Raw genomic sequence first — 60948 nt, forward strand, 5'->3', positions numbered from 1 at the left:
AAAACGCTGATGGGCACACCCCCTGTGGGTGGGGATTGAAGATTTTAATGTGATAATGTAACCATTGGCGAGGGGTGTGACCCTGATTGGATCCTGATATTTCTAACGCTCCCAGGTGTTAAAACTTAGTAATTTAAACCTAATTTAATTTTTCCACACCCCCTGCCACACCCACAAGTTTTTGAATTACATGCGGGTAATATTTTACCACTCTACTGAGTTGTCTGACTTAAAAATTTCGAATATAATTAGCGAAGACGCATTTTTAAGGACTTTGCAAATATTGTCATTTTTGACCTTGTGACCTTGATTTCAGGTCAACTAGGTCAAATTTTCAAAATTTGAAATTATATATTGTAGCCATATGTCCAATGTTTCCAAAACATGTTTAATTTTGAAAATCCATGGAGAATTGAACGAATGGTGCACAATCAAATTTCTAATGCTTATAAGCATTGCGGCATGCGCCACATAACCTCGAACCAAGAAAATGCTGCGGTTTTGTTAGATTAACCATAGACAATATTATGAGGATAAAAAATATCGAAACCCCATGTCAGTACCACCTTTGGTTGGTTCACAATGCAGGGATATGTGTAACCGTCCCAAAAGGTCCTTTTTGGTCCTGCAGACGTACCCTGGATATGTGTATTTTTTTAAGACGCATTTTTTGCATTAAAATACCCTAGTACACTTACTGAAATCAAAAAGTATCAAATTAAAAATACAAATGTTTGGAGGGGGCGATAGCAGAAAAAAATACTGTACAGTAATCGACAACGCAAATTATACCTGCGAAATAATAATCAAAAAAGTTGAATTTTATGTTGGATTTAAGAAAGCAACCAAATATCTGGGAGCACACTCTTGGAAAAATTGTTACCAGGCGATATTCATATATGACTCTACCGTTTTGGTATTAATTTAATACTGAACGGCATTATTTTGCATTTATACCCTCGTGGTATAAAAATGTGACTCGCATTATTGATTTTTTGGCAGGATGGTATTGTTTATTAATACCGAGTGGTAGGAATGTAAGACGACGCGGTGTTAAATGAGTAAATGTGGTATTAACGATTGATACCATACATTAAGAAAAATAACGGTTTAGTACTGCTTGGTATTGATTTTAACGTTATTTATTTGATACAATCACAAATCAGAAAATTATAAATGACATACAGTAAGCAAAAATTTAAATCGTACCCTTTTCTGGGATATCATAAATTAATGGTTCTCTGCTTTATGTAAGTCAATTCTTACTATGTAACACGTGTATTTTGTAGGAAATTTAATGTAGATTCCGAATATAATATGCATTTTTCGATTTTCCTTACTGATAATGAACCATTAATTACAAATTGGAGGATAATTGAAAATCGACGCAAAAAATTAAATTGTACCCTGTTGGGTTTTTGATCGTCTCATTCTTCCACACACTCGAAAACAATAATTCTTGACTAAAATTCGATTGATTTACAGTTTTTAATATTTGTATGTAAAAGATTTCAAATTTTTTGACTTCGTTCCTGTCAGACTGCCTGCAAAATGAGCAGAAAACACCTTTATGCTGTGGAAAGAAAGAGGGTTATTTATCTGCATAGGAAAGGACAACGCTATTATAAAATTGCATTGGGGACGAAGTTATTGGAGGCTGCTATCCAATTCATTGTCCAAACATGCAAGAAAATAGGATAATTGGGTAATTTCCATTGAAGCGGACAAAAAATGGCAATGACGATGGACTAGCATCGAAATATAATCAGCAAGATCTTGACCAGCTGAGGACTTTTGACCACGAAAATTGCATCCGAAGTGCAACAACAATTCGATAGATCCGTTTCCACTCAAACATCATTAGCCAGATTTCAGAAAAGAAGTTTAAGGATCGAAATACGACCAATAAGCCATTCATTTGAATGTGAAATACGGCGCATCGCCGTAAATGGGCCCAGGACTACAGCGGAAAGATTCTGAATGACTGTTAACGTGTCAATCAGAATGACAGAAGCATGTGCAACATATTGAGGTCAAATGCACTAGTGGGGATGACGAGGAAACGCGGAGAAACCCGTAAACCCCAATGTATTAAAAAACCATATTCAATAGTGAAGGAATTGTGATGGTTTGGGGCTTAAAATTTTGGGAATTGTGTTTGAACTTTAACCTTATTGGGTCAATCATCACCAAGGAAGTGGAGCAGACAATTTTAGAGGCAATCCAAGTACGTCCAGCCAGGAAATTGCGACTCATAATGAAAATAATTTTGTGCTTTGACGGGGACCCCAAAGATACGCGAAGGTTATTAATCGGTACCTCAAGCAAGAACCAGTTAATGCTCTCTAATGGGTTGCCTGATCAACGGACCTCAATCCCATCGATAATTTACAGGCATAATTGGAGAGGAGGATTTCCAGTCGAAAACCGAAGTCGATACTTGACTTGAAATCATTATAAGCGAAGTTTGGGAAAATATCTGACCGGAAGTGACCAAAAAATTAGTAGAATTCGTGAAGTAGTTACGTTAAGTAGTTAGAAGTAATTACTAGACACAATTTTCATTAAAAACTCAAAAGGGTACGATTTAATTTTTTGCATGAATTTTCGATTTTCCTCAACTTTTAAATTAATAGTTCATTATCGGTGAGGAGAACCTAAAAATGCATATGATATTCGGAATCTACATTAAATTTAGTACAGAATAGATAGTATTGCATAGTAAGAATTGATTTCCATAAAGCTGAGAACCATCAGTTTATTATATCCCAGAAAAGGGTACGATTTAAATTTTTGCTTACTGTATATATTTACAAAAAAAATTGAACTCAACCGAATACTAGTTGGCCCAGGCAAACTGGTAGTGAAATGAAACGCTGTAGCCACAACAGTTTTCGTGTTACAAATTTCTTATTAATTTTAATGGAAAGCCAGTTAAGTTTCGAGTAGAAAACAATTTTAAGTAGTTTTCGAAATGTCCTCGCCCCGCATAAATCCAGCGCTGAAGACGCGGCAGCCTGTCATTGATTAAAGTGCGCACTGAATTCGAATTTTTTTAATGCTTCCATACTTCTGTGAAGCTTAGAACACACATTTGCCCATAATTTTTACAATATTTCATAATTCGGGATTTCAAATGCACCAAGGAGGATGTAAATTCCGAAGTGAAGATAAAGTCCGGAATTTGGTTTTTTGCCACGCGCTCATCGTTTTTTGCACTACCGCAACGGTGCAGCTTTTTAATCACAACTGAATTTTCAAGGGCTAATTAACACATTTCAGCGGAACTGTATTTTCGGTTGCATAGAGCTACGGGGATGTGGCAATTGATATACGGAAGTAAAAATCAATCTCCATAATAACTCGGCATGATATTAGCATCAAACGACACAAGACACTGTATAAGATTTCTGCTGAAAGCGCTGAAAGCCACACCCACTGGGGGTGTGGTTTTGGTAAAATCGATACGATTTTTCAGTTGCCCTTATGTTTCTGTTCAAAATGATATGTCACACGACATGCTTTCTCTAAAAGATAGCGAAACCACTGAAAACCACACCCCCTGTGGGTGGGGATTCAAGATTTTAACATTAGTGTGTTTTTTGTGATATGAGGTGACCATTGGGGTTCCCATTCCGTTACAATAAATTATTTGTGTCGCACAATGTACTTTAAATGATTAACCACAAAAATGCTGATGGGCACACCCCCTGTGGGTGGGGATTGAAGATTTTAATGTGGTAGTGTAACCATTGGCGAGGGTTGTGACCCTGATTTGATACTGATATTTCTAGCGCTCCCAGGTGTTAAAACGTAGTAATTTAAACCTAATTTATTTTTTCGAAATTTTTAGTATTTTTAAAATTTAAAATTCTGAATGAGCATTGTTGTAGTCATCAACAAAACAAATTATGTTTGCGAAATAATCATCAATAAAATTGAGTTTGATATTGGATTGAAGAAAGCAACTATCTGGGAGTATAATGGTGAAAGAAATTTCAGAATCCGAGTAAAATTGGATTTTTGACGTGGATTTGAGTGAGTGAAAACTCGAGTGAAAGCGTTTTTTGGGCATTTTTGAGTGGGTGTGGCGGGCGCAAATGTGGCCATGGAGTCAAACTACTTCAGGGTTTTAGTACACTCATGGGTCCCTACCACATATCCAAAGGGCACCAAGATCTGTTATTATCAACCTCGCAAGCTCCCCTCCTGAGTTGTCTGACTTAAAAATTTCGAATATAATTAGCGAATACGCATTTTTAAGGACTTTGCAAATATTGTCATTTTTTGACCTTGTGACCTTAATTTTGGGTCAACTAGGTCAAATTTTAAAAATTTGAAATTATATATTGTAGTCATATGTCCAATGTTTCCAAAACATGCTTAATTTTGAAAATCCATGGAGAATTGCAAAAATGGCTCACAATCAAAGTTGCAATGCTTATAAGCATGGGCTCGATCGGCCAACTCGTTTCAGCAAAATTGAATAGGAAAATGCTGCGGTTTTAATTAGGGCTTCCCACAAGACGAGATGGTCTTGTCTTGACAAGACGGGATAACAAGACGGGACAAGACGGAAATTTACGTCCCGCGTGTTGGCAAGCAAGACGGGACACGGGACGGGACAAACAACGTCTTGTCCCGTCTTGTCTCGGCAAGACGGGACGTCTTGCTATGATTTAAATATGATACTTTCGTCTCGGAATTTATCAAAATTGAATTTAAAAGCTGGTGCAACGGCAATATTTGTTCAAGAAACTATAACTTGAGTGAAATTGTAATTCCCTTAGACTGGAAATTCGATCGAAACGAATCATCGAATATTTTTCGGATAGCTTTATCCAATTCTTTATTATGAAATAGAATTTATAACTTAGAATTTTATGTACAATGCGAACATGAGGTCAAGTTTTGAGAAAATGAATTTCAAAACAAGCAGTTTCCGATCAAATTAAGACAGAGGTTTTCCGTTTTAGGGATGGCAAAGGTCTTTTTCAATTTCCCAGTGTAATGTGATTTTTACCAGCCGAAACCTTGGTTAGATTATTCTGTAGTTAGTATAAACAATTTGTATCATGCTTCCTGTATCGAATTTAAATTTTGCGAAAGGATTTAAAATTCAACCCATTTAAAACGTGTGCGTCCCGTGTTGTCCCGTCTTGCACGGGACGGGCAAGACGGGACGGCTTGTCGTCCCGTCTTGTCTTGATATTTCGTCCCGCAGATTGTAACAAGACGAGACAAGACGTATAATCTTGTCTTGTCCCGTCTTGTGGGAAGCCCTAGTTTTAATAGATGAACCATAACAAGAATTTGAATAAGAAGTCGATACGTGACCTCTTTGACCTAAACTTTGAACTTTATGGAAATTTCATATTTTCCTGTCTGTTAGTCCTCTATTTTATTCTCCATGCACTATTAGAGTGATAAATTAGTTTCAGCACATAGCTCCCTACCATCACGAACGAAAACCATGCACTCTAAAAAAAAGTTGTACTAAATTTGCCGAACCTTGAGTAAAAAAGAGGATGACACAACAGTCGAGGTAAAATTTGTCCAACATTGAGTAAAATTATGATGATGATGCACCTTGTTCGCACAACGTTGGGCAAATTTTACTCAATTTTGGACAAATTTTACCTCGACTGTTGTGTCATCCTCTTTTTTACTCAATTTTGTTTAGAGTGTGCAATTCTGGTCGAGGAATTAAAATTAGAGACATTTTTCTGAGAGGATTATTTGCCAATGCTTAGCAACATTAACCTAATTCGGATCACTGTACAAATTGTGGACCGATTTCCAAAATTCACACTTTTTCAGAAACCTTAGATCCATTGGCGAAATATATATTTTTGAAATTCGATCACACCCCCTCGAAATTAAGGTCACAAGTTCAAAAAATACAAAAAATACAATTAATACATACAAACGAATTTGAAAGCACAAAAATCGAGTTGCATATAGAAAATATACCTCGACCCTCTGGACACTCTGAGCAATGTTCAAGGGGTCATATGCCCCACCCCCAGTGGGTGTGGCCTTAGCCGCCTTTTCGATTTAAATGAAACCAGGTCGTGTGATATATCGTTCTTCTCAGGATGATAAGGACATTACGACTGAAAACTTAAAATTTACGAACCACACCCACAGTGGGTGTGGTGCTCGGCAACTTTTAGATTGTAACGAAAGGGAGCGTCCATAAATCACGTGATCGATTTTTGGACAATTTTGACCCCTCCCCTCCTCCTTGGTGACCGTTGGTGATAATTTCGCTACCCCCCCCCCACCGGTCACGTGACAGGAGATGATGATGCTCAAATTAAATCATGTTGCCCGGAATAACAATATTATTCCGACACTGTTTTTTAAATCATTAATCAAATTTGAGCTACACGAATGTTTAAATAACCATTTAATACGCCAGTCAGACATAAGAATCTTAAGTCGAAGCAAGTGTCTAAATATGCAAAATGAAAATCAAATCTATATAACGTGCGTGTGGTATGCCAGGAGAATTTATAAAACTCTCTGACATTTATTGGCATATACAAACGTTAAAAACTTTACTCATGTCACGTGACATGTGACCATCTACCCTCCCCTCTCCCCCCCCCGTGATAATTGGTGACAAATTTCAGACCCCCTCCCCCCCTCTAATCGATCACGTGATTTATGGACGCTCCCAAATCATGTCATGCGATATGTCATTTTTCTCAGCACGACGAGAGGATTTTGGCTGAATACTTTGAATTTTGAGACCACGCCCCCAGGGGGTGTGGTCGTCGGCGACTTTTCAGTTTTGAGGATACCACGGTAAAATGGTTTCATGTCACATATATATGATCTGTCATTTCTTTCAGCTCGACCAGTGAATACTTAAATAACGAGTACTTCGAAAATACTAATCGAATGCTTAAAATTTAGAAAACATGTCCCTGTGCGTGTGAGTTTAATTTTCAATGTTAGCGAGACCATTGTAGGTGAGCAGTGAAACTACTGAACTCGAGAAAGTAATTTCGCTTGAGTAATTAAAATTTATCCTGTAAGCATACGGTATGCTAGGAACCACACCCATTTTGGGTATGCTGCATACCCAAAATGGGTGTGGTTCCTAGCGCCTTTTCAATTCAAGAATGCCATTTCTTGTGAGATATCATACATCATGCTTCACAACTCGACGGGACGATCTCACGCAACTGAGGAGGAGAGCTTCACCACCTGCCCCTTTCAGATCTTGATATGCTTTGCATATGTGGTAGGGTCCTATGAGTGTAGTATAACCCTGAAGTGGTTTGACTTCATGGCCACATTTGCCCCCGCTACACCCACTCAAAGGGATGAAAACCACAAAAGTTACCAACTTCAAAAATTAACCAAAAATCCAATTTTGATCGAATTTTGATCAAATTTACATTTTTGTAATCCCAGATACTTGTTTGATCATATCCAGTAGCAATCTCCCTTTTTTGAAATTTTAGAAATTTTCGAGCTTTTTCGGGCTGATGAATTATTCGAAAAAATTCAAAATTTCAAAAAAGTTGAGATTGCTGCTGGATATGATTAAGCAAGTATCTGGGATTACAAAAATGTAAATTTTACCAAAATTCGAGCAAAATTGGATTTTTGGCGAGGGTTTGAACAAGTGAAAACAGGGCTTTTTTCGTGTTTTTAGCGCCTTTGAGTGGGTGTGGCGGGCGTAACTGTGGCCATGGAGTCAAACCACTTCAGGGTTTTGGTACGCTCATAGGACACTACCACATATCCAAACCACATCAAGATCTGAGAGGGGCAGGTGGTTAAGCTCCCCTCCTGAGAAAAATGACATATCAAATGACATGAATTTATCAAAACTAAAAAGTGGTTCTTGAGATCTGACAAAAGCAATATAAGTGTATTGGCTAAACTGTAAATACATAATACGATTAGCTCACCAATAATACTGGGTTTCGTATCCTTCTTTATGTAAAATGGATGCTTCCCGTCGGCAACGAATACCACGGTCAGGTTCCTGTAGGGTCTGCAAACTGGATTCCCGTCCTCTGTTAACAGTTTTAAGCGAAATTGAAAACGAATTGTTACTCAAAAATAATGGAGCTGCAGACTTACGTACATAATAAATACATTTTCTTCGTTGTGTATATTTTTAACTAATAAGCATCATATTAAGTAGTGATGCGACGAGTCCTTCATTTTGAGCTCGAGCCGAGTTCGAGTACTCTGCAAAGCTCGGTGCCGAGTGTTCGAACTCGAACGAGTTCGAGTACTCGGTGAAACTCTGCAACCGAGTACTCGAAAAGCCGAGTGCACTCGGCTTTTCAAGTGCGCTCGACTGCTTTCCTATTTTCACTCGAAAATAAGGCAATCGAAAAGTTCAATTTGACTCATCAACAACATACATAACCAAAACCAAGCTGTTACTCCTAAAATTTTTACTAAAAAGTACATAATAACAAAATAATTAATTTTGCTGACTCAGCAGAAGTCTAAATTTCAAATTTCTACATTTGGTAGAATTGCAGTTTAGTGAACTAACTCGGATTTAGCTGAATTTTGTTGTGAATACCCTAGGGTCGGCTCAGCAAGAAAAAACTTTTTTCCGGTCTTGACAAATAAAATTTCTAGAAATTTAGGAAATTTTTGCATAAAAAATTTTTTGTCTCAGATTTCAATGAACATGATTGTTTAGAATAATTAAACTATGCTTAACAAGAATCCAGCGAATTTTTTATTGAAAAAGTGTGCATGAAATAATTATTGTTCAAATTTTCTGAAATTTCTGGAAATTTCATTTTTCGAAACTGCCACAAAAATAGTTTTTTTGCTCAAGGGACTATAAGTTACTCACAAAAACAAATTTCAGCTAAATCTGAGTTAATCCACTAAACTGGCAAATGTTATTTAAATTGTCTTGCTGTAAAAGTGATAATAATAAAACTCGGCGGAGTGCAAAAAACTCTGCAGAGTTCGAGCTCACCAAAAATACGCCGAGTCTGCCGAGTACCGAGTGGAAACGAGTACTCGTTGCAACACTAATATTAAGTATGATGACATAATAAAATAGTTAAATTCCACTTCTGAAATAGTTGTTGGATGTCTTTGTCGAATGGTATAATTCTTACTCTGGGACCTATTTTCTTCCAATTAAAATTTAGTTGACCAAAGTGTACATCGTTTCCTGCAATGGCTACTCCTCATTGTGCATTTTGAGCCTAATATCATGAATTTATGACACCTGTATATTTCCTCCAAAGAATTAAAACACTTGTCCCACTGGGGAATATAATTTTCGCGGTGGATATAAATATTATACATCCTTAATAATCTAATAACACCTTAATATCGTGTGTTACCGCTGGTGTGGTAATATTACTATCAGCGGTAGCGGATTGTCTCAATTCCTCCACCACCGGGGTAAGCCAGGATTTCGTCTCGTGCCAGCATTATGTAGTAAAGATTGGAATCCTGCCATGCGGTAATAGTGCGGCTACCAGCACGATAGAGTCAAACATGTATACCACATGGCAATAAAATTTCGAAGTCTATACAAACCAACTGTCCCGAGACTTTAAGTATGGGCAACTTCCAAAATGTGCATGCGGTTTGTTGTCATGCAAAAATTATGTTTCAAATACGTTTCCATCCTAAGCTATTTTTTGGAACACCCTCGCACATATTATCAGAAATTTTAAGTAATAACTATATATGTTAATATTATCTTGTATGAGTAGTACCGTCAACTGGCTTGTATTTGGATGACTTCGTTTCCACTGCAATTCTGATATTTTCAAGCTGCTCACTTACGGTTCCTTTCATTTTGATTTCCGGTTGCAAGTTGACGGGTAGGTTTGTCATTCTACGGCCCTCGTATTTAACGACATCACCTCCCTTTGACGGGCTTGAATTGCTGAATGTGAGGCAAAAACAGATAGAATATTTACTAGTACATTGTTCATTCTGACTAAAATAATCTTCAAATAGAGACTTTTTTATAGACGCAATTTTTTGTTGATCAGTAATCAGGCACTTTCACAATTACTCTGGTACTATAAGAGCTTGAGCGGATGTTGATTTTACAATTCTGAGTTTGCTATCAATTGTAAATAATATTACGCTCAACAAATTTAGTTTTAACATGATAATATTTACGGACATGTGCTTATTTATCATAGAAATTCTTAAATCCGATGATCGTAGCAAAATTACAAATTTTATGTGTGAATGGTTTTGTGGTACAAACTTTTAGTTTAGTTTGTTTACTTTAGTAAAGCTAATTGTTATGTCCAACGCCCTCCTCCAAAAAAATGAGTGCCTGTAGAACCTGTTCGTTTTCATTCAGTTCACTGATCATTACCGTGAAGGATAACGGATGGAAGCGAATTTAAAGTTACTTTCAGAAAAAGGGCTTATCTCACTTCTAACGTAGACAATTTTGAAAGTTGGTGGGTAAAGATCTTCTGGGCTTTTTTGCGACATCGTCAATTTTTTTCAAAATTCAGTAAAGTGGGCTGGCTACATTAATTTATGTAAAGGACATAACAATTTGCCTTACTACGTACGTTTTTAAGTAAATGACTCCAGTAATATAAAATACACAAATACATATGTATGTAAATCAATTTTATGTAGTTCCTTTTAATAATTTTCCTTACATTTCGGCTCCCCCAAATCCACCCTGTCTGCTTGATAGTAGTTCGATACTACTTGACCGTGAGTATTTCCGATGCTCCGTGAGGAAAAAGATTAATATACAGAAATATGGTTGCATTATATTCAACAAGTCTGCTCCCAACTTTGGTGATGGTCTTTCTCTGACTTCCTGAACTTTGAGTATGCTAGTGAACATCAACAATGTGTTTACACTTTATACCAATGTATATTGTTTTTGAATTTGTAGTAATAAACAAAACCAAATGCAGGTCACCCAAGGTGTTAGTAATCAAGCCAATTATTTAATAATTTTTTTAAAGCTTCGGGGCAATCTATATCATAATTTCGAAAAGCTGCCCCGTTAAATTTTGTGTGACATTCCTGCATTCTGTTTGGCTGCTCGCATTCTAGCTCCACCAATTAAAGACGGACACGAATTATGATTATGATTATGATTGTACTTATGAATGTGATTCCAAAAAATCCTTAGCACCGAGTTAAAAAATTCCCTAGCAACGTTAAAAATATCCCGTAATTCCAGAATCTCCGTGCTTTACCGGGTAATATTTTTATGTAGACGGGCCATGCATAAAAAACGAACCGTCACGGAGAGGTATGTACTATCGGGTTGTATTATTGGGGAATAATTAAAGACGCGCTGTAAGGAAATGAAAGGAAATTAAGTATATAACATATAAACAACAGTTTCAAAACTTTAACAGCGTTGTGGCACAATAAAGTACATCATTTCATTGAATAGCAGCGAAATACTTGTAAAATCCATTCCTTATGGACGTAAAAAATATTTCAAATGCTAAAATCTAGCAAACACACATGCAGACAATATAATATAGACAATATAAGTAATACTTTTTGCTCAATTTTTGATCATTTGCCTAGGTAGCCCCCAAAATATAGTTGCGCAACCGGAGTGTACCTATGATAACTCTCTGCTACGACAGAACTCTTTCCCTTCTTCTGATCATACCTCGAGTTGTCATGTTTATAATTACTCGCATCGAAATGAATGGTAGCAGATAAATAAATCAATAGAATCAATTAAATAGATTTCAATAAAAATAAAACAGTACTAAAGAAATAGAATTTTCAAATTCAATGATTTTTATTCATTCGAGTTTGGAAATCGTCCCTATTATGTTATTGGCTACTCCAGTTAACAAATCGGAAAGTTCAATCCTTGAGAATTAAATAGTTTATAAGATTACGCAAACGAACATTCACTTAAGATTGTGACTGTTTTTTTGGACGACGCAGTTTTCTTGCTGGAAGCCTTGCAACTTGCAACACCACATCAGGAAATACCTGCAGTGCTGATTTAACAAATCCTTTTTCGAAATCCATTAGCATAATGTCCGGCCGTACTATTCACCCTATACGATTATCAGAGATTATTAAAAACTTGACGGTAATGAAACATCGACCAGTCTTTGTCGACAAGATTGGGGATTAGTTAGTTTGGCGACCTGTTGTTTGTCGACCAATGAGGTTTCGACGACTAGTTTGTCTACCATCAATCCGGAACCTATGTTTATTTGCTGTATCCATCAATATCTATGAGTGATTAAAAAACCAGTCCTGGTCATTGTATCGCCTCTGTGTTCACTGTTAAAGGTGCAAAAGTGTACAGGTGTACCGGATAAGTTTCTGTAATCGGATGGTAAATTATAAATTCGTAATTTTTAAATATTCATTTTATTATAAGATCTGCATAAAAAAATTACACGTATGAAAGTAACTAATTTGCAACTTACCATACGATTACAGGCATTTATGCGGTACATTTATCCCACCCGTACACGCACCTTAAAATGATATTATTCATGGTAATTTGTTAATTCGCTTTTCATTGTAAAAATTACAAGTGAACCTTAAATTACTGTATTTCTATTGTTTCCTGAAGAGGAACTATTTTTTTGCTCAATGGATCCACCATCTGACTGAGAAGATTATAAGATTATTAATCGATAAGCAAAATTTGTAAATACTTTTTGCTGAAAAAAATACTTCTTGATAGGCTATATATAATAATTAAGTTCTGCTCGAGTTCTGGTCGAGAAAGGGGTGCACGCTCCCAGTCCGGGGAAGATGGGAATAAGTTGTTCCTGTTCTTCTGCAGTCCTAGAGAACGAGAACAAGGTGCCCCGACGAATAAACTTTTCAAATCTGGGGAAAATATGAGGAACGTTAGAAATTTACGTAATTGTGGAAAAGTTATAAACTTTATCAAAACTTATAGCCACTTGTAGCATACCAAATTCCGATTTTCTGCAATAGAACGAAGTACCTCGACGAACAAACTTTGTGAATCTAAGGAGAAGATGGACAATAATTAAAAAAATCTGTATTATGTACATAATACAGGTTCATAGGTTCTTATTCACTAAGCCAATCATAATTAAAACAAATTAATATGTTCATCTATTTCTGCATACCTGCTAAAGAACAAGTTCGACCACGACCACGACCAGGCTCTGTAAATCTGCTAATGATAGTAATCAAATCAACAAAAGTAATTACTTTTGATGAATACGTTTCAAAAGTTACCAAAGTTTACAACACGCATTAAGTATAAAATTCGTATTTGTTGCTATTTTTGACTATTCGCTCAAGAACAAGGTGCTATGTGGACAATACTTTGTAAGTCGGTAGGGGATCGCAACAAAATTTCTATGAAAACCTATGTAATTATGGATGAATTTTAAAATTTACCAAATTTTATATCCGCTGTTAATGTATAAAATTACTTTTTTGTGTTAATTTTGACTGTACGCTCAAAAACAGGATGTACGTACAAGTGAATCTCCAGATAATTTACCCACACAAATTTGCAAGGTTATCAAATTGTAAGCGAATTTCATAACTTCTCATATTTTGAATCATTATTAGCTCACCCTGCGTACCACGAGAGCTATTGAATTCCTCGTGTCCGTCCGTCCGTCTGTTAACGACCTTTTTGCATCAATTGATGCTAATTAAAATGTACCAGGTCCATTTTATTATAAATGAATAGCACCATTAGTGTCTAAAAATTGCAGGGTGAGCTACTTCTAACGTTACTACGGTTTATTATCATTACAATTGATTAATAACTGGATAACACGCAGTTTTGGTGAATAAAACAAAGAAAAGCTTTACAAATATGTTTATTTGTAATATTACGAATTCTATCTGCCATTCATTATCAAGACGTTTGTAGAAAAAGATGAAAAGTTCGTCACGTTATTTTTTTTCGAAAATTAGTAATAAATTTCTATAGATTTAGTAAAATTCGTGGCATTATGCCACGAACATGACAAGATAACGCGTTGGATACCGGAGTCAAATTTCAAAGGAAAACCAACAAATTCAACTGTCATCTGTGTAATAACAATTTAACAAATTTACAGATTTGTAAAATAATTTATTTATTTATAATTTAGTAGTCTGACTCAATGCTTTTCGCACATTTTATTTGTTTCAACTGGCGATTATATTTATTTCATATTTTAATCGGGTTACTTTTTGAAATCGAGTAAAGTCTTAGATACTAATTGAAAGCATTCTAATTAATTACATGACAATAATTTGGGTAGTTTTCTTTTTAAAAGTAGTTTTACGTTGAATTACATTAACTAAAACAACAATCTTCGGACCTCCGGATACGAATAATGCAATGGAGGTCGTCCACAATGTGCTCATAGATTTGGACGAACTAGTCTTAATTCATCACTAACTAAATTAGTATGAAATTTGCCAGTGGCACTATTTGCCAATGGTCAGGTTTCCCGGAGATATATGTATATTTGCATTCAAAGATGAAACTATGCACATCAAGGCTGACTAATTTTACACTCTCCAACCTGTCAAATCTGCGCATTAGTACGTCGTTTCGTTTGAAACATTTATAGCAGTTAAATTTGTGATTTATACTTGGTTGGTCTAACACGGTTAGGTTCCTGACGGCTACGCGTGATCAAGGTACACTATATTTTTTAGCATCTACTAGGACCCCAGATGAAAGATTCATTTATACCATACTAGTCTCTTAAGCCCGCATTGCGGGCTCTAAGCAAAACGATTTTATTTAGTTCAGCGATACAAATGTCTGCTGAATAATTGTTACACATTTACATTCACACAAAGCAAAGGAGCGTGGACTTGATTGTCACGTTGTATATCAAGATTTTTAATAATAGAGTTCATAACGTCCGGATTCTAACTTGTGTAACCACGAAAAACGTTCAGTCACGACCACGACTTTAAAGGGTGTGACCACGAAAAACGTTCAGTCACGACTCTAAAGGGTGTGACCACGAAAAACGTTTAGTCGCGACTCTAAAGGGTGTCACCACGAAAAACGTTCAGTCACGACCACGACTTTAAAGGGTGTGACCACGAAAAACGTTCAGTCACGACTCTAAAGGGTGTGACCACGAAAAACGTTCAGTCACGACTCTAAAGGTTGTGACCACGAAAACGTTCGGTCATAACTCTAAAGTATGGCATTGTTCTAACGTTTTAAGAACCTTTAGGCACTTAGAGCAAAGACCGCCCTCTAGCGCTGACAAACAGCAAACATCCAATAGGTGGCGCAGGTAGGTAATTAGAATTAGTAAGGCACAGGCAAAGTGTTAAAGATACCGTGGGGCACAGAGGTCACATGTCAAGTATAGTGGGTGTGCTCAGGTCACAGGTGAAGTGTCAACTCCGTTAAGTGTCAACTTTAGGGGTTGTACGCACATCGCAGGTCAAATATCAAGTCCAGGGGGTGTGCACAGGTCAAGTCCAGGGGGTGTGCAAGGTCAAGTCCAGGGGTGTGTGCCAAGGTCACAGGTCAAATGTCAAGTCTAGTGGGTGTGCCCAGGTAACAGGTCAAATGTAGTGGGTGTGCCCAGGTCACAGGTCAAATGTCAAGTCTAGTGGGTGTGCCTAGGTCACAGGTCAAATGTCAAGTCTAGTGGGTGTGCCCAGGTCACAGGTCAGATGTAGTGGGTGTGCCCAGGTCACAGGGCAAATGTCAAATCTAGAGGGTGAGCCCGTTCATGTGATTAAGTCTCGGCGGATCTAAAGGGCTTGTTTCGTTGTTCTCGTGTTCGTCAACGTTTTTGGAACGTTTTGATAATTTAGCGAAAAACGCCCTCTAGAAACGAAAAATGCAACATAGTGCCCAAACTGCCGCTAGGTGACATTAGCTTGGACAATGTGAGACATGTGTGTAATCAAGGGCCAAGTTCAACTGGTAACACACACACACACACACACACCACTGCACAATTCTTGGTTCTGATTTGCGTGTAAAACTCATATTTGGCGCCGCTCGGTGAACACGTGAATGAATCCCTCAACTGGGGTCCTAAAAGATCTTAAAAAACCTAGTGGGTACCCTGAGCACGGGTAGATGTCGAGAACCTTCCCTTGTAAGTCCGTGAGCATGCATTGGGAGACCTCCATCTATCAATTGTAAGTAATATTATTGCAGCTACTTTATCAGTTGACTATGTAGTTAACTATGTAGTTGATTTTCATAGCTTTTTCACTTCTAATTTCCAAAAAAGTCAGACTTTTCGAAAAGAGTAGTTTTAGATTGAATTAAATTTAGTAAGTGGTTGGTAAACTAAGAAACATGAAACATTACGCATATGCAAAATACGTACTTGCATACATGTAAAATGTCGAGCAATTATTAAACTTTTTACCTCCTACTAATTTGGAAAACTTTTTACAATTTTAAAGTTCTTACTAGTTTATTAGTAAAACCAATTGTAATATAATTTGAAGTCACTACAATTCTAATGACCTACTCACCATTCCTATGTAATTTCGTTGATTTCCGCTTTTATACTTAATCCTTCTTCTATCAATCTTTTTATACTAAATCAATCAATCAATCAATCAATTTATTAAATGACACATGGCCTTTGGCCCTCATCATACATAGAAAAATATTTCATTATATTTAAGATTTAAGGTATTTCGCTAAAATAATTACATAGGTCGAAGAGTTTAAAAATGATTACAAAGGTGATTAATAAATTTTTATAGAGTTCTGTATTAATATAATTCTCGTTATACATGGCGTGGAAAGTTGTAGACGAACTAAATTAAAATTTGCATAAGAATTGTTGTACGATAGGTTTAGTTATATTACACTTGAATAATAAGTGGTGGACAGTGGATTTTATACTAAATCAATCATTTATAACTTCTAGTTTTCACAGATACTGTGTGTGGACAAGTCTGTGTGATGGCAAAACGGAGATGGACGATCCATGAAAAGGTCACCAAGATACCACGTAACAAAAAAATTCAAACGTTGCCAGAATTTAGAAAAAATTAATGGAAAATTATTTTTCCTATAAAATTTTTCGATATTTCACCTCTGTGACCTGTTATTAAGCGAGAAATTAATGGAAATATGTTTGTTTGTCTGTGTGCACGCTAAGTTGACAACGATTTTAGTCAAATTTAGTGAGATCGGGTTTATTGAGCTGGGAATTGAAAGTTGACAATTTGTACAATATTTCTGACAATATTTTAAAAATTTTAACACCACGAACAATGCAGAAATCAAAAATGAAATGCAGAAAGGGATTTCAGTGGAACTAGATTTCGGGCTGGCGGAGTAGAAGAGGCGTGATTTGCCGATCGTGCTGCGCAGGGCTACAATAATAAAATATTATTTAAAACAGTTTATTTCTATATTGAAGATAACGTTGTTCAATTTCGTATAGGTTGTAAGTCAAAATAAAAATAAAGTGGTATTAAATAATATTTAGTGTAGGCCTCCGCGATCTCAACCCAATCTCCTCTTTTCCTCCGCCAGCCCGAAATCTAGTTCCACCGAAATCCCTTATTTTCTGCAAGGTTTGTGGTTTTGGAGTCTTAAAAAATGACAGACATATGGTACACGTTGTCAACTTTAAATTCCCAGCGCAATAAACCCGCTCTCTCACTGGAGTGGGATACTCATTTTTTTGTACGTGGTGTCTGGGTGACCTTTTCATCGATCGCCCATCTCCTTGTTGCCATGAAACAGACTTGTCCACACACAGTACCCATGCCGTCGAATTTGTGTGGAAACTGTTTAGCTAGCAAAAGTAGACACAATGTGTAAGAATTGCGTCAATTTATTCATCTTCATCTTCCCCCTCCCCTTCCTCTTCATCACTATCACCATCACCATCACCTTCGTCGCCGTTCTCGATTTCTTCAATTTTTTTTAACGTCAAGTCTTCCTGGTAATACGGTGAAATATCTATTGCATTAAGTTTTTTATTAATAAATAAACCATCTCCGGCGAGGTGAATGTCAATTGATTTATTTAAAAACGGGGCCAAATTCTTAAATTTTTTTGCTTTTCGTCGCGGGATAAGTTTTACAATCCACGTCGTTAGCGGACTAAGAATTACATCGCCTTTACTCAATTTGTTGAAAGATTCATTGTAAATGTCCGAGTCTCCGTTGGCATCTTTCTTGTGCCCATACATCAATTCCAGTGATGGTGTGGTCATTACATAGAAGCGATTTTGGAACTTATAATATGAATTTCCGGTATGCGTGATTTCTATGTTGTATAGATCCAATTGCGCATTCAATAAAACATGTTGTGCTTCATCCTCCATATTGAACTGTAGCTCCAAAGTCGAAAACTTAAGGCCATCTGGCACTCGTATATCAAATATATTGGTGGTGAGAAGTATAGATTTGCCGGTGAATAGGTCATTTATATCCTGTTGGTGGTATTCGCCATGCCATGTGTACATTAGATCGTCATTTTTTTTGGTGAAACGGATGATATTTGAGTCCGTCCCGGTACGAATAAAAGTTTTGGCTTGTATCAGTTTTTGCTTGAGTTTAACAATTTTTTCTGCCGTTGCATCGATCACGTGGGTGTCATTTCTTAATTCTAGATCGATAGGGAGAGAAAATTCTTTAACGTAATCCCCGCCAAAGGGAAACCCATATTGCATTACGGCCTTAAATGCACGGTTATAAAATGAAATCACGTTAAGTTTAACCAGAGAGAGTTCTAATTCTTTAGTTGCGACTTGGAGCGGGGAATTATCATGTGGATCAGACGGAAATTTCTCGTCTGTTAGTACAGCAAGAAGATTAGCTTGGCTCTGCTGCTCGTTGTTCCGCTCTATGATTTTATAAATTTCAAACACAGCCCCCATCGCTCCATCCAGTTTTAGAATGAGGTTATCCAAATTCAAAGTACCATTTGGGTCTACTGCTTTAGTAAATCTCTGAATGTCTAGTCGAGCTTCTTTTATATTTTGTTGCATTTTAAACTGGAAACCTGTTAAGGCCGCCAGTGATTTGTCGTGGACCTGCCCGCTGGAAAATTCGTTAATGGCGCCGTTCATTGAAGATATCATCGGTGCTAGGTACTCGTAAATCTCATTTTCCATCTTCCGGTAGCCTACAATCTGAGCCTGGGCCTCGGTAATATATTTACCGGCGAGTTCAATTTCGTCTATGTTAGATACAAATTTGCCAGCAAAAGTACTAAAGGCGTTAGAGGACGTTCCAAATGTTCTCACCTTTCCGAATGCAGTCTTCACAAGGTCATGAACGTCTGTGTCATCAAGCAATGGGGTTAAGAGTTCGATAGAAGCATTTATTATGCTATTTGATCTTGCCTGGATTCCCCCATGATCCAGTATATTAATATTGATATCAAACGTAAATGATTTTATGTCAGCCTTGAGTGATTTGCCTTTATCTCCCAGTTTTTCTTCTGGAATTTCTTGTAATGCTGCACTCAAATTAGCGAGTTGCCTTTCACACTCGGCGTATTGTTGCTGGTGATGTCCTTTTTTAAAAGCTTCAAGTGCTTTGGTGTTGCTTTTCATCTCTTCTCCTATTTCTTTTACTCTCTTCGCCGGGTCTTCAGCAGGTAAAAAAATTGCTCTATCAATAGCATTCCTAGTACTGGTGCCGATACTCAGACCTTCCCCGATCTCTGGGACAAGCTTAAGTAACGATGCCCCAACATCTACCGCGTCAAAATATGTCTTACGTAGTAAGGTGTCAGCCATGGTTTGTTGATGCTTTTGAAGTTCTTCTTCCTTGTTTTGTGCTTCCTTTACTTTCTCATGAACCATCTTTACCAGATCCAAAAGCCCGGCATCAATTTGTTTCTGTGTTTGCGAAAGTATTGGCTGGAGCTGATTTTTTATAATGTCAGTGGCTTCTTGTTTTTTTCTCTCGATTCCAGCTTGATATTCATTGAGGACATTTTGTCTGTGTTCTTGCCTCTTCTTATACTGTTCTTTTCTATTTTTCTGTTCATCAAGCTTTTTAAATTCATTCACAACTTCCACCGAACTATCGAGATATGTCCCAATATCGACCATGATATCCATGTTGATAGATTCCTTTGCTTAGTGCAGATATTAAAAACGCACCTGCCCTCTTGGCGGCTAAACCTTCCTCAATCGTATGGTAAGAATTGTGACATTGATGTTGATAAATGTTCTTAAACTTCAGAATGCAGTCGCTGAAAGTCTTTTGGGTTTCCACATCATCAGAATGACAGACGTTTGTCCAGTTAAGGTCAAACCACTTCTGCGTCGAATCGGAAGTCATATTCCAATATCCACAATTTGCACCAATTAGAGCGTACTCGGTGATCGAATCGTTTCCCAAGTACGATGTTAAGTTTCGTCTACAGTTTTCCAACCCGTGGCACCATGATGATGATTCTAGGCGGCAACGCTGAAGATAAGTTGATTTACGAAATGATTCAAAATAAGGGAACTTTCCTTGGCTAACACAATCTTCTAATTCCAATCGTTTCATATTATACGTGTATTCTTCAATCTTGTCATTTTTGGTTAGAGTGAGCGCGTGACTATAGTTTTGCAATGAATTCCCTACAAAATTTTGAAATTACAAATGTATAAATATGTTATGCCATTACACATTGTAGTTAAGGTAAAAGGACAGCACCGCGCTAGTTGTTAGTGTAATACATCGAATAACTATTTTTCAAACTATCGAGTTCGGCCGAAAAATTCCGTCCGAAATTTCTGGATGAATATATGTATAGGACTCAGGGGTTCCCAACTGTGTAGGCTTATTAATTTTTATTATTTGTTTGGGCCATGCTTCCCGGCTTTACCCTCAGATAGGAAGCACAGTGAAATGGTATTTGCTCCTCTTATAATGCAAGTCTTTTTCGTGTACAACTCAGAACTCAATAGGACTAATTTCATTTTGTTCACCACAAAAAATAAGCATACCAGTATTTTTGCATTTTTCCTAATGCGCTAATTTAAGCGCGAGGCACGAATCTCGAAACAGTTTTCCAGCCAAAACCTCGGTTTTAAACAATTTTGTAAATTTTCGAATTTGAGCGCAAATCAAAAAATTCGAAAACATATTTTTTCAGAATGATTTACCTGACTAATAAAAAATATTTTTTGAAAATTTCAATATTCCAAAGATTTTGTAATTTAAATAAATTTCAAAAACTGGCCAAAATTTCTGAAATTCAAATTTCAATACAATTGGATTTTTTATAAGTCAGGTAAATCATTCTGAAGAGCCTTGTTTTCGAATTTTTAGATTCGCGCTAAAGTTCGAAAATTTACAGAATTTTTAAAAACCGAGGTTTCTGCTGGGAAACAGTTTAAAATTCCGCCTCGCGCTCAAATTATCGCATTAGGAAAAATGCGAAAATACGGGTATGCTTATTTTTTTGTGGTGAACAAAATAAAATTGGTCATATTGAGACCTAAGTTTTACACGTAACAGGCTTGCATTGTCAGTAAGTTTGATTTGTGGTAAGGGTTTAAAAGTGTTATTGTTAACAGCTTTATGCGTGTTATTGGCTCGTTTAAGCGGGAGTTGCGACCTTTAATTTTGCCATACAAATCACTAGAGGTGAGTCGGGCTTAAGATTTCCAAAGCCCAACCCGCCCAAGCCCGACTCAAAGTCAAACTCAAAGCCCGGGCCCGCCCAAGTCCAGATTTCTAAAGCCCGAGCCCGCCCAAGCCCTATTGGCTTGGGCGTTGAGAAGGCCCGCCCAGGCCCGATCCCGTAGGGCTTTGAGCCCGGGCCTAGTCGGGCTTTTTTAGTTGTCGATAGAAAAGTTATACAATTCAAAAATAAAACTTGTAGAGCGCTCTAACCTATAGGTATGTATGATGACACATGAATTGATAAATGAATTAGTCCAAAATATTTAACAAACAAATTCAATAGGTTTAGTATTCACCAAATTATTTTTACACGGTAGAAAAATAGACAAACCCAAAACTGTTAATGCCAATAATGTTCAGCAATAAAAACAAGCCGTTTTTATGAACGAATGTCAGATTGTATAAAGTACTTTAGTGCAACGCGCGGTCAACGTCAAACCGGTGCTTGAAAACACTTTCTAGCTTGTGATGCGGGGATGTATAATATACTTTGAGAAATTTTCCGCATCAGTGGAAATTGTGTGGCGCCACACCAAAAGATAGATGCTGACCTCGCTTAATCCAACATTCTGACCTTCTTTTAATATCTTCTTGCACAGTCGGCTTATCTGTTATTCATCGTCCTTTGACACTTTTAAGCTGTGCAACCCTGACGAGGTGGCCAATTTTTCCACACCGATACAACAGTCGGTTTCATTTTTGAAAATTTTTGATATTGGAATTATTTTTAGTGAAAATTCTATGAGAATAAATAATAAATTGTGAATTTCAAATATAAAATACAATGGTGCGCTTTTTACCAAACTTTACGACTCTCATATCACTCCTGACTCCAGGAAAAAAATCAGTAGGGCTTTTTTAGGGTCGAGAGTAAAGCCCGAGCCCTACTCAAGTAAAGCCCGCCAAAGTCCGACCCGGTTCATTGACTCAACTCAAAAGCCCGGCCCGCCCAAGCCCTACTCAAGTAAAGCCCGCCCAAGCCCTACTCAAGTAAAGCCCGCCATGCCCGGCCCGCCCAAAGCCCGTAGGGCTTGGGCTGGCTCGGGCTAGCCCGAAAAAAGCCGAGACCGACTCACCTCTACAAATCACGTTGTGACTCTGGTACGCTCATCGGGTTTTGTATCATATCCAATTAACAAAGAAGAGAATACAATAGAGGAGAATGCATACATAAGTCACGTGGTGATTTTCTAACAATTTTGACCCCCTCCCCGCTCGGTGTCCATTGGTTATAAATTCATCTCCCCTCATCGTTACGTAATATGTATGTCATGTATGTGTGTACATCTTACTGGTTTTGATTTGGTAATGGCTTCTTCTTATCGGATTAGTAATAGTTTGCTACTTAGTGGTAAATTTTTCATTACGACACAGTCTACACATTACCAAACAGTAATGCCCGTTGTTCCCATGGCCCGTGGAGACGCCACGGGCCATGAAACAAGAAACAGAAACATACATGTATAGGCATATGTTATGTATGCATGTGCGCATATATATATATATACGCATAATGCAAAATCTTACATTGGCCATTTGTAATATGCATCATATAAAGTCAGGGTTTTGGTTTGTGGTTTGTCATTTCCTTATAAAAAATCGAAAAATAAGACGTTTTTGTTCTTTACGATTTTTCGATAAAGTGATCGTGTTGCCCGCCACGTCGAATTTCGCTAAGATCGAAAAATAACAAAAACATTCATTTGTACACAATTACTTGGTTTTAGCCTATAAATCGTTTCCCTATACCAAAACACCGGAAATAACACCAAGTCACCCGCTGTGGGATGAAAACCCGATTTTTGGCAAATTTTCAAAATTTGCAACTCAAATTTTAAAAAAATCCTGGTGATCCTGGTATGAAACTTTTGCTGGGTTTATCCATCAAGACCAAAGTCGTTAGGTATCTAGTTATCAAAAAAAAATTGTAACGTCGATATATCTACCGGTTTGGAGAAAGTAAATTTTCCTGGGGCATTTTGAGTGATTTTTTTGAAATCGAAAAATTGCACCTAGGCCAAAATTTCTTCGACAAAGATTCTTATATTTGGGTATGGTTTCAAAATATAAAATAAAAATTTTTTCGACCATGTCGAAATTTTGTCGAAATTTCGACATAGCGGGCGACACGGTCACTTTTTCGAAAAATTGCAAAGAGTAAAAATGTCGTATTTTTCGATTTTCTATAAGAAAAACATCACCAGCAGGCTAATTTCAGTAGTGGCTTTTGCATGTATTGCAAAGCATAGGCGGTCCCGAGACGCGAAGAAACCCTGCGTGGAGTCATATATTTACTCAGGTCGGTAGTAATTAAATACCAGTTTTTTAAGAGTGCAACTACGACCAATAAGCGATTGCATTTAAGGTAGATACCAAATATTAATTACGTATACCTTGTTTGTTCTTGTGTCCATGGGTACTGTGAATTTGAAGTACCAATTAATCATGGAATATGTCAGAAATTATGTGAAAGGGCTTGCCATGTACAATGATTCCATCAAATAAAATTTTGGCAATGCTACTGTTGTGCAGTCGCACATATGTATGTAAATTGGTACAGAACCTTATACTAATGGCGGTGCTGGCCTTTTAGCATCGGAATGGGGTTATCACATTAAAAGAATTGTGTGCATACATTGATATCCAATTTCGTCATTCATATCCCGACTGTCATTTCCACATGAGAGGGGGCAATGTACCCGAACTTCTGTTCCCTTGAAAAAATTCGTGAGGTTTCCCGTGACGTTGGATAGAAATCCTTTGTACAGGTTAAGCCACATATTATCTCCCTTATCTCCATCTGAAACGGTCATTCTGACCTCGAAGTCGCTGTAATGCCTGACGAAATCGAGGTGCATCAATGTTCCGCTCATTTTTGAAATAAGGGGGTGTAGATATATCTTCATCAGGAATAAATGGCGTTCCTCAAAATTTAAAGATGTTGTTTCTGCTGCGTAAAGATCAAGAAAACGTTGCAAACTTGTGTACATGTATACTGGGCGAGGTTTGCTATGGGACAAGGGTTGGCGAAGTTCTGCAAACTTAATGCAAGTTTTTTCACCAATATATGTTTCACACTTGAATCTGCACTTGTTGGAAAAGGGAACTTGCGGGCGACAATTTGCTTTATTCCAACGGTTTTGTTCGTAAACAGTTGTATGACAATCACCGCTCCAGGTGGAGCACCATAATTAGCTTCACATTCAGGTATCCCCTTTCGTAGGGTCTTCGATCCTCCTTTACTTGAAAAAACCAAATTTCCGGTTAGGCTACCAGCAACAACAACAATATGACCGCCTGGGGCTGGGTCTTTTTTATAGTCGTAATACGTATGTCCAGTGTGTATCGTGCTAGATGAATCTTCTGGTCCCACCACTCGAACCGCATGAATAAAGATGTTTGAATTAAAGTCCAATCTCTTCTTTGTAACGGTTACGGTATCCATCGCAAGTATGAAAGTATTATTCATTTTGCAGAACTCAAAATTTGCATCATCCATACTGATGTTGTTTCCCTTAATTATTAAAGTGTCCGGAACGGATTTACAATCGTACGAAATTTCATTGTCCTTCTCCATAACAAGATACTCCACTTCTTTTGTCTGCTGTTTTGTCATACCGTTGGCAGCAATTCTTCCATACCTTGCAAGTTGACTCGTATTATATGCCTTAACAACGGCGTTGAACAATGTTGCCCTATGTACCCTTCTTTGATCGACTTTCTTCCCCTTCTTGTTTGATTTCTTCGGTTGAATTGTCGGATATGGAAAAGAAGCGTACTTTTGTTTGAGAAATGTGTACCATTCCTGATTCTTGGCCACAACCCGGAGAAGTTTAGCGATCGGTTTCTTCAACGGAGTAAGCGATTTATGCAGTGATTTTGTAGTCTCCTTGGAAAAAATTGTCTCATAAAATTTAATCCTCTCCATCCTCTTCCCCAATAAGTGAACATTATATTCTGCGACCTTCGAAATCTTGCGCACCCTTTGCTTTTTAACTTCTCTGATGAATTTCTGAGCCGTCGAATCATGCGTGATGGATTTATCAAGTCCGTTAAAAGAAGCTGCAAGTTTCTTAAATTTGTTTACCACTTTCCTAAATCCCTTCCCATAAGTAGGGTTTTTTGCAACGCGAGAAACTTCTTGTATAACCGAATTCATTGTAGAGTTCGCAATGGCTATAAACTTTTCTGACTCATTTCTATATAGAGCCTTCATTTTCTGCATCGTTCCGGGGGACAATGAGTGTCTGAAACTTTTTCCTGCTATGTTTCCGAACTCTAGCTTCTTCACCATCCTGGGGAGATTTTGATCTTCAAGTTTTGTTTCATATTTCGCTTTGACGACAATGATTTTTGATTTCGTAAGAGCCACATCTATTAAATCTCGTTTCCTTTGGTCGTTTCTAGACGAATTTGCCGCTTCAATTCGTCCCAATTTGCCCTTAATCTCAGTCGCAACAGTTGCCGCGTTATCTAACAAACCGAAGACATTTGTTTAATCATCAAATCCCGTTCGTTATAAATAAGATGAACAGTGGTGCAGGTATAATTACATCTACCTTATTTAGTTTTAGGATTTAGAATGCTCAATCCCTAAGTAAGAACAAATTTAGATGGAAAAATTCCAACCAAAACATATGTACATGTGTAAGCATAATAGCATAACCTCGTTAAAGGAAAAGGCATTATGGGGTGGTTAAGAAGTATCCGAAATTTTTAAATTCGCGCATATAAAATAAAGTAACGAACTTATTTAAACGAAATTTTGGAAGGAAATAAGACAAGGGCTGAAACTAATTATGTCTTGTTTTGAATGTTTCATACACCCGGGTGTATGGGGCACCCCATAGTCACACAACTGACACTTGAGTATAATTAAAAACATAAATTGAGCTAAAAAAAATACAACAAATTGAAACTTAATGTTTGTAGCAACTTGAATCCCAACGTAGATACATGTTTCTCACTATAACCTAAAAAGAGAAATTATTAACCAGCTAAGACGAGGGCGGAATTTATAATTCTATCCCAATCCAAATTGTCCTGCGGCCGGACAAATTAAAAACGATAGTGTTACATACATATATATTTTTTATAAATATGCGGGTCAAATATTCTTGGTTTTAATTTCCAAGACACAATTGTACACAACGTACTTATCTAGTCCATGAACATATCGTAAAAACTCAAATAGTAGCCGCTAATAAAATAGTAGCCCTGCATTTTTTCATAATTCTATTAATAAGTTCTTCAAATTCAGTTTATCGATTTCTACAAATTAATCTTTGATTCTATATAAACCTAGTTAAGTAAATTGTTCAATGACACAATTGGTTGTGTACAATTTACCCAATGTGGGGCGATCCTACCCTACCATGTTGAATATACAACCTACCATGTTGAATCCTACCATCTTAAATAAATTTTAAGTAAACATAATTGGGCATGTTTTGCACAAACACTAGTGTCATTCGAAATTTTACTTAACCATGAGGAAATTTTAATAATAAGTATTATATAAATGGAGTGTAAGGCCGCTTACCAGTTTGTGTCGCTATTCACCAATACCGAACGTGCAGCCGGTTTGTTATTTTGACCCCTTACGCCAAACCTGTAAAGAAACAAGTATTCCCTCAAAGATTGTTCATACCCGAATTTTTTGTTAGTATAAAAAATTTTATGTTTAATGTTTAAATGTTTAATGCTTAAGTAATGTTTATTAAACATTTTTGTTGCTTGGCATGAAATTTTTAAACTCTGGTCTTATCATTTTTTATCATACACATACACTACTACTTACAAACCCAAAGCTTATTCGCAAATGTTTTGTAGTATGTAATCGGTTTCATAAATTATGATTTTGCATTTACTGTTCACCCAATTCGTTTGTATTCAAGGATGAGATTATATAACCATTCTGGATAGCATTTCTCAGCCTAAACCCTATGCCACAGTAAGTCTGAAAAGGAATGGAATGTGTATTCTTGCTCGAGTTCCAGTTTTGTATGTCGAGCTGCACGAACTTGTAACTTTTGAGCCATAATGGCATTTACAAGCCCAATCCCAATCCCACAATAAGTCAAAAAAGTAATGGAACGTATATTTTTGCCCAAGTTCCTGATTTATACGTCGTTCTGCAGGAATTTGTAAGATTTTTGAGCCATAACGGAATTCCTCAGCTTAAACACAATGCCAAATATGTCTGAAACGGAATGGAGCGTATATTGTTACCCTAGGGTAACAATATACCCTCAAGTTGCTACACCGCGGCCGCCTTATGGTTGGAAATGTCAGAAATTAATGAAGGACTTTTTTGAGCTGTTTGTGCATATTAGGTAGTTTGGGGACTGATGACGTAAATTATATGACTGTAGTGCGACCACACCTCCTGGGGGAGGATTTATCTCCATGTGAGGGGATGTAGGTTTGAAAACTATTGCATTAGATGGAAGATTTAGATCTTTGAAAGTTGACCGAAAATCATATAAATTTACAACGTATGACGCTTCAGAGCCTAGTTATCGGTGTTCAAACATCGAAATTTTGTGTTTTGCGCCCACTTTGAGACCTTGTCGCGCAGTGAGCGACCTCAATCAGGGGTTCGTAGCTGTCACAAATTAAGCTATCCACCCTGAAGTGTCACCTCCAGCTAGAGGCTTCATGAGTTCACGCCCCGTTTGGCAGAAAAAATTTTGTGAAAATCGTCAAAAACTTGTATAAACGTGTATTTTTGTCCAAGTTGCAGCTTCATAAGTCCCTCTGCACGAATTTGTAAAATTTATGATCAAGGAAACCCGCAGTAAGCCAAAACCCAATGCCACAATAAGTGTGAAAAGGATTGGAACGTATATTTTTGCCTAGGATCCAGTTTTGTACGTCGCAAGGCACGGATTTATATAATTTTGAGCCATAATGGCGTTTTAAAGCCTAAGCCTAATGCCGCAATGAGTGTGAAAAGGATTGGAACATATATTTTTGCCCAGTTTCCAGTTTTGGATGTCATTCTAGGCGACTTTGTAAAATATTTCAGCCATCATGGCATGTAAAATCCTAAACCTTATGCCACGATAAGTGTGAAAAGTGTTGGAACGTATATTTTTGCCAAGGTTCCATTTTCGTACGTCGCAAGGCACGGATTTATATAATTTTTTAGCCATAATGGCATTTAAAATCCTAAACCTAATGCCAGATTAAGTGTGAAAAGGATTGGAACGTATATTTTTGCCCAGTTTCCAGTTGTGTACGTCTCTCTAGACGATTTTGTTTAATTTTTGAGCCATAATGGCATTTAAAATCCTAAACCCAATGCTACTCTAAGGAGGAAAGACCCGCCACACCCACTCAAAGGTGCCCAAAAATCGCTTTCACTCTAGCTTTCAACCATTCAAAACCACGCCAAAAATCCAATTTTACTCCGATTTTGAAATTTCTTTCACCATTATACTCCCAGATAGTTGTGTTCTTATGTCCAACATCAAACTCAACTTTATGAAATGTTTAGTATTTTTAAAATTTAAAATTCTGAATGAGCATTGTTGTAGTAATCAACAAAGCAAATTATTTCTGCGCAATAACCATCGAACAAGTTGAGTTTGATGTTGGACATAAGAGAGCAACTATCTAGGAGTATAATGGTGAAAGAAATTTCAAAATCGGAGTAAAATTGGATTTTTGGCGTGGTTTTGAATGGTTGAAAGCTAGAGTGAAAGCAATTTTTGGGCACCTTTGAGTGGGTGTGGCGGGCGCAAATGTGGCCATGGCATGAAACCACTTCAGTGTTGTTGTACATTCATGGGACACTACAAAATATCCAAAGGGCATCGAGATCTGAGAGGGGCATGTAGAGGGTCTTTCCTCCTAAGTGTGAAAATGTTTGGAACGTATAGTTTTGACCAAGTTCCAGTGTTGAACGTCCTACTTTACGAATTAGTATAATTTTTAGCCATAATGGCATTTAAAAGCTTTAACCCCATGCCACAATAATTGTGAAAAGGGCTGGAATGTATATTTTTGCCATTGTTTCATGCATAATCCTGCCTGATTTTCTTATGTATTGCGCTATAGCAACGTTCCGGAGTTCAAAATCACCTCCAAAATATTTATGAACATGGTTGGAACCTGTTTTTACCAGAGTTTCAGTTTTAACCATACACATGCACAAATTTCTATCATTTTGCTACATAATAATATTTATCGCAGCGAAATTAGGTCTAAACATTAGCTGAACGCCTACTTTTGTCGAAAGGCTTGGATTTTTTTTTCTACAAATCTCCAAATGTCGTAGCCACTGCAGTCAAGCCTATGTGGTTTCCGTTCTAAAATAAAATTAATCATTAACTTTTGTCTACAAAATCTTTGATTAAACTATAAATATTCTAACCCAATTATTAGATGAACAGGTTGGAATACTGTGGTCAGGGGTTCGTCTATAATCTGTAAAATCACAGGAGTCATAATTAATCCTGCGACCTAAATTTCGGTAAACAGTTCATTAATAATTCACCTTTCCCTTTCGTAAAGTACCTTGCTAATAAAAGCACCACAAATTGACCGACCAAGGTGAGATGCGGACACTGATTAATTATAAAAATGATTATGACTTCATAAATACAGATGAGAATTTTTAGCATAGATTTACTTGAAAGGGGCAAATCCTATCAGGCTGTGTTAAGGTATAAATCCAGTCCTCAGGATGCTTAAGATCCTTAATTTAGAAGGACAAAAGTATCCGACGAAAGGGCTGGGGATCAACAAAAAATTAAAATTAAAATGCTGAAAGACTAAATTTCTATTTGCTGCAATAAACTATTGATTAATTTCATTAAGGAATACACTATTGTCCTGCAAAATATTGAAAATAAATTTTGGGATAGCCAGATGGAGGTATTTAACTAAATCATCGTAAATTTAGTCTACCTCGAGTGAATTTTCTTTCACCGATTCTTGTTAGACGTGAACCACGTACCCGTTTCCAATCCCAGAAAGCTTTGAGCTTGATATTGATCTATAAAATTTAAAAAATCTTTTATAAAATTTGTAGATGTCAATTTTTTCCATGAAGTTAATAATTTACCCTGCGCTGGTATTAACTATGTAGCTCCGAAATGAAATCACCTCAAACGGATCAACGTCAAATGAACATACTAGAATTAATTATGAATTCATTAATTACACTTGATTATAAATTCAAATATAAGAATTTTTGGCATGGACTCACTGCCCTAACAGGCGGCAGGTCTTGTGGCCTCGTGCGGGTAAAAAGTCGTTTCCACAAGGCGTTTGAGATAGAGTGTAAACTTCTATCTGAAGGATAAAACTTTCTCGTATAAAGGGGGGCGATCTAAAAGAAAAAGGATAACAAATTAAATAGGAAAACACTAAAATTTGAACTGCCAATTTTAACTATGGACTAAATCATTAACAACAAGACTAAAAATCAAGAGAAAGATTAACATGCCCTTAAAATATCCTTCCAGTTAAATTACGGGGCAACAAAAGGGAGCTACATCTAAGGAAAAATCAGAGCAAATTTAACCTACCTCGCTTGAATTTTACCTACCACCCAGATTCAATGTGGACGTAACCCACTTAATCCCAACCAATTGCAGGTAGTTCTTATCTAAATTTGTTAAAAAATACATCATTTTGTATAAATTGGTAACGTATTGAACGTAGTTTCATGTTTTTAACGTAAAATAGAACATAATAATATTCCCGAAAGTAAAGTCTACATCAAAATGTTTATGCATATGAGAGGAACGCCCGGATTTCTGTATTTAGAGTGCACTGATGGGCGGATTCGCTTTCTTTCTGACATTTTATACCTCGACCTCTTTCTGGATTTTTGACCGTGGCGAGTTAAGTCTGCGGCATATTGTAGAAAACTGGGGTGGACAAGGCCAACCTCGGTAAGGCTGCAAGCTCTTAATCTGAAGCCTACATATATTTGTAGGCCAAAATTCTGAGACCGACAATGAAGCCTTTATGTAAATGTCTGACCTAGGCCGCGCCCATATTAGGTCGCACGCCACCATTTTTTTAAGTGCCGCGGCCAATTTGGCCGACGCCGTGTGAAGCTGCCTATCACAGCCCTAAAAATTAACTCAAATTTCTTACGTTTCCTGTGATTTTCAAATTTTATCTGCTTATCTAGTGATATTATTTGTCCCTTCTTGACCAGTCAAGTTTGATAGTTTTCCCTACTAAAATAAAATAAAAATCAACTGTTGTCTTACAAAATTTATTAATTTTCATTAAATTATTCTTGCCTTATGCTTGCTACGATAAGTTTGAGTACTTCCTGTTTTTTCAGTTGTCGGACGTTGGATCTCTAAAATTGTAAGTGGGTATCTTTTATTAGTAAAGTTCTGGAAGTAAACCACATAAATGGTTTCTTAATAGATTCACATTACCGTAGTTTTAATTAGTAGCTCGCTAATGAAATCACCTCGGAACGACCAAAATAAAATACGGATACTAAAATCAATTTTAGATTCGAATATTAATACAAATCTATATCTAAATTTTTGACAATGTCTTACTTCCTGGACAGGTCGACTGTGACCTTGCGCAGGTGACAAATCCTGTCCTCAGGACGTTTGAGGGGGAATTAAATCTCCGAGTCTGACTTTTGAGGGATAAAAGTATCCGACGACAAAAAATGTGGTGATAATCACACTGTGGCTGAAAATCAAACAAAATAAATGTTAAAATACTAAAATTTCACTCGCCTTACGTAACCACGAATTTAATTATATAAAAAAATCAATTGATTAGGGAAGAGTACAATCAAATTATTTGCCTCGTTGCACATTAATCGGCTTTACAAGTCTAAAAAAATCAAATCCTTTTGAGCATGCCTCTCGAACTTACGGTTTAATCCGATTATTGTTACTCAGCATTAGAAAATAGATTAGAAACTTGTACTTAAAAATATTCTGCAAATTAAATTATGGGGTGTTCGGAAGAAGTATAAAACTGGAGTAGATTTCTGAAAAAATCGGAGTAAGTTACCTGGCGTGACGTGTATATCACGAACCCACTGGGGACGGGGGCCACTTAATTCCCCTAAATCCAGGAAGTTCTGTGCTAAGTAAATTTGAATAAAAATAACATTTCCTTACTTAAGTCAAATTGTTTAATTAATTTTTGTACATGGTTTGATTTTAATTTTTTTAAATTACGTTTGGCAGCAAATCAATAAAAATATATCCCTCGTTTGGCAAATTTTTTTATAAGATTACACAAAAATTTGATTAAAAAATTGGCTTGTAACTTTTTTAGCAACTAAATAACGCCCCCTTGAGTATAACGAACAATACAATATACGTGTCACGTACTCATTTCCTAGGTTGTGTAAGTATTTATAACAATACTGCTTATACATAAACAATTTAACACATCGAGCAGGGTCACTGTAAACAATTTAATTAACAATATATTCGGATTCATTCAACAATAGGAGAAATTGTCGGTTGTAAATTTTATCGATGCCTACCCTGCCATGCTAATTGTTATAACTTTGTGCTCTTAACTGACCAAATTTTTTAACATGTGAATGACTCTAAACCTATATGCATATGAAACACTTTTGAATTAAATTGTACTATAAAAAACAAGACGAGAAATTTTTCATTTATTGACCAAAATTTCTGTCCCAACCCTTAAAGAATAAATGAGGATTTGGTATTTTAGGAATGTTACAATTTGTCCTTGTTATCTGACCGTGTAATGGAGGCCTGGAAATACGGAAATTGCCACACTGCAAGGGATTGTTTCCCCCTGCGCATAAATATAAAGGCTAGCTTCGCACGACCGTATTTCGAGCCGAAATTTATGTTCGGGGGGTGGTACATGGAGGAGGAGATGACTCTGGTTGTCATGGAGACAGAACATACACTGCAAATAATTTGGTGTAAATCCAGTCCGGTGTAGCCACATATGCACACCGCGCGGTAGCAATCCAGGCAAATTAACACCGGCGGTGTGCATATGTGGCTACACCGGACTGGATTTACACCAAATTATTTGCTGTGTGGTGTAGAAAGGGAGCCCGTTAAGTACGGATGCCGGAATTGGGGAGGGGGGGGGGCACGAGAAATGAATCATTTGAGCCAGTTTAAAGTTACATTCTTATTACACCAAAATATTTGTACGTTTTTTCGTAATGCATTTAAAAACAGTTCATGCAAAGTATGCATGTATAGTATTTACTATCAAATTTTTCAAATTTATTAGGTGGCATGGCAAATACTAGCTCTAGTTTAGACATATAAATGAGATAAATAACACTATTTGAAACGAGTTGCCTTCTATTAGAATAATTAGATTAAATAAATACTCGATCAGATTTGTAGCGTATTTTATATATTTATTTTGTAAGCTAAATATCTATTTATAAATGATATGTACATACATGTATGCAAACATGATGTTTTTTAATCACTGTTCACGAAATAAGTCTGTAAAATGTTAAATTTTGTATTAGTAAACAAAATCAAAATATTTCTGGGCAAACCTACATATGTAACGTCACAATTTTTTTGTTAAAAATTGATCGTCTAAAAATTTGGGATTGAAGATTTTGGCTTTTTTGCAGCACAGATATTTAAAACGAGAGATTACTTGATAAGGTTACATGACCTGTGCTTCCGATGATGAAAATAACTTATTAGAAAATTCCCTAATCACTTTATATATGCTATGACAAAAGCAGGAAATTTCAAATGGGGTAAATTGAGATGCGTGATTCTCACATTGATTGATGGATTGTAAATATGTTGCAGGGAATGCGTGTAATTATAAATTGCATTGTTCAACTTCAAAGATGTTTACACTTGCATGTTATTGAGTGCTGTCTGTACTTTCCTTTTCATTACTAATGTTCAATCCGAGCCGTTTAGTTACCATTTATTGAAATTGTTACAAGCATCTTAATTTTTGTATTCTTGTCATATTTTTTTTTACTTTTAGTACTTCTCCTGTCTTCCCTGATTACATAAATCCATTAACTCGTTGGAATAAATTACACGTTCGGCATTCGTAATAATTGGAAAATGTATAGATTAATGGATTAAAAATCAGTAATGACAACGTAACGATCGATTCTCCAGCGGAATCTCTGCTTTGTGGCTTTGCGCTTTAGAATTTTGTGCATCTGCGCCAGTGCTGCATTTTGATCTTGTTTCTGATGAGTTTTTCCTTCAAACTAACATGATCGAAAAATTATCTGGGTTGAACATGGTTCTCGGCAACATTTTTAGATGTAAAAGTGGTAATCACACGTGTTGACATAACTTGTCCGATAATTTATTCTCAAACTATAAAATTTATGGAGTACATGCAGTTTTTGGGAGAAATTTTCACTTCTCTAAGCATCTTTCGAACACTGACCAATTTATGAATGAGTTGGCTTAAAATGCAGACCCTTCTTTACAATCTGCAGATGGTTTGTCTGATGGCAAGATTTTAATAGCAATTAAAAAATCTTTTTGTCACAGAGCACCTGGATTATTTAAATGGCTTTCTAAGAAATTGTCAGACAAATTTAAGAGTTAAAATTTAATAAAGTTGGGTTCTCTCCGTGTATTTATACAAATATGACTCTTTCCTAAATTGCTTGCCACGATATAATTTTTAAAAAGTGTAGAAAAAAGCTTTTTGCAAATTTGTCTGACAAATATGTTTCAGGATTTTTTCCCATGCATACTCTTCCTTAGGAGAGAAGGTGACGTTCTCCTTAGGGTATTAATTTCTCCAAACCTTTTATTGTTTCATTTTTTGGAAATTTGCATACCTATTTATATTTATATGCAAATTAAGATTTTTAATACAAAAATAATTTCACTAATTCATTTATGAAAATTTAATCTATTAACTAATCAAAGTATCGAGTGAAGATGCGAGGACATAAATATGCGAAGATTATGACAGCATGAATAAAACGAGACACGTATCTTTAAAAGGTTACATGACCAATGGTGATATTCAGTAGAAATTTACTAAATATATTCGTCCACACATGCTACAGGAAAGGCACAAAATTGCAAATGGGGTAAATTGCGATGCGTAATTCTGACATTGATTGATGGATTCTGAATATATATTGCAGGGAATGCGCTTAATTCTATTTCGCATTGTCCAAGATCAAAGGTGACAATTGCATATTTATTATTCAGTACCGTTTTTAGTTTCTTCTTCTTTTCCCACTTTAAAGTCACACGAGTATTTTTCATTTATTGAAATTGATAAGATCATCGTAATTTTCATATTTTAGTCAGCTCTTTGTATTGCACTAGCTTAACGTGATTGCATACATTTTAACAGCTTGTTACAATTGTATTCCAGTAATCGACTCGACTTCGACTCTAAACTCGCCACTACATTTGAACTCTTAGATATTTCATATTTTAATCATCACTGGGTGGAATATATTGACGACTCTACCGGCAATGTAACAACGGGGAACGGATGTGTATTTACTTATAATTACCAGTCGGAAACAAAATTTTACCAACCGGGTAGTAACCTAATACCAAGTCAATAACAGTACCGAGTTTATACATATTTGATTCTATGTAAATACTAGATTTGTTAATCTTTATAAAGTGTATTGATTTACTCGTCCCAATGATGGCTTTTTGGTATTAAACCATATTTACGTAAGCATTACTTTCAAACAAGGTAATATTTACTATTTACCTTGTAAATATTTCAATGCTATAAGATAAGATATAATCATGCGCACCACAATATTCACGAAGAGAACCCAAGTTTTTACCAATTTGAGTCACAATTTCTCAAATATTTAGGAAAAATTGGAACGAATTAAATCAACACTCTTTACACAATAGAAATTTTTGTTTACACGAAATTAGTCTGCTCTTTTATATTTTCATACACTCTTAGCAACTTGGTAAAGAATTCTTAATAAGCGTCTTTACCGAGCTCTTGGTAATTACGCGTGCTACAAAAATTATACGGGATTATTACCGTATCAATACCAAACGGGTAACTAGCCTTCCACCGCAATATTTTAAGTGATCTTTATAATTTTGGTAATAAATTCATACGAGCCGGTAATTATATCCTTCAAATTTAGATATCATTCTTTACCATAATTTTAATTAAGTGTAGTACAAATTTTTTCGGTCGTGGTGCAACTGAGATCTACATTTTGGTGTAGTTTATTACCATAGTGGTAAGAATTTTAATACATTTGGTATGAATTCGGAGACGCTACACAGTGGCGCTTTTGTCAGTTTTAGTTTTCGCTCAGCTCAACTCAAGTCAACATGGCGAAACTAATACATTCTGTCCAGAAGTTTTTATCAGTGAAAAAACTGATTAAAACTTCTGGAAATTTGTGAAAACAGGTAAGTATCAAATTATCATATGCAGGCGCCTTATCAAGATGGTGCTCGAGCACCACCACTATACATAGGAAAGAGCTAATACTAATCTTTTGTTTATTTTTTCAGTGAAACAAAAATTTAAGTTGGAAATCGGAGCAGATTTAAATTTCATGTAAATATGTATGTATACATGTGCATGTATGTAACTCAATAGTTTGCATTATACTCAACTGTTATAATTATGTAAGTATGTTTGAAAATGATTTTACAATAAATATAATTGATTGAAAGATTATTGTAAAGAAAAGCAAAAAATCTATTCTTTTTGGTGGAAATCTGCACAACATTTGGTAATAATGGGGTATACTAAAACAAAGCATTAATACCAGTATGAATAGCATACCGTGTACAAAGTGGTATGATTTATTACCAGGCGGTAGACATTTTACTACATATTGTAGTACATCTGTCATACATCACGGTATCAATCTTATCCCAAAAAGTGTTCTTTATTACCACTTCGGGTTCAATCAATTTCTTTACCAGCTGGTGGTTATTATTACCGTTTCTGCAGAGTCATATAAGTGTGCATTTTGGTAATGATTTGGTAATGATTTTGTTTAGAGTGTAATTGGAAAGTAATGGAATTGATTAAACCCGAGAAATAAAGAAGAAAACGCCCTATAAGAATGAATCCTGCCCCACTGCCTCCTATGGGGCAAGTTATTCTACCGAATCCTCCAACTATTTTACTTGAACAATTCAATTTGTAATTATATATGTACACCTATTCCCTGCAACATACAGATATTTACAACCCATAAATCAATGTCAGAATCACGCATCTCAACTCGCCCCTTTTGCCATTTCAAGCCTTTCCTGCCCCATATTTCAACCGATTTGGTAAAAATGATCTCCAACAGATGCATTGAAATGGAAAACAAAAACATACCAAGACCATCGATTAAATTTAAATACTTATGCACATGTATATATGAACGAAGATGAATCAATATACTTATATTTTTTATGCGTATTTGACTTCATTATGAGAACAAATTTTTCCTGGAATTCCGGATCTCGTTTTTTTCAGTTAAATTTTTACAAGTTCGAGATTAAACTACGGTCCATTCTTTACAACAGAATTGTAGCCTTGTACAAAATTAGTTTTTAAAAACATTAGTGCACTTTCGGTAAAAATAAATTGTTCCAAAACCCTTCGCGGAATGAGTTTACCAGATGAAATTTAAGTTTACAATCTCGTTTTCCTCAATTAAATTTTTTCAAATAAATAAAAACTAAAATTACGGTTTATTTTTGTACCTGAAAGTAATGTCGTTAGTAATTGACTACTCAATTACTTTGATCAATTACTTAATCGAGCGTACTTGGGTTGAAATTCTACAAGTCTCCAGAAGAACCCAAATTAGACATCTGTTTGACTGAACATCCGTGGTTCTCACAATGGAACCTTTTTTCAAGCTACACGAGATAAGCTTAGTGACTTATGCTAAAAAATCAAGCTAAAAATTAGAAATGACGTGGTACTTATCTTTCCGTTGAATGGGCACTTGGAGGTCAAATACTTGAGGGCAAAGTTCACAGTAGCGGCCTGTTTTTTTTTCAAGCGGGCGAGCGAAGGAGTGAAAATTTTCTCCTTCGAGGTCACTCCGCTCCCTTCACTCTCGCACGCTCGCACTTCATTCAATGCATATTAGTTTTGACAAAATTTCACAATCGCGTAAATTGGTGCATACGTGGGTGTTTTATTATTAATTTTCAAAAGGTATGTTCCGCACTGTTTCTGACCAAACTTTTGATGAAATAACAAACTTCAAATACTTTTAGGATGCTGTGATTTTTTTCAGTTCTGTAGGTTAACATTAACACTAGCAATAATTCATTAAAATTTACCTCGAAAATATGCCAAAATTTACGACTTGATTTCATTATCATCCGAAAACCGTTTTCCCCTGATGTTTTTCTTTAAGTTTCGAAACGAATAATAATCACTAAGGGACAAGTCTGGACTGCACGGGGCGTGGTTTGTGCAGGTAAAGCGATTTTCGTCTGCACTAACCCTCGCAAAAAGCCAGGTATTAGGTGGCGCGTTGTCGTCTAAAAAAAGGCCAACTCTTTATTTTGACCCCACGTTTCTTTTCAACCGGAGGACGCAGCTCCTTCAGGGTTCCTGCATACACGGCCCCATTTATTGCAGTATTTCCAGCAATAAATTTTATAAGGAGGGGACCTTTGGTATCCTTGAAAATGGTCATCATCAATTTTTTTGTCAGATTTTTGCACTTTTCAATTCACGGGCGGTGGCAACCCCTCGTGCTTCCAATGAGGGAATTATTATTTGGTCAACGGGTCATAATAGTAAACCCAAGTACCATATGCAGCCAATAAAATATTGAGCAGGTTCCAGTTTTCATTTAATAGGTTAAAATTTGCATTGCAAAAGTCGACTCGATCCTGTTTTTGAAATGCCGGAAGCAATTTTGGTACCCAACGGGAGAAAACCATTTTCATACCTAAGTCTTCAGTTAACATGGAACAAATTGCTGGTTTTGGAACACCCATCTCATCTTCTAAATAGGACAGTTTCAATCGCAGATCTCTCATTATTTGTTCCTCTAGTTTCCGGAGCCTTTCTGTGGAAGAAACGGATTTTGAGCGTCCTGGCGACTTTTTGCCCGAGACCTCCTTTCGCCATAATTAAAAATTATTGACCCAATTGAATTCGTGTTTCGTGTTGGGCAGTTTTCATTGTACATTTTAAGCATTCAACCATAAATCTGCGACACGTATTGCCTATCCAGCATTAAAAATTAAATCACACTACGATATTTAATTTGCAAATCTAGCATTTTTTCCGTCGAGGTAAAGTTTGCCGATTTATTGCTAGTGTTGACGCTAACCTTAAGAACTGAAAAAAATCACAGCCTCCTAAATGTATTTGAAGTTTGTTATTTCATCACAATTTTGGTCAGAAACAGTGCGGAACATACCTTTTGAAAATTAATAATAAAACACCTACGTACATTCATATAATTTTATATTTCATCATCATCATCATCCATCATCACTTTTTTTATTACGGATCGGTGGATAGTAGGATTTTTAAAACCAAATATAAAATTATATGAATGTATGAAGCAATTTACGAGATTGTGAAGTTTTGTCAAAAATAATATGCATTGAATGAAGTGCGAGCGTGCGAGAGTGAAGGGAGCGGAGTGACCTCGAAGGAGAAAATTTTCACTCCTCCGCTCGCCCGCTTGAGAAAAAAACAGGCCGCTACTGTGAACTTTGCCCTCAAGTATTTGACCTCCAAGTGCCCATTCAACGGGAAGATAAGTTCCACGTCATTTCTAATTTTTAGCTTGATTTTTTAGCATAGGTCACTAAGCTTATCTCGTGTAGCTTGAAAAAAGGTTCCATTGTCAGTCAAATTAATTTCCACTCAGCTTTTGCACTTAATGCATATTCCAATTTTTTCATTATGTACAATTGTTGCACCTGCTGTGATCGACGGCCTGTGGATAATATTGTGTGGATTTTATAAAATATATACTATTCACGAAGGCATTTTTCGACGGAACAAGTACATATGCAGGAAATCGCATTTAAACAGTTTTATGCAAATTAATTAATTAGTAGTGGACAGTAGTAAAGAAGAAGGTAGGAGCACCACAAAATAATGCATCACACCCAAGCGCCACCTTTGGAGGAAACTACCAACCTATCCAGTCGCGTATGTTTTTGAATAAATTGACAATTACATCTATTTCCTGCAACATAATCACAATCCATCAATCAATGTCAGAAACACGCATCTCAATTTTCCCCTTTTGCAGTTTCAGGCAGTAACACACATACAGATTTACCTATTTGATGAAAACTATCCCGAGTACTTATAAAGACAGACAAACAGGCTCAACTGTGTGCATTTAAATGCACAAGGCAATAACTAATTTAAGATTTAACTAATGTAAGATAACTAATATACACAGATTATCGAATATGTAAGTGTAGATGCACACGTACATACGTACGTACATATGCATGGAATGCATGGAACAATGGGTGAATAAGATTCGCAATAAAAAAGCATATTATGAAACGTGTAGTAGAGTGGGATAATTACTTTTTGATAAATATTTGAGTTCATGATGATAGTTAATTTGTCCAATTTCACCAATGATAGCGAATGAAATGCCTAATCTCGCTTTTATCCTATTACATTTTTATGTACAAATGCAAAATAAAACTTTTTACTATAAAATTCCATCGTTGAATAATATTAGTTTTTTAATTATCGAACCTTCGGTAAAACATATTTAGCTCTAATACTTATTTTATGTAAATCTTCCTTCTTTGAATGAGTTTACCATATGACATTTGAGTTTGCAATAATGCTTTCGTCAGTTCAATTTTTTCATATAAATAGAAACGCGCAAATAGAAATAGGCAAGTTTTGGACATAAATAATTTAGAAACTATGACGGTACACAAACTTAATTTCTTTAATTCTGAATAATGGACAATAAGTTAACAAATTTTGTTAAGCAGGCTAATTTTGAAGCAACGAAAATTTATTAATGAATGATTTAACTAAGCTAATATTAATATTTGAAAACTACAAAATAAATTATTTTCAACAAAAAAAATCAATCTTAGGTGAGGCGATGCATCGCGAATAAAATAACAAAACAAGAATAAAACAGTTCCTTAGAATGTCAAAATTTGGATGACATGTGCATAATTTACATGTACAATAATAATTATGGTCCTTGCATTATTCACATTTCCTTCACTTTTACATCACCTCACCTACAAGAGCTTTTTGGCAAACATAATTTAATCGAAATTCGTTTGACTGTCTGCCTTCGTTGGAACAATGGTCAATTATAGGTAATTACTAATAAATAAATGTAATTTATATCCGACAGGTGCAACAGTTTAATTAGAATCAGATTAAGCAGACTGATTGATAGAATAAGTTGGGAGGAATATATTTCTGAATGGCCCGAGCTTTGCACCAAATTCGTTGCAATGATGGGCTCAAATTGTTTTCACGCGATTGACATTTATTAGGAAATTAAATTAGTGGGTCACAGCATGGATAAGTGGACCTAATGGACAATAAAACAATAAATCATGATAATACACACATTGGGCCATCCATATTTTACGTCATCAAAAATTCTGGATTTTTCCATCCACCCACCCACTCAAAGTATGTGTGAATACATTCAGGGATAAGGGATTTTTAACATGGGAAAGATAGGAAGACCTAAACGACCCCCCACCAATAAAATCATGACGTGATATATGGACCCTCCCTATTCGGCATTTTTAGGTTACTTCACACCTTTAGTTGCTCATCAAACTTCACAAAATGAGTGCCATTAATCGAACTCAGGTCAATAGCGCATCGTCGTCAGCCCATTAAACATGTCTTTTTATAGCCAAACCATTTGTTTTGTCGCCGTTTTAGTCGTTTGTCATCAATTTTTTCGAGCAGGTTGGTACGTTTGTCAATCACAGAGCCTATTTAATCCGGGATTGAGGATTGATGTTAGGAACTAATTAGTCCTTAATCGCAATCTTCCATGTGTAATTTTAGGCTGTTTATCCCTAATCCTCAATCCCTTGTAGTTAAGAACAAATAATCAAATCCTAATCTCGGAGGTCATTAGTCAAAGTTAATTTTAATCTAAAAATAAGTTGGGATTAAAGCGGGATTAAATTAGCTCCAGCAGCAAAAACGTTGAGTCAAAAATACCAGTTAAAATCGGACTAAAGAAATCCATACAATGACGTTGGAGATTTAATCCCAAATTAATTTTAATCCCCAGCCAAGTTAAACCCTAATCTCAATCCTCAATTACTTAATTTTCGAAATTAATTCCAAATCCTAATCATTAATCTCACTTTCACTAATCCCTGGCCAATAAATCTAATTTTCCTTTCGTTATTTAGACGCTGTTTCTTGTGGCGAAGGTTGGACTTCCTTCGAAGACTCAAAATGTTTCAAATTCTATGATTCCTTCGAAGAAAGGGATGCAGCTGTTCAGATATGTTCTGAAAATTCGGCCCGCCTTCTATCCATAAAATCACGACAGGAACAGGACTTCCTGAAAACCTGGATTTTCCAGGATATGGTGGTACAGAACAGCATTTGGTTGGACGGAAACCGATCCAGCAGTACTAATTTCGTCTGGGCGGATGGGGACGCGATGTCCTTCACCAACTGGGACGTCGGATATCCCACCAATCAAACTGGTGACAATGGCTGCATGGAAATGTCACCTAATGCGACCGTAGTGGAAGTTGGGGCTTCCGAGGACGGAAAATGGAAAGATGTTCCGTGCTCGAAAAGCAATTTGATCGTTTGCGAAAAGAAACCAACGCTGACGGCACCCGAGCTTCAAAATATGGTAGTTCAACTACGAGATAACCCGGGTAAGAGTATGGTTGATCAAGTAAAATAAATTAAACTCGTTTCTTTGTGGGACTCTCATACATAATTATAACCCCTCGACCACAATCAAGGTCAATTAATCACTGACCGTGCCAAATTGAAGACAATTTTAGTAGCATACTTATATCTAAATAAGCTCGTAGCGATCATATGTAGTTGTGCATGGCTAATTAGAAATGAAGCTTTACGACTTTACAAACATGGCTTCATTTTCATTTCTAAATGCACTTTATCTAACTCCATAATGCACTGAAGTCTATACTTTGAACAGAATATAATTTTGAAATATGCATGCACACATACGTAAATATGCGTAAATCCATGAATGTATTATACATTTTTGTGGGTTTTAGTCAAATAGTTTGATATTTACATAGGTCGAATGAGTTCCGAGAAAAATGGCCAGATTTGATCGATGAAATAAGGATAATTATGGATAATCGATAAGGCGTTACAAATTTTTGGTTATGGCAAACTTTATGAAAATTAAAGTTAGAATTTCAATGCTTCAAATTAATAAAAAAAATGATTAATTGTTTTTGTTTTATTCAAAAACACTAAAAAGTCTAAAGCAAAAAAAAACAACCACGGGCTTTAGATGCTGCTAGATAACTTTTCCATTCTTCTTTTTGAAGTTGGGGTTTGCGCAATTAAATTGTGTCTCAATGTCTTTCAAACTATCTATGTCCCACTTTACAATAAGGTACTCGTACTCTTCACCAGTAAATTCCTTTTCCTTAATATCCATCTCTATGGTTTTAGTTCCTCTGGGATTCATCTATGTTCAGCTGCCCCTGCATCCGTCACCACAAACGCTGTGGCCAAACCTTCACTGGCGGAACGTATCGAGCAGTTACGCTGGCTTGTTTTTTCGGGCGGAAGGTGGCACCGCGTCTGCTTTTGGAGTAATCCAGTCCGAAAGTAGTAATCGGCTAGGTAACTTGGAGTCCTCTTCGTCATCGATAGGAGATTCAACGTCAATTACGGTCCCGAGTAAAGGATGGTCCGAGTTCGTCAGGACCGGATATGGTTTATATCCATACGTCAAGTATCAAGGGATACGAGTTCAAAATACAGGAAATGAGACGTTTCCACGAAATATGGCTATGCGAATATGGGAGCGAATATGAAATAAAAACTCAAATTCTATTCATTGATCCGTTCATGTGGTTTACAAGGGAACATTCCGAGGTGTCCAACGAGATGGGTTGACACCCATTAAAAATTATCAAGATTTGCACCTGACTTATTCAACAAACTGGAGGAATTCCGATATAAAACACACTATCCGTCAAGTCAAATCCACGACCATCCGGTTGCCAGTGGGAGAGGTGGGGAAGAGGTGTATTCTGGTGATTTTACTATAGTGTGTGAACCCTCAATTCGTTGGGCAGCTCGGAATATTCCCTTGTTAGCCTTCTGTCACTTGCATTTAATTTAGTGAAACTCTTGCCTTTTATATTACAGTCATTCTCAGGCTGGATTAAGAATATAATCAACTCTTTTGGTGAATATCTCTTTTATACTATTCTCGTACAAAAACGGTGCAAAATACGTTGTCAAGGTTATCATTATTATACTGATTAAATGACACGGGTACAAATCATGATATCCTTAAGCCACCAATCGTAACTCAAATGCATATGGAATGTATGTTTATACCATTTGTAATTGAGCAGTATCAATTAATTTACCAATGTCGTGATTATCTTGAGATAAGATAAATCACGAAGTTCAGTTGAGAATTTTACTTCATGCCATTCTTCAATCGTGGTCCCTGGCCTCTGGTACTCTTGGTTATTATTCATAAATTTATGCATTTCCATCAACAATGAAGAATACGACATTAATATTACAACAGCTACGATTGCTCATGTTAAATGCGTCAATTGTTGGACCAGAGTATCTCTCTGCTTATATCGTACCCTCATCAGATGCACATCACGTAAGTGACGTAGCGTTTAAATTTTAAGATTATAGCATCCCGGGTGAAATTCGTATTTATGTTGAATTAGACATATGAAAGTGGCCGGAACAATGGTTTGTGCAGAAAAAGTATGAACGGTTCTGCATAAAACTTCTGATAGGTATATTATGCAAGAAGGTTTAGCACAATTCTGCAAATTTTGTGCACAAACTCGTTCGGCATAAATTTTTCTGCATAAAATCCAGCTAATTCTCTGCATAAAACGCAGCCAAATTTCGACATAAAATCCATTCAATTTTTCACCCGGGATGTTTTTTTATTAAATAAATGATTTTATAACAATAGTTATGTTTTTACCGTATTAGAACATTCGAAGGGCTGACTGTGATCAACGGCTGGCATACGTTTCTGGATTTGATGGATCCTCAGGAACTGCAATTATAACGGCGGATTCTGCCCTACTGTGGACTGATGCCCGGTACTACACCCAAGCTGAAAAGCAAATTGATGACAACTGGACCCTAATGAAAGATGGTTGGTGGTGGTGGCTTAATAAAATTTGGTGTCATTTATTCAGAGCAGAAAACCGTGTTTCTTTACGTCACCATTATATACAATTAAATATCTAAAAACAGCATTGACGCTTTTTTTTGTGGAGGATCTCGATTTTCGAAAAAAAGCACATTAACTACTATATACTGTTCGTCTATTTAGGGTGACCATATTTGTCCTGACTAAAACCGGGACATTCTTTGGCCAAAAAATTTTTTTCGATAATATCTAGCGCTTGGCGAAAAAATTTGCCATAATATCTAGTGCTTGACGAAGAATTTTTCCATAATATCTAGTGCTTTGCGATTCAGATATCACCGAATTTTGAGAATGAGTCAGGAAAGGAAATTAAGTAAATATTACATGCATGTTACTAGTATTTATGTACTAAAATGTACTTTTTCATCAATATTTTGGCGAAAAAGTGAAATAGTTTAATTTTTCTCGACGATTTAAAAAACCGGGACACTTTGTCAAAACCGGGACATTTTCGGGACGCCGGGACAGGGTTTAAAAAGCGGGACATGTCCCGGCTAAACCGGGACGGATGGTCACCCTACGTCTATTATTATTAGTCGCAAAAGTCGGAACATTTTCTGAGAAGTTATTTGGCCATAGTAACTCTGATAATTTCGTCATTGCCGACAATAGCGAAACTGGTGTAAAATAAAGGTGCGAGAATGATGCATAAATTTTGTTTTCACAAAAATTTATTTTACCGGCCAGGTAACCTTTCAGAATTTTTTGCGACTAATAATTGTAACATTGTTTGTAATAATTGTATATATGTATGCAGGACTGGATGGAACACCCTCACAAGCCGAATGGTTACGAGATAATTTACCTTTTCAATCTAACGTTGGAGTTGACCCCACGCTGTACTCAAGAGGGGAGTGGTCATCCATGCTGACCTCTTTAAACTTTGGAAATATCATCCTTACCCCCACAAGTATTAACTTGGTGGATATTTCGTGGGGTGATGATCGCCCTCTTCGACCAACAAATGCAGTAATTCAGCTACCGACTCAATTTACTGGGAAACCAGTGGAAGAAAAATTGATTCAGATCCGGGAAGATGTTGTAAATGCAGGCGGTGAAGTCTTAGTCATTACTGAACTCGATGAAATTGCATGTTAGCTAAAAACTAAAAACAAATTGGACTGATTGATGATTATTAGGAAATTTATTCGGGAATTTATCACATTTTTTTAGGGTTGCTGAATTTGAGAGGAACTGATTTACCAGAAGCTCCCACCTTTTTTGCGTTTGCGATACTTTCCGAAGAGGAAATCCAACTTTTTATTGAACGTTCGAAGTTATCAGACGTCATAGTTGAAGATCTCGTAGCAGTGACAAATGGGAGTATTGAATTTCACCCGTACGAGAATATCTCTGCCGAACTGCAGCGACAGGTAAATACGATTCTATATGAAATATGATTCTCTTAAAAAAACTTTTTTCATTCAAACTTCAGTCATTCCGATTTCTGACTGAAGATTTTCACTCATTTCAAACTCATTTCATTTCACATCATCAGACTTCATTTCTTACTCCGTCCCATATATTAAGCTTAGGGTGAAAAATGAAAGGAGTGAGAAATCCTTTCATTCACAGTCACTCATCTGAGATGACGGAATCTTTCACTCATATTCATTCAAATCAGAGGAAATTCATTTTAACTCTATCATAATCAGTCTAATGAATGAAAATGAATATGTATGTATGTTTACTAAACAATTAAGGAATTTAATGCATTTTTGTTCCTTATAATCCAGGCAACCACAAGAAATGGAAAATTCTACTTTAGCAAAAACTGTAATTTTGCTCTTACAAGTGTAGTAGACGAATCCCGACACATAATAGCAGTAAGCCCAATCGCGTTACGGAAAGCGATCAAAAATTGGGTGGAAATTGATGGGATGAAGAAAGCATTAATTAGAGAGGCTGCCACTTTATGTCAATTTTACTACTGGTTGGAGGTTGCAATGGAGGATGGAGAAAATGTGTCTGAAGTGTCGGCTGCAAGCAAATTACTGGATTTCAAAAGGTGTCCTCAAGCTTATGTTCTTGAATGATTTATTGTTAAATCTTTAATGCTAAAATATTTGTTCTATAGGACAAAGGAGAATTTTGTGAGCTTAAGTTTCAAAACGATCTCTGCTTCTGGTCCGAATGGCGCTATTGTCCACTACTTTCCCACCAATGAAACAAATAGACGCTTATTGACGGAGGAAATGTATCTGATTGACTCTGGCTCGCACTATTTGTAAGACTTAATCAAATAAAATAAAACCTTACAAACGAATATAAAAAAAGTAGCATCAGAACGATCTTTAAAATGACGACATATATGACCATTATATCCCTTGACCTCTGACCTAGTCAGCCATGTGCTCAAAAATATTAACGTCCTTGAAAGCACGGTCAAATTTCCTTTAAATTTAAACCCCACATGAAAATTAAAGTTAAATTTAATCTTGACCACACCCCCTGGCGCAGTGGGGTGTGGTCCGACTTACCCAATTTTCGAGATCGGCCGAGAACTAAAAGTTGGAAAAACAATGGTGAAAACCGTGTTTTATTATGTTGACTCGTTCTGGAGATATCCTGCTCACAGACGGACTGACAGACGGACGGACAAAACGATCGCAATAGGCAGCTACGGCTGCTTAATAATTGTGCAAGCCATACGAACGAATATAGTTACATGATCTATTTCTTTTTGAAGCGATGGTACGACCGATATTACCCGAACGTTTCATTTTGGCACGCCCTCCGACCATCAGAGAGACTGTTATACACGCGTCCTCAAGGGACAAATTGCCATCGCAATGGTATCCTTTCCAAATAAGACGCCAGGACATGCAATTGACGCGCTGGCCAGACAATACTTATGGGAAGCGGGGTATGATTACGGACACGGGACGGGACATGGGGTGGGTGCGTATTTAAATGTGGGGGAAGGTCCGCAGTCAATAAATTCAAACTATAATCCTGATGATCCCGGGTTGACGGAGAATATGGTAATTTCAAATGGTGAGAAGTTAATCTAACCTAACAACGTGATGGTGTAAGATAGTTCTCGCTGATATCGACAGGACTAATTTAAAAACAAATAATTTTAAAAAACTTATCGATTTTAGTATTTAAAAAAATTCAGAAATGGCATTAAACCATCAAATTCTTTAATTTTCTAAAATTAATTTTTATAACCTCAGGAAAGTAATTTTGAGCAAAAATTGGGTATAACTTTTGAAATCGGGTTAAAATTCGAAAACTTATAGCGTTTTTAAAAATCCAGATTTTGGCTGAAATTTTTTTTTGAAAATTCCGCCACGGGCGTAAACATGGCCGTTCAGAGAAACGAAAAAACACGGGTCCACTTATTTTTGAAAAATTAGTCCGGTCGATATCGGCAATAACCATCTAACACCACTGCATTGTAAGTCTAATCTAATTTTAGAATTAAGTTTAATGATTTGTACCTCTGCTACAGAACCCGGGTATTATGAAGAAGGAAATTTCGGGATCCGATTAGAAAATATGATTCGGGTTGTAACTTCCTCTGTCAACTCAGGCTTTTTAGAAATGGAAGATATGGTTTTTGTTCCTTATCAACATAAACTAATTAAAATCGATCTTCTCACCGAAATAGAAGTAAGCTAACCGCTAAAAGAAAAATGATACTTTAATATTTTTGTACATAATTAATTTTTGTACTTGCAGATTGAATATTTGAACGCATATCAAGAAAAATGCAGACAAATCGTGGGACGTTTCATTATTGAAAATGATTTAGGGATACAGGTGTACGAATGGCTGCTAAAAGAAACCGAGCCAATCATTCCGTTTCCTTAAGGTGTCGATGTTTTCCCTGGTTCAACAATTCAATACCCAGATAAATGTTGCCAAATAAATACATGTATGCATCACTCTAATTATACTTGAGGAGGGGTTTTAAAATTTCGAAAAATAAATTTCTTTCAAGCTTTGAAAAAGGCAGTCAGAAAAACTTATTGAAAACTTTGGCAAAACTGTGATATGTTTGGCGTTAAGCATTCACTCGAATAAATTAGTTACGATATTGATAAATAAGTCATTAATTATGTACTTGTATTTGTTTTTCCCATAATGTTACGCTTAAATGTAACAATACTAAAGTAAATTTTGTGATTTAGTTTCAAATTTCAAAGTTTCAAATTTTGCTTGACATCAAAACTAACATTTGCGTGCAACCGTAATCGTGCAAGTCCGACTAACAAAAGAAAACGAATAATAATTAGAACCAATACATACATATTTACATATTTAATAGATCGCATGGGATCACATAATCACATGGAACATAATAGGCTTACAGGGGAAGGTTTCAACATGCTTGTTGTGTCGTGCTTGTCCAGGCTATGTTTTTTAGAATCCACATACTAGTATCCCAAATAAAGAATCTTGTCGTGGTGCTAAACTTAAATATTTGCATTTTGCATGTTTTTAAAATTGTGTGCTTAAAATGATCAAAACTTTAAGGAGTAAATAAAACCAATACAAATTTTTAATTTTTGAGATATTTTTATATCCTGAATATATATCCTGAATCTCCAATGGAGATTCTCCATGAATAAAATCTCAGAATTTTGAAAAAAATTGAAACAATTTTTAAAGTGCATTTACAGTAAAAGCGCAACACTACTTTTAAGAGAATAATCAAAAGAATTTTACGAAAATTAATTTCGCACACTGCCAAAGTTTTGACCAAAGTTGCACGCTTATCTATTGCAGCTTATCTAATGTCTATTCACCAATATGTACTGCAAGTCGATCCTCATGTTAAAATTGCATTCAGATCACGGAAAACCTTTTATGTTTTCTGTCATTATTTAATAACCTGCATTATAAAAAAACTATTTCTGTATGTAGCTTTGCGTGCCATTCGTAAATAGTTCGTCACACAAACACGCAATCAGACATCAAGAGGATTTTAACTTAAAATTGGTAATCAGCATGTACAAATTAAAAAAAATAGACGTAGCAAAACCTCGCAGTAAATCCAATTCCATATTTGACATGGATTTTGGCATCACCTTTTCATCTTTTTTTCAGAAAGTTCGACTTTGGTCCATCTTGGCCATAATTTTGGTACACTTTAAATAAAAATAAGTAAAATTTACTGTGTGTTGGTAAAAAAGAGGGTGACACAACCAAAAGGTAAAATTTATCCAAAATTGTGGCTTGAAATTATAAATTGTCAAAATTTCCCACAATCAATAAAACTGAGGCTGACGGGGTAAACATAGACGCTTGTGTAGTTTTCGAAAGTTATCCATGAATTTTTTTAACTTGAAATAAAAATAATGCATTCCTGATCATACATATTTAAGTAATTACAACACTGCCGCATTGTAATTTGAAATTTTTAAAATTCTCCAAAATCTGATATGTAATATGACGATACACATAAAAATATGTAGACCTTTATGAAATTTTTAAAAGTTCCCCATGTGGGAGTTGGTTAAACTTTTAAGGAAAGTATTAAAAAGTTACGTAGAACATATTTCAGTCATCAAATTATTCCCGCAGCTAGAGGGAAAACTTAAAGCGTAAAAATTTTAAATTCTGGGCTGCGCTGGGCTTATCAAGATTTGTGCCGGTGCTTAAATTGTGCACAAAGTTGCATAATTTTTAACGTTTGGTTGTGTCATCCTCTTCTATTTACTCAGCCGTGAGTAAATTTTACTCAATCCGGAGTAAATTTTACTCAACTGTGTGGCGCCAAACTTAAAAACTTGAATTTTCGACTAATTTCAAACCACCATAACTTTTGCAGCGTATGTCGGATTTTCAAAATTTTATGCTTAAAATTATCACAAAGGTCGAAATCTTTTAGAAAAAGTCAAAAAAAAATATTTCTAATTTTTGCAATATCCTTAGCTATTTTTCGACGAACCCCCAATTCTAAGAAAATTACGGAATTTTGCGAAAAGTTAAAACCGACAATTTTAGAAAAAATATCATGGGATAAGAAAGTTGAACTCCTTGTCATGATTTTTTCCCCAAAATTTTGAAAATCCGTCCAGAATTTCAAAAGTTATGGCAGTTTCAAGTATAAAAACATCCAAATTTGGCGAATTTGGCGCCACAGCACGATGCCAAATTTGAGTTTTACACGGAAATATGAATGAATCTTTCATCTGGGTTCCTAGTAGATTCTAAAAAACATAGTGGGTACCCTGGACACGAGTAGCAGTCGGGGCCCTTCACTTGTGGGAACCACACCCACTGGGGGAGCCGTTTCCCAATTTTAGGTATTCCGTCGAGTTTCCCTTGTCGAGCCGAAGAAAATGATATATCACATGATATGGTTTCGTTAAAATCGACAACTTGCTTAGAACCACACCCACTGGGGGTGCGGTTTCCCGAGTTTAGGTATTCCGTTGAAATCACCTCGTCGAGCTGAGAAAAATGATACGTCACATGACATGGTTCCGTTAAAATCTAAAAGTCGCCGTGGGCCACGCCCACTAGGGGTGTAGCATGTGACCATTTGAATATTGCTTATAGTGCCCACTGTGTTGAGGTATGTTTTGGACATGAAGTTAGATTTTTAGTCTTTGAAATTTATCCGTATTTGTTAATTATGTTTTATAATTTCTTTCATCTTGTGACCTTAATTTCGAGGGGGTGTATGTATGTATGTATTGGTGGGGTGACGATCCTGCCATTGTTGGACTGGACCGTCAGCTGCGCAAGCACTAGGGCTTATTGCAGTCTCCCCGTATACACCGCTTACTGTGCAGAGTTATGACTCTCACGATTTACCGATCTAGCTTGATCAACAAACCGCCCTGATCTGATTATAAATTGAATCAGATCGGGCAGAGGCATAGTAACTATTTGCTCTGGTGGCAAATCGTGCCTCCCAAAGAGTTCTAACCTTAGGGCACAGTACTTGTCGCAGGATCCAAGAAAATGAAATACAGTCTCAGGGCCACGGCCGCATAGGCACGTGGCCTCATCAACTAATCCCATTGTCCTAAGGTGCCCATTTAAAGTACAATGCCCGGTTAAGGTTTGTATTACTGATCGCAGATTATTTCGATTTAGGGTTAGAAGCTTTCTGCTAAGCCCTGATGAAGGGGCAAAGAGAAAAGCTTTGGAAGTTAAACAACCCTTGCTGCTTTTCCACGATTTGGTATGCTGCAATCTTGCCCAGTTAACAATGCTGGAGATTACAGTGCTTCTGGAAAGAGGAATAGAGGGCTGTGGGCCAAGATACTCAGTAAGAGTACCTTCCTTGGCCAACAAATCAGCCACTTCATTCCCTTCAAATCCATGGTGAGAGGGGATCCAATGAAGTGTTACCTTCTTAGTCTTCCCAATATGATTTAGCATCTCAATAGCCTCAGCAGTCAGTGATGAAACTGGCCGTGGGCTAGTGAGTGCTTTAATGGCACCCTGACTATCAATGAAGAAGTCAACGTTCAAGCCATAGTTCTGAGAATTGTCGGTCAGCATTTCAGAGGCCCTGATAACACCCATAATTTCTGCCTGAAAAACCGTGGGTGCCCATCCCAGAGGAATAGAGCACCTCACAGCTTCCTGGACAAGGTTGTTGTATGTGAAGTAGTAAGCCGCACCCGAGCTCTCGCCCATCCGTGAGCCGTCTGTAAAACAGCTCACATCAGCGGCATCCGTGGGCACGCTACCATCCTCCCAATCTTGCGCCGAACAGATGGAGGTTGAGAAGTTCCTCTCTGCTGGTGGATTAACAAGTTTCTCACATGGCATCTGGAATTCTGGAATGCCAGATGCCATGATTTCTACAAACTTGTTATGTTTTAGCACCATCGTCCGATCACCCCCAGACCATTTTCTCCATTGGCCGTGGTGAGCGAGGCGATGGTAGGTACGTAGTGCAACTTGCTGTACCCGAATATCCACTGGGGCAAGCCCCAGTAGACACTCCAGGGCTGCAGTAGGAGTGCTAGACATTACACCGGTTGTACCAAGCATGGCAAACCTTTGTACTCTTTGCAGCTGGGCCATGTGGGACTTCACCTGTGTAGCCGGAGCCCACAATAGTGACCCATATTCCATGGCCGGGCGAATTATGGATTTGTAGATCCAATTTGTGATTTTTGGGGAAAGACCCCAGGTTTTACCAATGGCCCTCCTGCACTGGGCCAGGGCACGCAAACCTTTTTGTGCCCTAGCCCTGCATAGTGGGCCCCAATTCAACTTGTGATCCAATAAGACCCCAAGATATCTTACCTGCTTTTGATAAGGGATGGGAATACCATCCAACTTGATCACAGGAGCAGTGAATTTGTACCTCCTAGTGAATAGTACTAGGGCAAGCTTATCATTGACTGACAGGCTCACCTCTTTGCACCAGTCACTAACAAGATTTACTGCTTTCTGCACATGACTCCCCACCGTACCAAGGTCAATGCCCCGCCCCACAGTTGTGAGATCGTCGGCATAGCCCTGTGAGTACAGTTGAGGGAAACGAAGATGCAGTTTTTCCAGAATTTCACTCACGACAAGATCCCAGAGAAGTGGTGAAAGGACTCCCCCTTGAGGGCACCCTCTCTCCACCACCCTCCCAATCTCATGAGTAGAGTCAGTTACCCAAGTGTTTCGTGTCCGAAGCATGTGCTCAATAAATCGAATACATACCTCATTGACGCCAAACCTCCTAAGGCTGCGCATAATAGAATCTGATCTAACCTCATTAAAAGCGCCCTTCACATCCAGCATCACTGCAATGCAGTACTCGCCAGAGTCAAGGGCCCCCTCAACAAGGCTAACAATCTGATGAAGGGCAGCCTCTGTGGAGACGCCCTTCATATAAGCGTACTGACTGTGTCTCTGCAGTCTGTCTACGAGAGCAGGCGTGCGGACCCAGCCATCTACCAATTTCTCGAGTATTTTTAGCAGAAAGGATGTTAAGCAGATGGGCCTCCAAGCGGACGCCCTTTCGTAACTCTCCTTTCCTGGCTTCGGTAAGAATACCACTCTGGACTCTCTCCATTTAAGAGGTGTGTAACCAAAGGTCAGGCACCCCCTCATTAGAGGAACCAAATACGGAGTTAATTCTGCTAGCCCACGCTGTAGAAGGGAAAGATACCATCCTTTCCGGCCGCTTTTAGTGGGCCAAACGAGTTAATTATATTGCTGATTTTTGAAGATGTGATCATCAGATTTATGGATTCATCATCCATTTTGCTATTGTCAGGTTCCCATGGGACCCGTTGAGGGTCCCTTGGGAACGATTGATCCAGTAATAAATCATAGGTCTCTGATAGGGTCCTGGTGTAAGCACCGCCACCCTTATCCAGTGATCCTAATTTAATGGTACCATCGTTTCGAAGGATGCGTGAAAGTCGGGCAGCAACAGGTGCCTCCTCGACACTCTCACAGAACCTTCTCCACGAGGCGGTTTTGCTCCTCCTCAACTCATAGGAGGGGGTGTGGTCGAATCAAAAAAATTTGGAAATATATATTTCGTCCATTTACCTGAGGTTTCCAAAACAGTCACAAATTTTAAAATCGGTCAACAAGTTCAAAAGTAATCCGAATTTCAACTGTCAATGTTGTATGACAAGATCGGGTATCAAGCCTTTCAGCAAGAAATGTCTTTAATTTTGATTCCCCTGCCAGTGGGTGGGGTTTTTGCACCCAAAATAAGTTCCTGCTACCACCTCAGGTTGCTGAGAAAGTCCAATGAGTGAGTATACTTAAAGCATACTTGAGTAAAAGTAATTCAACGTAAATTTGATTTTTTTTAACTTAAATGCCTAAAAGTGGGTGTGGTTGCAACAAAGCTTGACGGTCGCAGATGGTCGCAGCAGGGTATACTCAGCACACCATGGGCTCTATAATGACATACGTTTTGAGTCCGCCATGCGTGAAGTTTTGTGAAGTTTTTAGAAAATGTATCCGCCCTATCTTCGTAATGTGTTATAAAAAGTTTACCTCACGGGTACGCCTGAGTGGGGGTAACATTTGGTTTAATATTTTGCATGGAGGACAGGTTGGTTATGTACTACACGTTGAAATATATGAATAGCCAATTCAAGATACCGCCTTAATGGCCACATTTTTAGGCCCCTTGCCCATTGTGCTATGCCCAGGTAGGTTTGGGTAAAAGAATCCTTAAAATTCGGACTTACTTATTTCATACTAATTGATTTAAGAATTATTACATTGATAATTCTTAAATTAATCAAAGTCCAAATTAATTAATGTCTCACTGAATATGGGTTTTTACTTTGAAAAATTTGTTTGTCTTACCTTTCCCTTTTTCCATATATGAATTCAAATAGCTATTTTGAAGCACGATTTTTTGTAAAATGAAGATTTTATTGCATCTGAATCAATAATTTTTACTTTTACAAGGTCGATAGGTTAGAATCTCGATTTTTATTTTGCATGAGTTTTGCAACCACTTAATTTCTACTTATTATTTGTATCTAACTTATTCATATTTTCACCTTAACATTTTATTTACAAAATTCGAAGAGCAACATAGCCATTTATATTTTCAGAAATACGAAAGGAGTCTGAATTCCATGAAAAATTTAAACTCTTGGATCATTGCTATTATTCGAACGTGGAAAAGGTATCGAGGCAAGGTTTATTAAGTTCTTTGAAAGGAGACTAAATGCAGTGCATTTTTTATTTAGAAATGTGGATCAGCAAAATTTGTCAGTGATAATTTGGAGAGGTTCCAAAACGTAAAGAAGGAGTTGCCAACTTCGGTGAGAACTTTGAGTTTTGATTTGATTAGGCTTAACGTTTGTCTAATTAAAAGGGATTTCTCCAACGGGGAAAAACATAATTCTGAAAATGGAACCTGAACACCGGCATTTAGTATTTATACCAAAAAATTAAGCCAAAAATTTAGAACCATATGATACTAATATTTCTGTTGAATTGCCCCTTTGAACAGGTAAAGTTAGCTTTGCCCCCCCACATTTTTCTTGAAAGGGGCCAATTACTCAAATTGTAAACTTGTCTACCTTTTTGGTAGAAATAAGCACTACTTAATGGACGGTGGAAGTTACTTAAACAATGAAATTTTGCATCTGTGTTTTTCTTTTCTATCCCTGGCAGAGAAGGAGTACAAATCTGCGGATACCCCTTTCAACAAAAGTGTGCAGATATATTGCCGCTATTATTACGCACTTCGTGGAATCGTAGGGGCAAGCTTGGTCAAGGTACATATGGCAATACATATTTATTAAGGGGGAAAGCATTTCCTAAGATCATCATGTCTGTCCGCCTGTCCGTCCGTCCGTCTGTCTGTACCTCCGATAGCTAATGAACGGAAGGACATATGGCATTGAAAGTTTTAACCTAAGATCCTTCCGTTAAGTAAGAGACTAAGTTAGAATTTGCCAAGAGCACACTCTTCACGGTCAAAGATGGTCACAAAATATTAAATTACATACATATTTACATGGTATAATCTACTTGATAGGAAATTTGACTCAGAGATCAATGGTGACGTCGATTTTGACCTCTAAATGAAGTGAATGGCCTAGAAGGTCATATTTTGACGTATGTATGAGACAGTTTTCTAAGATTGAACATATTTTGAAAAGGAGAAGATTATTGACTTTTCGGTTAGGTTAAAAAAAGGTGGTGCTTAACGTACGCATATTAGCTCATTTACGGTAGCTAGTTACTAGTAATTGAATAATTAATTACTTGCTCTCATAGAACGGAAATATAAAATTATAACTAGTTAAACTCTCAAACAAAACCGCAATCAATTCGGTACTAATAATTCATTCCAATTTTATTTCAGCATTGCCATAACTCTCTGTGGGAGGCGAACTTATACAATATATATTTCACGTAAACATATATACATATTTGTAAATGGTCCAGAAACAGGAAATGATTGCGGAACAATAAACTCTTTCGGTTTTAGATGATTTATTTAATGGCCTTATTAACGAGGGGTACACAAACCAAGATCCACCCAGATTATTTTTTGACTATATTAGCATTCCAAATTTGGGATCGTCCATATAAATACGTACATACGAGGGTGGACCAATAACAATATAATTACTTTTCCGCGTTTATCAAAAATCGTATTTATTTCCGGATTTTCCGAATGCATGTATCAATTCATTTTTAAGAAGTTTTAAATTGTAAAAAAATTGCGTTTTAAAAGTTCTGAAATAGCATAAAATATCAATTTAAAAAAAATAAAAATATGAATGTTTATTATTATTGGGAGGTACATATGTACAGTTAGTCTGTAATTGTGAACAAAAATTGTATTTAGTTTTTTTTAATCTTGTTATAATTCGAAAAGTCACGGCGTGTTGAAAAATCAAAATTTTGGATGAGTTGTTTTTTTTCTGTGAAAAACCGCCACATGATAAAACATTGTTTTTTTTCTGGAAAACGCAAAAGTATGGGTCGGTTTATTTCTGAGCGTGAACAATTTAAAATCAGTACTGACCACGTCACACCTCTCCATTGTTGAATAAAAAAATTTAATAAGGTCCATAATTTTATGCACACCGAAACAATCGACCCAACCAAATAGCAAACACTTTCTGAGCATCCCAAGCACAAAATTTTTAAATCATACATATGTCAATATTTAGTTTGAACATTATGCAGTATATGTACAAATTTCAGTCACAGATTAACCGCATATTAATCTTGATCTTACCTAACTTCATAATAATTGCGAATAATAATAACATCAATTTTGGGCATGATTAAGAAAAGTCACGGATTTCTTTTCTCATGATGCGAATGAATGGAGTGAGATTACTAAATTACGTACGTCAATGACATACGGAATTTACTTATGTATCTCCACTCGAAAATTTGGCAATGCCTGCACATTAATCTTGATCTTACCTAACTTCACAAATATTTATTTATAATTCAGAATAATAATTTTTGTGCATGATTTTGAAAAGACACGAATTATTTCTATCCTCATCATGCGAATAAGCTTGAACTCGTTAAGGAATTTATTAATGTTAACTAGATAATCTTGGTTGACAGCACAACGGCGGCTGCTGCTATATTTGGGCACTGTGCTCCTTCTCCGGATGGTAAAAGATCATTTTGTGTATTTATCATTTTGAAATCACTAACAATCGAATCTTTTTTCAAGCTAAACTTGGATCGACTAGCAAGAAAATTAAGCAAAAAATTAGAAGTCACGTGACACTTATCTTTCCGTTGAATGGCCCCTTTGAAAAAAATATTGCTGGTTAAGTTCCATTTTTGAGCAAATTTCCTCCACGGGGCGAAAACCACGGAGAAGTACGAACTTTGACCCCAATATTTTGCTTCAAAGGGGCCGTTCAACGGAAAGATAAATGTCACGTGACTTCTAATTTTTAGCTTGATTTTTTGCCATAACTCGTTACGCGTTCCCGGTGAAGCTTGAAAAAAGGTTCCATTGTAAGTCTTTATTTTTTTATGCCACAGGTACGGGAAGCTTTGCGTATGTGGAGTGCAAAGACCGCGCCTGCTATGCTGATGCGGTTTTAACCGCGCAATATGGGACTGGTATGAATTTATAAATACCAGTCCCATATTGCGCGGTTAAAACTACATCAGCATAGCAGGCGCGGTCTTTGCACTCCACATACGCAAAGCTTCCCGTACCTCTGGCATAAAAAAATATTGCTGTCTATCCCCGAACCCCTAAGCAATAGCCCTTGGCTTAGGGGTTCGGGGGCGGAACTGTCACCACGCAGTCACACGTTCGATTCCTCTCTGTCCGGGAAGCTATTTGCTAATCCTACTCGGCTCGGTGTTAGTACGGGGTGGGTGCTCCTCTCATGGTTGGGTGAGCCCGGCCAGACGGTCTGGCAATGCCAGAAAGGGGAGCCCTCGCAGAGTCCGTTCTCTGTGAGAAGATCCGACTCATCACCAGAGTTATATGGTGAGAAGGACAGCCATAGATTGGAAACCAGTTTGCTTTTAACTGATATCTGTTGACTTTAAAGGATTATTTTATTTTATTTTTTTTTATCTAGCTGGAAGTTGTAGTTTAAAAGTTGTAGTTCTCTAGGTTGTAGTCTATTATTGATACGCGTTGCACACATTTGCGAATAATGCGCACATTGTACAATGTGTAATAACGTGTAGTACGTATGTACATACGTGAACGAGCAAGGATCAGGTTATAATTTGGCAGTCGCGATTGCATAAATACTTTGATATACCAATTTGTATCATGAAATATGTTTTAACAGTGTCGTAAGCGTAACTATTTTACAAGAGAGACCGTATTTAGATGTACAGATGTACAAATAATTATGTATCTTTTTGTAAATGATTCTAATTTATTAGTACTCATTCTTGTTGATAGCCAAACATGTGTTTTATTCTATCTGCTGTGAATCAGATCCTTGTTTTTCCTAGACTATTTTATTAATCCGAGTGAAAATAAAGGGTTAGAAGTCCCAAAATGAAGAAGTATGTAAATAGATACGCAGTATAAATGGGAAAATGCTGGACGCCTCGTCCACTACGACGCCACGCTAAAGGACGCCCTGGAAGGGATCCTCAACTGTACCCTCTCGGAGGCTGCATGGATGCAGTCCTCCCTCCCCGTGAAGGAAGGCGGCCTGGGGGTCAGGCACGCTGTGGATGTGGCGATACCGTGCTTTTTAGCGTCGGTCCACAGCGTCCTGCCCCACGTAGAACGTCTCCTTCCGGACCACCTCCATGGCACCGACATCGCCATGGCAGAGGGGGTGCAGCGGTGGACCGACCTGGGCCTCACCGACCTCCCACCTGAGACCGTGAGGGGGATCCAGGCAGCTTGGGAACGCCCCATATTGGACAACACTTTGTCCAAACTCGCCGATTTGGCAGTTATCCCGGAGGATACTGCCCGCCTACGCTCCCTCCGTGACAAATTTGCGGGGGTGTGGCTCAACGCCCTCCCCTCTCCACAACTGGGCACTCTTCTCCCAAATGAGACCTTTCGTGTCGCCATCGCACTCCGCCTCGGCTGCGATATCTGCGATCCCCACAAGTGCCCGTGCGGGGCG

The 60948-nt window shown here is 36.9% G+C and overlaps 2 protein-coding genes and 1 long non-coding RNA gene across 5 annotated transcripts; all 3 read left to right on the top strand.

Annotated features, from left to right (window-relative positions):
* The first annotated feature begins 42358 nt into the window (after positions 1-42358).
* Positions 42359-44579, top strand: LOC110859609. 2 transcript variants are annotated; one of them, XM_022108570.2, is made up of 3 exons: positions 42359-42462; positions 42921-43403; positions 44185-44579. In XM_022108570.2, the coding sequence occupies exons 1-3, from the start codon at positions 42393-42395 to the stop codon at positions 44550-44552; spliced, it is 921 nt and encodes a 306-aa protein (XP_021964262.1). In that variant the 5' UTR covers positions 42359-42392; the 3' UTR covers positions 44553-44579. The 2 variants fall into 2 exon arrangements, with proteins under 2 accessions (XP_021964262.1, XP_035715535.1); XM_035859642.1 differs by having other exon boundaries at positions 42378-42462; positions 42942-43403.
* A 621-nt stretch (positions 44580-45200) lies between these two features.
* On the top strand, positions 45201-49924 carry LOC110859678 (xaa-Pro aminopeptidase ApepP). Its single transcript, XM_022108651.2, has 9 exons — positions 45201-45367; positions 45715-45883; positions 46698-47033; positions 47114-47313; positions 47677-47948; positions 48018-48167; positions 48630-48937; positions 49398-49558; positions 49628-49924. Exons 1-9 carry the CDS (start codon positions 45254-45256, stop codon positions 49757-49759), a joined length of 1842 nt encoding a protein of 613 aa, XP_021964343.1. The 5' UTR covers positions 45201-45253; the 3' UTR covers positions 49760-49924.
* Positions 49925-50926: 1002 nt separating this feature from the next.
* Positions 50927-57837, top strand: LOC118438829. 2 transcript variants are annotated; one of them, XR_004837086.1, is made up of 5 exons: positions 50927-51034; positions 56446-56519; positions 56584-56658; positions 57014-57117; positions 57711-57837. It is a non-coding gene; the product is annotated as an uncharacterized LOC118438829 (long non-coding RNA). The 2 variants fall into 2 exon arrangements; XR_004837087.1 differs by lacking the exon at positions 57014-57117.
* Positions 57838-60948: the final 3111 nt, after the last annotated feature.

This window comes from Folsomia candida, unplaced genomic scaffold (assembly GCF_002217175.1).
Source record: "Folsomia candida strain VU population unplaced genomic scaffold, ASM221717v1 Fcan01_Sc027, whole genome shotgun sequence".
NCBI classification, from domain to species: Eukaryota; Metazoa; Arthropoda; class Collembola; order Entomobryomorpha; family Isotomidae; genus Folsomia; species Folsomia candida.

Coding starts and splice junctions, on each gene's coding strand:
- LOC110859609 (XM_022108570.2), top strand. CDS start 42,393: ATGTCTTTTTATAGCCAAACCATTTGTTTTGTCGCCGTTTTAGTCGTT. Junction 42,463..42,920: donor TCATCAATTTTTTCGAGCAG/GTTGGTACGTTT, acceptor TTCGTTATTTAG/ACGCTGTTTCTTGTGGCGAA. Junction 43,404..44,184: donor TCAACTACGAGATAACCCGG/GTAAGAGTATGG, acceptor CTATGGTTTTAG/TTCCTCTGGGATTCATCTAT.
- LOC110859678 (XM_022108651.2), top strand. CDS start 45,254: ATGAAGAATACGACATTAATATTACAACAGCTACGATTGCTCATGTTA. Junction 45,884..46,697: donor CTGGACCCTAATGAAAGATG/GTTGGTGGTGGT, acceptor ATATGTATGCAG/GACTGGATGGAACACCCTCA. Junction 48,938..49,397: donor GAATATGGTAATTTCAAATG/GTGAGAAGTTAA, acceptor CCTCTGCTACAG/AACCCGGGTATTATGAAGAA.